This window comes from Chenopodium quinoa, unplaced genomic scaffold (genome assembly GCF_001683475.1).
Source record: "Chenopodium quinoa cultivar QQ74 unplaced genomic scaffold, ASM168347v1, whole genome shotgun sequence".
NCBI lineage: Eukaryota > Viridiplantae > Streptophyta > Magnoliopsida > Caryophyllales > Amaranthaceae > Chenopodium > Chenopodium quinoa.
Window position 1 is genome coordinate 1,111,624 of NW_018745311.1, and position 60,948 is coordinate 1,172,571.

The 60,948-nt window shown below is 37.5% G+C and overlaps 2 protein-coding genes across 2 annotated transcripts; both read left to right on the plus strand.

Annotated features, from left to right (window-relative positions):
- Positions 1 to 36,118: 36,118 nt before the first annotated feature.
- LOC110712332 lies at positions 36,119 to 36,601 on the plus strand. Its single transcript, XM_021890781.1, has one exon. The coding sequence runs from the start codon at positions 36,119 to 36,121 to the stop codon at positions 36,599 to 36,601; it is 483 nt and encodes a 160-aa protein (XP_021746473.1).
- A 57-nt stretch (positions 36,602 to 36,658) lies between these two features.
- On the plus strand, positions 36,659 to 37,704 carry LOC110712333 (GATA zinc finger domain-containing protein 4-like). Its single transcript, XM_021890782.1, has 2 exons — positions 36,659 to 37,315; positions 37,480 to 37,704. The coding sequence occupies exons 1-2, from the start codon at positions 36,659 to 36,661 to the stop codon at positions 37,702 to 37,704; spliced, it is 882 nt and encodes a 293-aa protein (XP_021746474.1).
- Positions 37,705 to 60,948: the final 23,244 nt, after the last annotated feature.

Sequence of the window (60,948 nt, forward strand, 5' to 3'; positions counted from 1 at the left end):
TGTAACCTTCACCCTGTTAACGGTTTACAAGTTCCTAAAACTTGTTGGCGACTCTTTTGCTCTATCTTTTTCCCTTTTGGACGCCACCGTACTTTAGTGTATGATCACAGTGGGGTTCGAGCTAGGGGTTAACGCTTGAAATTATTCCCTACAGGTAGTAAGTTGTTGATTGGCGGTATTGGAAAAGGAGTGTGATTGTGGCATCTTGAAGTGTTGGTTGGTTTATTTGTGGTGTTTGTGGTGTTGTGTGATCAGATTTTTGAGTTAATATCTTTAGAGGATCACCATGTCTAAACAAATAAAGAACCTTCTCAAGAAACGCAAGACCAACGTAACCATTGAAGAACCCACTCCTACTCTCTCTACCTCACAACCTCGCCAACCTACGCCTATTCCCAAAATACGAATCACTGACCCAATCCAAAAGGCAAGGTTCTCCAAACTAAGAGATACCCGTTCCCTAAAACCTTATCGACATTTTTTCCAACCGGATATGATTAAGTTGGGAATTGATGAAGATCTAAGGGAATTGCTTAACAACCTCCGCATGGGGACATTTGTGAGCCACAACTTCCATACTTATGTTCAACCTACTTTGGAGTTTTTGGCTACGATAGATCTTGTTGTCGTTCAGGGAGGAAAATATCGGGTTTAATTTCAACTCTTCAACAACCATTTTGATCACTCTCTTGAAGAGTTCAATGCGGCTCTTGACGTTTATCTGAATTAAGATTTTTTGGATCCTGAGTTCAACAATGAGTGATCAAAACTCATGGTGGGATGTCAATTCCGTGGGTGGTGACTTTGAGACCCAGTATGCTAAGATTAGTAAAGTGTTCCAACCATGTCTTCGAGTTCTCCATCGGCTTTTGGGGTACTCGGTATTTCCAAAGCAAGAGTTGGGCAAAATGAGTCAGTTAGAGCTTCAGATTCTTTGGTTGGCTACTCGTGAGGAATATCGAGGTAACTTAAATTTAGGGTACACCTTTGTTAAGCATTGCTAAGGTTTGCAAGATAGGGAATCCGGCGAGATTCCATATGGTAGCATAGTCACGAGGCTCGTGACCAACCTTGAGCTCGGTCACTGATAAGTGTCATTTATGTCGCTATTTTTAACAGTTTTATAGTTAGTTTTTCATAGTTTTTATATCTTTTTACTTGGTTTTAATAACGTTTTACATACAACATTTGTCATGATTGCGTGTGAAATGTCGTTATTGCTCAATTTTGGCTTTTCTGTCATATTTTGGTTGCTTATGGCATTAGATTAAACTTTAATGGTTTATTCTTATGTTTAGGAACACTTGGAAAGTTCATTGCTCAAGATTGAAGAAATATAAAACATAATAGAACAAGTAATGAAGAAATGTGCACTTGATTTGCAATGATCAAACTTCAAATGCCTATATATTTTTATCTACAAAACATTTTGGGGCGATTCTAATTGTATATGAAAGATTTTCTCGAGAGCTTTCTAACGACAGGTCGTATGCCCAATTCCGTTATAAAACGTGGGAGATATGCTCATTTTAAGCTGAGCGGTTTGCCTAGTCCGATAGGAGCGGGCGCGCACCCTATGAGGAGCGCTCGCTCCAAACTTTCTGGAACGATTTTGCCAGATGAAGCTAGGAGTGCCCGTGCACGAAATTGGAGCGCCCGATCCTCTGCGCGCTGCTCGACTTTTCGCGAAGCTTCGTAGGCAATTTAGTAAGGGGTATTAATAGATTTTTTGCTCATTTTAGAGGGAGGAATTCATTTCTTCAATAATTTTTTAATTAGTTATAGGTTTTTAGTAAGGGGTATTAATAGATTTTTTGCTCATTTTAGAGGGAGGAATTCATTTCTTCAATAGTTTTTAGATTAGTTATAGGTTTTTAGAGAGAGAAACTCTAAATTTAAGAGAGAGAAAGTGAGAAAAACAATGGTTTTCATGGATTTTGGATAATCAAAGGTGGAATTTGATGATTTGAAGATCTCCATCTTATATCAATAAGCATTCTTACTCTCTTTTCTCTTTATGCTTTCTTTAATTGCTTTGTTGATAATGTTTGAGTAGGTTTCCTTCTACTAGGTATTGAGTGAAGCTTTATAATGGTTAATTGAGTTATTTGAGATAAATTTGATGATAATTGTGTGATTAAATTGATTGAATTGATGATGGCATGTTGTTTGTTTTAGATTGGATTGATCTCCCATGATAGCAAACTTAATTGCATATTAGTTCTAGTTTAACAAGGGATTGTGAATTAGAATTGTTATATTTGATTACATATTGGGTAAATTTCTTCTATGCACCTAGTCAATGAGGGATCTAGGCTAGGAATTTGAGAGATTTCTCTTGAGTGTAATTAATTCCCATTTTAATTCTTTCTTTTGCATGATTGATTTTCAAATGGATTCTCATTAACTTGTTAATTGTTCAAAGTGTAGAATTTATAATATTTGTTCTTTATATGTGTGTTAGTGTAGTTGTAGTGTCCACTATCCATAAACTGACTTCGGTGTAGCTTAAGCATTAGATCGAGAACAATCTAACATTACTGTTCCTTGTGGTTCAACTCCGAACTTACTACTAGACTTGTTTAATGGTTAGTTTAGGATTGTAATAAATTTTTATGGCCGTGAGGAGGTTAGTCAACGACATAATTTTCCCGCGCTCAAAATGGCGCCGTTGCCGGGGAACGGTGTCAATGCTTGATTGTTTTTTATTGCTTGAGTCTATATCTTTGTGTATATTTTTGCTTGATTTGTTTTATTTTATTTTGTTTTGTTTTTGCTAGTTTTTGTAAAAATAAAAAAATGGTGTGTTTCTCATTTCCTCAATATAACAATGAGCCTTTTTGTGAATACTTTAATATACTTGAGGGATTTCTTGATCATAATTGTTCTAGTCTTTGGGAGGCTTGTGAGATTTGTTTTTTTGGTTTAAATGAGAAAACTAGGGATATTGTTCAATGCATGCATAATGGTGAATTTAGAGCATTATCAATTGATGATGCTTGGGATTTTTATATTTGGTTTGGTTGGGATGTCTATAATAAGTGTAATCATGATTCTATTACTGATATGCAATGTGTTGATACTTCTAATATTAGCATGAATTCCCATGATTTGTTACATGATCCCTTAAGTGAACCTAGAACACATGATTTCAACTCTATTTCCTCTTTTGTTTATGATGATGAGGTACATGCTCAAGTTGATGCTAATGGTGTGTTTCAATATTCTTCATTATTTACCATGCCTTTTTGTGATGTACCTTTTTCTCCTAATAACGAATCTTATATGCTTGATTATGCCCCCTTTCCCCATGGTGATGATTATACTTATCCTTCTAATAATGTTGACGCTTACAATTTCGGTTGTGATCCTTATCCCCTTGTTAACCCTCAATTTTCTTCATCTTGTGAGTCTCCTATTGATTATTTAGAATCCCTTATTAGGCGTGTTGAGCTTGATTCTAATTTTGGGCCAAGTAAGGAGTTGTTTTTAAAATCTATGAGAAGTCAATTGGAGATGATGAAAAGGAGTGAGGAGCGCATTGACGAGGTAATAAGGAGAAAGAAAGATCTAGAAAGTCAATGTCATCTTTTTTGAGTGATCTTGAATCTTTCAATTCCCATGTGTGTGTCGAGGATGATGATGATGATATTTTTGTGCAATCAAAAGAGTGTGAGGAAGACATTAGTGAGCTCTTGAGTGAAGGAAAGAGAGTTGAGAATGAATTGAATGATGATTTTTTTATTCATAACCCCCCTTCTTATTGTGCATGTTTTTTATTCTTCTATCCATGAGAATTTGGACTTATTTGAGGTTATGTCCCATATATTTTGTGAATTTCAAATGAAAAACCATAGTCTTTTGAGTGAGTTCATTGAGAATGCTTCATGGGAAAGAGATGAGTTTGAAATGAATTTGCATCCATTCATGCATGGTTTTGAGAGTTTGGGCTTTGGGATTTCTAAGGGGAATGTTATTCATTGTTGTGATGGGGAGGATGATATAGTTTCTCTTAGGGATTGGATTTTTGAGGGATATGAAGTTCATGAGTGTCTATATTTTGAAGATTCAGGGATTGATTTTCTTGCTCTTATTGGTGATGTCAGGAATGGTGGTGAAGAAGAGTTCATTTGTGAGAACGTTGCTCCTATCCCCTCTTCTCATGTCCCTTTTTCAAGGAAATTTAACCATATTCCCTACCATCCTATGTCTCTCCCTTCTTTTGTCAACAAGCCTATTAGGGATCCTCCTTCTATTTGTGATATTCAAGCTCCCCACTCATTGATTATTGAGGAAAAGGGTGATTTTACCACCCAAAAACATTTTGAGGAGAGTTTGATTTCTTTTTCTTTTTCTTCTTCTTTTTATTTTGTTAAATTTTCTTCTTTTTCTTGGCATCTCTCTCCTCATTTGCGTGCACTATCCTTGTTGCACGTCCTTTTCCACTCATTTGCTTACTTGTTATCTTACGAAATGTGTAGTAGTGCATTTGACAAGCTCTTGCGCTCGTTGCAATATTATTTATTAGAGCGGTCAAGCTTGGACCTTAAGCAAGCCTTTACCGGGAAGTAACCCGTGTTTTATAGCTTTCATTCTCTTTTCTTTTTAGAATAGTTTTTTTTTTTTACTCATGGAAATTGTTTGTGTGCTTTGTGCTAGGTACATAATTTGATATACTCATATGCATTGGTTTGGATCAATAATCAAGGAAGTTTGACTCCAGTTTTGCTAGCACATGGAAAACAAGATTCAATTTAGAGGTAGTCGACTTCAAGAAGGTTTAATTGGATTATTTGCGGGTATTTACACCTATCTAATATCCGATAATATCTTTCCTTTCTCTTCCTCTAATGATTTGTGGGTTGTTGGACATATGTTGGTTGGTTGGATAATTTTCTTTCTTTTTTCCTCCCATGGATTCTTTAGTTTTAAGTTTGAGCATGTTGTCTCATTCAAGCTTGGGGGAGGGTATTCTATCATATTTGGTAGAATTTTGATTCATATATCTTCCATGCACATTTGTATATGCTTTTCCATTTTCTATATTTTGAAAATCACAAAAAGATTTTTGTTTCTATCAAGGAAAATTTGCAATGTGTTTTCTTTTATTCTTGCTTTGGACATAATACTTTTGGACTTGTATTCTTGAATGTCTTTCTTCCTAAATTTTAGAGGTGTGCACGTTTTGAGAATGTGTTAGGTTGACTCTAGGATATGGTATGTTAAGGTAGTTGGTTAAGAACTTTGGGACCATGAAGCTCTAGTTCACTTACTTGTTGTAAGATGGAGTTGCTCTCTATAGTAGATATGAAATCAAGAGTTAGTTATTGCTATCCCTAGTGAGGTATAATTGTTCAAGCCTTCATCATATTTTGTTGAGCGGCATTTTTGGATCCTTGGCTATTGAATTCTCATATCTAGAACTTGACTTTTAGCTCCCAAGATCACGACCGAGCCACTTTAGGGGATGACAAAGGCATTCCTCTTTTTATAGGATAAATTTTCAATCTTTGAATTTGGTTTGCATTTGCCCCTCTTACTAGCCCCTTTGACCCATATACTTTATTTTCTCTAGCCACAATACAAGCCTTCAAGCCTTGGTTTCACTTTAATTTCTACCTTTAGTTTTGTGAAGCAATTTTGTTATGGAACTTGTTTTATTGTTTATGGTGCAAGTTTAGAATTATGAGTTCATTTGCAAAGCAAGTATGTGTTGTATATAATTTTGTGCATAAAACCAAATGCATTTTGAGAAAAAGTCGTCCAAAGTTAAAAGAGGCAAGGACATAAAAAATAAAAAAAAAAGAAAAAGCAAAAGCTTGGAAAAAGAAAATATCGAAAAAAAGGTAAAGAAGAATGTAAAGCACAAAATAGGTTTTGTTATTGTTGTTTCCTCTATTTTTGTTATTTTGTGTTAAATAAGCTTGGGGGAAGTTATTTAATAAGCATACTTGGTAATTTTGTTTTGGAATAGTTTGGATCTTGTGGAAGAAGTTCCACCCGGGCTTCACATAGGTTTACCACCAATTTCAAAAGTTCTCCACACCTTTACTCTCCTAGCCTATATGTTACAACCTTGAAAGTCCTTTTGATCCTAGAAGGTTAAGTCATTCAATGATGGCGGGAAATAGGAATCAAGCCTATAAAGAGAGTTTGCATAGCCAAGATGTCGGGTAACCTTCTCAATGTTTTTAACTTCTTATTTATTTTCCTGTTCCTTCGAGGAATCATGAGAAGCTGACTTGAAAATGGATTTGAAACTAGTACAGAGAACGTGGTTTGATTGGTCGGAACAAAAGGTGGAATGTGTTTTCTTTAGTTCTCTATGCTTAGCATATTTTATGTTTCAATCAACCTTGGACATCTTAGAACATGCATACCTTTATTATTTTAGAAAGATTGACATTCATTGGTGTTTGTTCCATCATACGCTTGTAACTTTTCTCTTACTTTGATTTATTTTATTTTATTATTTATTGCTTTGCATTGATTTTTCTCAAGAGTTATGGGTTAAAATCTTAGGACACCCTTACGAGAGCTTACTCGTCCTCTAGAGCAATCTAAGGGGTTTAAACTGCTTGATGCATACGCTAAATGTATTCGTGATTCCTACGAAAGTGAGTTAGTGTATATTCTTTCACTTCTACTTTTCTTTGTTTGTATAAAATGCATCACATTCCCTTGTGTTTCTTTTGTTTTGCTCGAGGGCGAGCAAAAGTTAAGCTTGGGGGAATTTGACAAGTGTCATTTATGTCGCTATTTTTAAGAGTTTTCTAGTTAGTTTTTCATAGTTTTTATATCTTTTTACTTGGTTTTAATAACGTTTTACTACATTTGTCATGATTGCGTGTGAAACGTCGTTATTGCTCAATTTTGGCTTTTCTTGCATATTTTGGTTGCTTATGGCATTAGATTAAACTTTATTGGTTTATTCTTATGTTTAGGAACACTTTGATCAGTTCATTGCTCAAGATTGAAGAAATATAAAACATAATAGAACAAGTAATGAAGAAAGTGCACTTGATTTGCAATGATTGAACTTCAAACGCCTATATCTTTTGATCTACAAAACATTTTGGGGCGATTCTAATTGGAGATGAAGGCTTATCTCGAGAGCTTTCCAATGACAGGTCATATGCCCAATTCCGTTGTAAAACGTGGGAGACATGCTCATTTGAAGCTGAGCAGTTTGCCCAGTCCGATAGAAGCGGGCGCGCACCCTATGAGGAGCGCCCGCTCCAAAATTTCTGGAACGATTCTGCCATATTTTGCTGAAGCTAGGAGCGCCCGTGCACGAAATTGGAGCGCCCGCTCCTCTGCGCGCTGCTCGACTTTTTGCGGAGCTTCCTAGGCAATTTAGTAAGGGGTATAAATAGATTTTTTGCTCATTTTAGAGGGAGGAATTCATTATTTCAGTAGTTTTTAGATCAGTTTTAGGTTTTTAGTGAGAGAAACTCTCAAATTTAAGAGAGAGAAAGTGAGAAACACAATGGTTTTCATGGATTTTGGATAATCAAAGGTGGAATTTGATGATTTGAAGATCTCCATCTTATATCAATGAGCATTCTTACTCTCTTTTCTCTTTATGCTTTCTTTAATTGCTTTGCTGATCATGTTTGAGTAGGTTTCCTTCTACTAGGTATTGAGTGAAGCTTTGTAATGGTTAATTGAGTTATTTGAGATAAATTTGATGATAATTGTGTGATTAAATTGATTGAATTGATGATGGTATGTTGTTCGTTTTAGAATGGATTGATCTCCCATGATAGCAAACTTAATTGCATATTAGTTCTAGTTTAACAAGGGATTGTGAATTAGAATTGTTATATTTGATTGCATATTGGGTAAATTTCTTCTATGCACCTAGTCAATGAGGGATCTAGGCTAGGAATTTGAGAGATTGCTCTTGAGTGTAATTCATTCCCATTTTAATTCTTTCTTTGCATGATTGATTTTCAAATGGATTCTCATTAACTTGTTAATTGTTCAAAGTGGATGTTTACACCTAGTAGACTTTATAATATTTGTTCTTTATATGTGTATTAGTGTAGTTGTAGTGTCCACTATCCATAAACCGACTTCGGTGTAGCTTAGGCATTAGATCGAGAACAATCTAACATTACTGTTCCTTGTGGTTCGACTCCGAACTTACCACTTGGCTTGTTTTGGGGTTAGTTTAGAATTATAAAAAATTTTGTTTGGCCGTGAGGAGGTTAGTCAACGAGCTAATTTTCCCGCGCTCAATCACTATTTGCCATCTTGTACTCCGGTGGGAGATGTTGATTCTCTCTACCTCAACATTAAGCAATTAAAGAAAATTAAGTTTTTGGCAAAGAACAATGATGAGAGGTGTTCGATTGGCTTATGCATTGGTGTTATCTCCCTAACCCCTCCTTGACTTCTCTCCACCGCGAGAATGTAGCGAATATTTGGCATGTCCCCTTGAGTCACCGCCCTCCCTATTATGATGATGATGAAGATTTGGGTGATGGTGATGATGAATAAGAAGAAGAAGAGCGACATCAACAACAACAACATCAAGAGCAACAACACCAATATGCGAGCTCCGACAAGCCACATCTTTAGAATTTTGAGCCTTTTGTTTCATTTTGTTCCCATTTTTTTGTTTTTGTGAAGTAAATGATCACTTTAATTGGAGATTGTGGTATATAAGTATGGATATTGGTTCCTTTTGTAAGAAATCTTGTCTTGTGTATATTTTGTGAATTATGGCAAATGAATGTTGGAAAAAGCCGTCCAAAGTTAAAAATAGACAAGGACATAATAAATGCAAAGTTGTAAGAGGCGTCCATAGTTAAAAGAGGCGAGGACTATTGCTTTCAGAAAATTGGATACAACAAAATAACGTAAAAAAACTGAAAATGAGAAAATTAAAACATGTTTTCATGTGATTCTTTTCCCCTTTTCAAGCATTGAGGACAATGCCTCCTTTAAGCTTGGGGGAGAAGCGTTTAAGGAAATTGTATATATGATTGTGGTTATAACTTTGAATAAGCTTGGGGATGTTAGTTTGTTTTTGTTTGGCGATTCCTTGGTTATGAGGAGAAGGTTTGATCACCCTTCGCTTCACCAATTATGAATACCGCCAGATTTTAAAATTTTAAGCCTACTGTAGACACCCATTTGTGTCTCCCCAAAACCAACCCGTTGATAAGTACCTTTCGCGTCGAATCATAATCTAATGAAGTGAAAGTGTAGAAAGTCTAGTGTTGCGGATAGTTTTAATTTCTTTTCTTTTCTCTCTGTTTTTGAAAATCTATTTTAAGAAAACAGCCAATCCTGTTTGGTTTGGTCCATAGCAAGGGCCCAATAACGGTATAGTTGGATGGGGCTTGAAAACAGCTTTCCAATGATATATTATAAGCCCAATTCCGATGAATAATGAGGAAGTTATGACCAAATTACTAAACTGGACCCGGTTTGATACTTATATTCGGCCCAATGATCTAGAGGAGGGCCTAATATGGATTTATCATTCCTAACGCAATTAGAATTGATTTTAGTCTTCTAGATTCTTCTAAAAGGTTCTTTTCATTCCTAATTCAATTAGCATTGATAAATTGACTTTGGTTGACTTTTTAGAGTTTTAATCAGAATAAAAGAGTGTTTTTAAGGAAAATACGATTTTTCCCTTCTGTACGGCTAAATTTTATCAGAATTAAGAAAACGCGTGAAAATAATAGTTAGCGCCTGACGACGGGGATTAGCGCCTGGTGCTAATGTCCAGCGTTTGGCGCTAACCTGTTTTATTCTCGTCGAAACTATTATTTGTTTTTCTATCCGTTAGGCTGATTTTCCTTATAAATAGCCTCCTAAAACCTCCGTTTTTCATAATTAACTATCATCAATTCTCATCTAATTCTCATATAGTTTCTAGTTTTCTTATTCTCTCTAGTTTTTTTTTAATTATCTCTCTCTAATTTTCTCCACAAAATTCCGCATTCACAAGATCTAGAAACACTTAGCCAAATTCGAAGTTGCATTTGCCCTAGACATGAAAGGTTTTAATTTCTGAGGGTTTGGTCTCAAATCTTTCTTTCAATTATTTAATTTAGTTGTTGTTTGATTTATTATTTTCCTTGAAGTTACTAACGCGTGTATTTTGTTATTAGAAAGAGATACGAGGCATCCAAGTATGTGCTATTTATAAGAGTCGAGGTAGCCACATCCCAATATTCTAAGGCGGTATGAATAAAGTCTACATCAAGATCTACCCCCTTGACACCATAAATACCTCCCATATGAAAAAAGTCTAACTCTTTTTTCTCCTTGGCAGTTAGTGACCGACACCATTCATGAGTGAAGTTGGTAAAACTCTTAGAGACTAAAGGCATGATTATTATTTTTTCAAAAGCTAAGGTTATATTTAATCTGCTGAAATTATAAAGAAAATCGGCTGAGCAGAGGGCTATTTATACACAATATCAGCACAGTTTCAATCCGAAAAGGATTCGGAGTCAGCGCTAGTCAGCGCCAGACACTAGACCTTGGCGCCGGATGCCAGAGCCTGGCGCCAACCGCTAAGAGTTAGCATCTGGAACTAACCCAAAACGCGTGGCGCCAGATGGTGCTAACGTGTCTTATCATACAAGCTTTTCAAAAACCGCGTTTTTTGCCTTATTCGAGTCTGAACAAGACTTTACGATCTTTTATTCTTTTTAAACCCTTTTTCTAATTATATTTTTCTTTTCTTTTGGATTAGACTTAATTTTTAAGATTTTGTAAATCCAATACTTTTTTTTTCTTTATTTCTTTTTGGGGGAGAAAGTCGGATACCCTCCATTAATAATAAAAATGACCAAATTTTTGCGCAAAATTATTAATTATCACAATTCTTTGCACACACAAACATACACATAAAAAAGAAAAATAAATAAATGTTCAATAAATAAACTTATTGTGGTATGTATATACAAATATGTCTAATACATGAGTCTAATAAAGGCAAAGTTCTATACAAAGTCAAAATAATAAAATAATAAAAAGCACAAGAATAAACTGCGGCGCCGGAGGACGTACGCCCATCATGTCATAAAACTGTGCAGTATGTGGAGTAATCTCTCCACCATCTCCAGCTTCAGCTCCAGTCTCCTTGGGAGGCGGAAAACTCAGCTCAGGACCCGTCCACCCAAGATCAAGCTGAGGCTGAGGCTGCAGAGGCTGCTGCGATGATGAGCCGACCTCGTACATCCCACCGCCTCTAAGAGCCGAGGTAGCCTCTCCCTGGCCTACCGGCGCAACATGTGCACCCTCAGATGAAGAGCCCGAGCCCTCCACTGCCTCGGTCCGGGCAGCATCAAAACGACCACTCCGGCCGCCAGAACCTGTACAGCGACGTCTCGAGCTAGACCTCGCAGAGTCTCTCCGCACCTCAGGTCTCATACGAGTACGAGAAGGAATGGGCTGGCCCTGCAAGAAGAAACTAAGTCAGATTCAATCAAAATAGAAGCAGTAATGCAAAAAAAAAGAAGCAAAACTACCTCCTGAAAGGCGTATTCACGACGACACGTAGCCACATTCCTCATTCGAACGAGTTAGCTCCGGAAGGCATCTATACACCGTGCCATCACCGTAACCACCTTGCACGAGAACAGTCAAGGAAAAAAAGTCAGTAATGATGCATAACATATATGGACAAAATTGCAAATAAATAAAGCTTACCCGAGTCTGGTGGCGAGGAATCAACTGCTCCACGAAGCGCTCATCCTCAGGAGCCGGAGGAATCATCTCCTCAATCGGCCCGTATGTCCCTTGATAATGGATGAACATACGAGGTGACACGAACTCAGTAGGTTTAGCCTGACAAAAGCAAATCAAAGTTAGTAAAACATTACTTGGGGGCTACTTAACAAAAGGTAAAAGATGAAAATCATACCGCCACCTCCTCATCTAGTAAAGGGACTAGAGCTAAATACGGCAGCAACTCCTTCTCATAGCACCGCCTAGGGATCGTATAAGATCGCCAAGGGGTACCAGCTTTCTTTGACATGCTAACCAACCTCGCGCCATTAAACATATGACACGCCGGAGGATCAGGAACGATGAAAGTGTCTGAGGAATGCTGAATAGCAACCCTCTCTCCAAGATATACAACTTCTCCATATGTCCGTAAGAAATAGCGACGCTCAGCGGTATACTACGCAGCTAACCCAGGGACAACCAAGCCGATCCACGACTAGTACTGCACGTCAGGCTCCTGCAAAGAACGCCTATCAGATAAGAATCTACCAAATTAAAGGTAATACGAAAGTGTTCAACTATGCAAAGAACCATACCGAGATAATCTGATCTCGGACATAAGCGGTAGACATCCCAGCGCGGCGGCCTCCCCAACAGGCACTCACAGAAAATCTGCGCGGCGACGGTCTCGCCGGCACAACTGAGGGAAAGTACTCATAGAACCAAATCTACAAAAGGAAAAAAGTATCAGCAAGTGCTAATCAAAGCTTAGAGCTAAACTATATGGGAAATAAATTATACCTCTACTACTCTCCAGAAGATGGACAGAGCGATGTTCCCCGTGAAGGACCGGTGTCGACACGAGTCTGGTAACGCTCGAACAAAGTCAGCGTAGGCCAAGCTGGCCCAGTCATAAGTCCCAATTAAGTGTAGATCACGGACCGCATGTAGGTAGTAAAGCAGCACTCTACTACCCTTATCAGGGGAAAACGTCCCTGATAGCAAGATAAGCACAAAGATGCGCACCCGCTGCTCTCAGGTGGTCGCATCATCCTCAAAAGCCGCTGCTAGAGTCGAACGGCGAATGCCCTTGGCGCTAAACTGAGTCGACTCTATCTCACCACGAGCTCGAACAGCAATCGGACCCAACAACTCCTCAACCTCAGGAAAAAAGACGCTGATCTCACTTTTGAACGGCAGCGCGGCAGAACTAAACTCTAGTCCCGTAATAAGACTGAATTCGGTCGGGGTGACCATCATCTCACCCCAGGGCAAGTAGAAAGTGTTGGTGGTGTCCCAAAAGAACTACACCAGGGCACGAACCATGTGCTGACCTCTGCTAGAGGCAATCATGGCCTTCGAGGTCTCAAAAAGTGCAATCAACCCGCAAGACTCCTAGAGAAGTCTCACCTCTCCATCGATGACGATGTAAATCTTGTACAGGTCACCCAAGGTATCGCAGCCTAAGCCGTGGTAGCGCGTCCTACCAACCGTGATCCCAAGTCGTACCTTCTCAGAAATATAGTGGATAGGGGAGAAGTACAGAGTCCGCTCATCCCACTTAGGGAGGGGACCAAGAGAAGTGGACGGGTCGGCGTCCTCCTCTACGGGCTCATGCTCCGGTCGTGCGTCTCGGGACCGTGAACCCAAACCTCGTTGTCTAGCCATGCTACATTGTGCAAAATCATCATAAATTAAGGTTCGCCTAGCCGCATGATACTATGTTTGCAAAAAAAAAAGAGTGCGTAGTACTAAAACAGAGCACAATTTCAAATTGAGCATACACGGTATTTTTCAAGCATCCAAACAATTTCTTGCAATACTATGATAATTATTGTGACAAATTGGACAAGAATTGTTAGCAAAAACATTAAGAACGAGCCACATTGTATTCCCGACCTTAAGAGGTCTAACAATGGTGGTTTGTTCGTTTCTTCACCAAATTGAGTCAAACAAGTCTCAAATTACACCCAAGGCAATATATAAACATAATCAAGCAATTTTATGGCATAAAATTTGACAAACAAAGTGAATAAAGCAAATCAAGTTTTGAATTTTTAAGAAATTCGTGAACAAACATGTGCAAAATTCATCAAAACCGGGGTGAGTTTGGAAAACATATATAGATCGGGAAAATGATGAAATAAGCTTTGATTTGGAATAAATTTAAGCGAAATCGGTTGAGAAACGAGCAAGAACGAGTGAATTGAAGTTCACTAGCGATTCTCGAGCAAAAATGAGTAGCAACAGCGAAAATGACGAAGAAAGGGGTATATATGGAAATCCCGACTCAAGCGCCAAGCGACAGGCCTTGGCGCCAAACAATAAGGGTTAACTCCTGGCGCTAGAGCCACATATGTGGCGCCAGCAACATTTCATCGGTGACAGAATGTTTAGTTACTCAGTGCGGTTATTTTGACCTTTTTCAGCAATTTTGGGTTCCTTGGTACACTAGTTAGCCCCTATAAGCAATTTGACATTATTTAGTAATCGGCTTGATTACAATTACATTAAGTGACCGACTTGATGAATGATTGTCTCACTTAGCTTAAAGCGCCTAAGCATTGGCTCATCGCAAAGCCCCGACATAATGGTTCGTACAGCAAAGGCACCGACATACTGGTTCATAATTCTGAAGGCACCGACATACAGGTTCAAAAGCAGCAAAACGCCGACGAACTGGCATAGCAGAAGCAAAGTTTAAGCGAGCTTTTAAAAGATCGACAAGCGTGGGTCTTCGGTAAATTTCCTCGGAATATTATCGCAACAAATGAGGATAGCTTCAGGCGAGGATATCTTCGGCAGCGTTCCCTAGCTTGCGGAGAGTTGTCACAAACAACTGGAGGTGATTTCAAGCGAAGTTGTCTTCGATTGTGTTCCCTGGCTTGCGGAAGATGGTCACAAAGTGCTAGAAGGTCATTTCAAGCAAAGCAATCTTCGATGGGGTTCTCTAAGTTGTAGAAGTCTATCATGGCAGAATTGGAGGCAGTTACAAGCGTAGTAGTCTTCAGGCGGCATTCTCTAGCTTGCAGGAGGTCGTCAAAAATACAACAATACAGCAGCAAATCGGTTACTTTCAGAGACGTGTGACCGACGGTGCAAGATACGCGTTTCTTAACTCTCTTATCTGTTTTAACTAACGCTATTTTGCAGGTATCAGCATTACAAGAGTGATTTAGGATCGCAGAATGTTCTGAATCATTCTACGTCACTATCGATACTTTGACTTTTGTTTTCGAAACTTGTGTTTCTCCAAACTAAGTCAAAGTGGGGGCTTCTGTAGACACCCATTTGTGTCTCCCCAAAACCAAACTCGGTGATGAGTAACTTTCTCGTCTTATCATAATCGAATGAAGTGAAAGTGTAGAAAGTCTAGTGTTGCGGATAGTTTTAATTTCTTTTCTTTTCTCTCTATTTTTGAAAACCTATTTAAAGAAAACAACCAATCCTGTTTGGTTTGGTCCATAGCAAGGGTACAATAATGGTGTAGTTGAATGGGGTTTGAAAAGAGTTTTCTAACGATATATTATTAGCCCAATTGCGATGAATGATGAGGAAGTTATGACCAAATTACTAAACTGGGCCCGGTTTGATACTTATATGCGGCCCAATGATCTAAAGGAGGGCCTAATATGGATTTATCATTCCCAATGCAATAAGAATTGATTTTAGTCTTCTAAATTCTTCTAGAAGGTTCTTTTCATTCCTAATTCAATTAGCATTGATAAATTGACTTTGGTTTACTTTTTAAAGTTTTAATCAGAATAAAAGAGTGTTTTTAAGGAAAATACGATTTTGCCCTTCTGTACGGCTAAATTTTATCAGAATTAAGAAAACGCGTGAAAATAATAGTTTGCGCCTGACGACAGGGATTAGCGCTTAGCGCTAGCCTTAGAGCCTGGCACTAATGTCCAGCGTCTGGCGCTAACCTGTTTTATTCTCGTCGAAACTTTGATTTGTTTTTCTATCTGTTTGGCTGATTTTCTCTTTCAATAGCCTCCTAAAACCTCCATTTTTCATCATCAACTATCATCAATTCACACCTAATTCTCATATACTTTCTAGTTTTCTTATTCTCTTTAGTTTTTTAAGAATTCTTCTCTCTTTAATTTTCTCCACAAAATTCCGCATTTACAAGACCTAGAAACGCCTAGCCAAATTCAAAGTTGCTTTCGCTCTATGCGTGAAAGGTTTTAATTTCCGAGGGTTTGGTCCCAAATCTTTGTTTCAATTATTTAATTTAATTTTTGTTTGATTTATTATTTTCCTTGAAGTTACTAACGTGTGTATTTTGTTATGAGAAAGAGATACGAGGCATCCAAGTATGTGCTTTAATTGTTTAATTGATACTTTGATATAGAAATCATGTTTAGGTTGTTATTATGATTCCTAGCGTCATTTTAGGGTGTTTTGATATTCCTACCGTCATGTTTAGGGTAACTTTAATAACAAATATGACAATTGCGATGCTTCCTATATTATTTCCTAATATTCATGTTAGTATCATGTTAGGGCTAAAGCTTTGACTTTTATTGCTTAGTGACATGCTAGGGTTTGTTAATAATCTTGTTAGTATCATGCCTAGGATCTTGCTATTATTATTCTTTAACATGAACATGTTTATTTCTATGATTATAATTATTATCATGATGATTATTATTATGATTTTGATTATTTTGATTATTATCATGTTCCTTGATTATATTTATTGTTATTGCTTGATCACTCCTTTTATGCATGTTTAAAGGGAATTGTACTTGTAATCACGCTTAATAAGATAATTAATAATCTTGTTTAGGGTTAATTTGATTATAATTCAAGTGATCGCCAGTAATAGATTTATTTGTGCATTAATTTTCAACCAACATAGATAAACAGGTTTAGGGTAATACTAATGATTGCATGTTAGTCAGAAAGCGCACTGAATACGATCAGAATAAAGTAGAGGCCTATTATTAGGGCAGGTTCAATCTCTTTTAGGTTGGATTTGTACCTTCATCCCCGAACTACCAGTCACAGTTCCAGACCTATTGGAGTTAACGATCTCCTGGATCGTTAAGGGGTGTAACCTTCAACCTGTGAACGGTTTACAAGTTCCTAAAACTTGTTGGCGACTCTTTTGCTCTATCTTCTTTCCCTTTGGACGCCACCATACTTTAGTGTATGATCACGGTGGGGTTCAAGCTAGTGGTAATGCTTGAAATATTCCATACACCTACCCTCACCCTTTTTTCCCTTACGTTACAACCACTAGGAAAGACCTTTCGACCTAGAGGTTGAGTCACATATCGAGGAAGGGCATTATGAGTTAAAGCCTAAAGAGAGGGGATGCAAAGTCAAGACGTTGAGTAGCCCAAAAATATGTTCTTTTCCGACTCCTTCGAGGAGCTATTAAGATGCTCATTAGAAGGAGATTTGAGACTATAGGGAGAACGCGGTAAGATCAAATGGGATAAAGGTGGATTGTGATAACTAGTTCTCTACGCTTAGCATATTCTATGTTTCAATCAACCTCAGATATCTTAGAACGTGCATACCCCTATTTGCTAAGAAAGTTGTTTATTCATTTGAAGTGTAGTCATTTTGTAAAGTCCAATTTGTAAAGGTTTCGATTTTGCTTTTCTTTCTTTTTCTTTTACTTTTTGTGGTTTACCTCATGTATGTTGGTGGAGAGTTAAAGGTTAAGCTCTTAGGAAACCTTTACGAGACCTCACTCGTCCTCATAGGCGACTTTGAGGTTTAAAGGGCTTGTTGTAGCTAAAAACAACCGTGATTCCTACGTTAGTGAGTCTTAGTGTATATTCCCATCTTATGTCTTTCTTTTTCTTTTTGAATAAATCTTTCATCCTTATTCTTTCTTGCTTTATTTTGCTCGAGGACCAGCAAAAGTTTAGCTTAGGGGAATTTGATGAGTTTTATTTATGGAACTCATTTGGTTCTCTTTAGGGTGGAATTCATGCTATTTTATAGCTCTTTTCTTTAGTTTTTCCTTAGTTTTACTCTTTATTTCCTCAGTTTCCATTTTATTAGTTGAAATTCTATTTTTATGCATTTCTTGGATTATATTATTATTTTCTCTTTTATTTTCTTGTTTTCATTCATTTTTCAGGTTATGATCGTAATCATAGGATTCCCGAGTCTCCTTCCCATGTTTTACATTGTTTGAGATGCCTCTTGCCACCATTTGAAGTTCAAGTTTGAAGGAGTGTATAGTCCAAGTTGTCTAGCTCGTGCATGCAAGCGGTGGGTACACCATTCTTGGTGTTGAACCCACTATGGAGGCTATTTAAAGACTGCCTCCTTCCATATTCATCATCAACATCATCAAGTGGAGCGCACGAGGAAGAGAAAAGTCAAAGGTGAAGGAGGCTGCCCTGCTCCCAGGTGCGGCCGCGCAGCCTGGTGGCGCGGTCGCGCCTCTCAGGGTCTCTATTCCGTACACAGTTTTGCGCGGCCGCGCTCCCCTTTGAAGATAACCGCACCTGTACGGGTCTATTTTGGACGATCTAACTAAATTCTTTTTGTTAGTTTTACTATACATAGACTTTCCTTCTATTTTTAGAGAGTTAGTTTAAAAAAGAATTAGAATAGAAATTTTAGATCATTTTGTAGAGAGAGAAACTCTAGGTTGTAAAGAGAGAAGTTCTTGATTGATGATTCTAAGCATTTTCTCCATTGATTTGAAGCAAGTTTGTAAGGATTTCTTTTACTTTAATGCAATCTTTAGCTTTTGATTTCAATTGTTTTGTTGATTGTTCAAGTGTGATTGAATTTGTGATTAAATTAATTTGATTAATATGATTATGATGAATTTGTTGTTTAGCTTAGTTTTGATCTTGATTTCCATGGATTGTGAGTAGTTTTCTTTCTAGAGGAATGGTGAAGCATATATGAGTAATAGATTGATGCTAATTGGGGGAAATTGATGGAATTGATGTAAAGATTAAATTGGTTGATTGATTATGTGCATGTGTGTGATTGATTGAAGTGTGGCTAACTTTGATCGTTGCACTAGATTGCATTATATTTTCACATTGATACGAACAATTGATTTGTGGCTTGCATCCGTCGATTGAGTTGGTTTGTGAAGTTCCTAGCTAAAGTCTCTCGTAGTTGGCACTAGTTTGACCTCTAGGAGATTAGCCTACCATACTCTCTTGATTTCTTAATTGATTTTTCCTCGTAACACTTGACTTAGTCAATTCCAATCCCGATTAGTTATATCCATTGCATGTATATGTGGATCCTAAACCCTAGTGTTTGATATATTTGGTTTTAATCTCGTTTTCTTAGTTGTTTTAGAATACACACACCTTACTTCAGTTCTTTGAAATAGCTTAGCTCTGGCATTAGCATTCACCTCCCATTCCTAGTGGTTCGACCCTCGACTTACTCCTATGCTAGTTATAAGGGTGTGTTTAGTGATTACAAATTTTTTTTGACCTAGGGAAGATTAGTCCAACGACCTAGTCTCCACCCCTTAGTCATAACATAAACTAGAAAAATAAATCATTAAAAACACCTTGAAAATTATTTGTTATAAAAATAAATGAGCAAGGCTCTGATACCGCTGTTAGGTTTCGATGAATTGGAATCACCGCAATAATAAAACCCGAGCCCAAGAACAAACTCATAATTAATATACCACAATGCATAAATAACAAGAATAAAGAAAAGACTAAATTACCCTTGTAGCGTGCTTTGCTAACCCGGATGGGGCTCTTACTTGAGAAAAGTCGAGCCTCACAAATGGCAAGGACCTCCAACGAAGTCCACCCACAACTCGACCTGACTGGTCTACTACTTGGAGGTTAGCCAAGTCCGACCAAAAAGACTACCCGATTAATTAACAAACTTATAGGTTTTCTCTCCAGTGGAGATACCTAATTGAGCTCTTACTCAAGTGAGTTTTCCCATATCCCAAGTTGGGTATTTATAGAGAAACTCAAGTACGAAATTCACTCTCTCATCAATGTGGGAGAGTTGGTAAAATCAATTTTCTCCTTTTATTTTTAAATCAAAAACAAAATAAAATAGCCAACAACTAATTAAGAAACAAGTGGTACACTAAGAGGAGGGGTAAGGTAAGGACCACAAGGGAAATGGTGGACCAAACTTGATCCACAAGGCTTTCAAGAAAACCGGCCACAAGCTCTGATCGCAAGTTAGATAGGTCGTTAAGCTACTACCCAAACCAAATTAATCATTTATAATACCTAAACTTACACTAAACTAGTTAGTGCCAAGTAAAGGGTCGAACCACTAGGGAAGCACGCTAATTAAACATCAAATATCACTAATGCAAGAGTGAAAAGGGGATTGTTTTTGTTGGTTTTGTTGAGTAGAACACTAAAACTACAAGTAAGTAAGAAAATGATGATTAAAATCAATATAAAATGACACTAGGGATACGCGGGTGTCCAATATGATTAGAAAGAGGAGAATAATGGTGATTATCACGAAACATATGCCAAAGAACACAAGATTCTACCTAAACAATTCATTCTCATGCAATAGTCTAGGCAAATCAATGAAAGAGGTCTACACTAATAAGGATCATTCTCATGCATCCTATTAGTTACAATCAAATCAAGAGAATAAAGAAGCACAATCCATAAAAACTCCACTTTAATAACTCATTCTCATGCAATCATTAAAATAGAGGTGATCCTAATCTAGATCAAATCACTTTCATGCATTTAAACTAGAAAACATCAAATAGAGTGCAACAATAATCCCAAGCTAATAAAAATCATGTCTTTTATCAATATATCGCATAAGTTCAATCAAACCATCATCATTCATCCAATATCAAATCATATCTTCCACCCCCTTCCCATAGCTAAAAGTTTAGCCTAGAGAAGGGAGATTAAACATAATATTAAAACTAGAAATAAACTCAAGAAACTCAAAACAAAACATGATTGAAATCAATGAAATCAATAATAACTAGATAACATAATAAGATTGACAAGAATAAGTAACAATAAAACAAATAAATAATACTAAAGGAAAGGAGAAGAGATTACTAAATAAGGGATTAATGAAAGATGAAAACTTGGATTCTTGCTTGATTGAAAGAAGATTAAAACTTGAGCAAAGTTGAATACAATAAAGGATGTTTGAATAACAATCTATTCTCTCCCTAGATTAGGCTAATGTTCTCCAAATTAAAACTAAGTTAATCCAAAAATTACATCAAAACGTTCTAAGATGGGACTTATATAGTCCGTACAGAGCCAGCTAAAAAAAGGGGTGGTCCGACCGAACACTAGGTAGATTCGGCCAGACTACAGGGTAGGTTCCGCCGAACCATGGGTAGGTTTGGTCGAAACTCCCTGATAATGGTCTGATCGAACTTCTGTGGTTTGACCACTCCTGCAAAATTGCCAAATTGCTTCTTGACCCTGCCTCGACGTTTGGCTGAACCACTGAGCAGGTTCAGCCACACCCTGGTTCGGCCACACCTTCAGGAGGTTCGGCCGAACCTCTTCTGAATCTTGCTTCCTTCAGCTTCCTTTGAGCTTAGCTTCCTCCTCTTGAAAACTCCGATGGTTCCTACAAAGCATAAGCATGGAAATCAAAATAAAAACAAAGCAAGAAGACTAAGAAAATGGAAGTTAAAGGAGAAAAGAAAAGAGGAAGCAAAACTAAGTACAAATGGTTAAAAAAAGGGCCAAACAAGTGCAAATGAGGGGAGAATCCTTAGAGAAAAAGGATAAAAGAGTGGCATAAATGCCACTCATCAAGCTCCCACTTGCCCCAATCAGAAACTGCTACGTGGCAGGCCAAGCTAAGGCACCCAAGTAGCCCAGTTGGCGCTTGGTGTGCGGCTGGTCTGTAGCTAGTGTGGCTGGGCGCAAGCCCGTGCGTGCTTGCCTGCTGCGAGCATGTTGCGGCATGGCTGCGGGCTATGGCACCATGCGAACATTTATGCTAGCTGGCTGCGGTTGCCACGCACATGCTAGCATAGCTTGCTAGCCATGTGGTGGTAGCCTTGTTAGCCATGGTGCGCTAGCACGCACCAGCCAGCCTTGGCTCAGCTTGGTGCGCATGCTACCCCCCTTGGCTATATCAAATGCCCCTATCACTCGGTTTTCTTGGGGCATTTCGATGCTAGGGGTATTTCGGTAAATTGTTGGTTAATTAGTGATTTTACCGTCTTGTCTTTAATTAATTTGACTCGACTTGTGACGCTTGGTTTCGACGCTCCTAGCTCAATTTCCAACGTCTAAATATTAATTACTCAAGAGTCGAGAGACTCATTAATTCCTTTCGAATTAATTCGTCGTGTCGGATCCTTAGTTGCTTGAGTGTGACCTAAAGGGTTCAATCAAGATTAAGCTGTAATATTAATTATGCATTAATATTACTGGTCGAAAGCAGCCTCCACCTAGGCATTCCAATTACTTGAACTTATTGAACAAATAGCTTTTCCATAGCTCCGAACCCTCTATCGAAATAATACACTTCTTCGAAGGACACCATTCCTATCATTAAGGTCTCTCTTGAGCTTTGAACTCGACTGTTGCATCAACCATACTATAAAGCACAAGCTTGGCAACATTACAACTGCTAAGACCATCATCCCAAACAATAAGATTCAATCTTTCACCTTCTCATCGAATCTCAGGCAGCAGAAGACTGTCAACATATAAATACCCGTAACTAACTACATAGCCATGAAATACCAATTTATCATCTAATAGAGTAATACTACCTCAGTTTTTTTAAAAATAAAAAAACTTGCAACACTTCCCAATAATGAAAATGTCACAATACTACAATTTCTCTTATTTTAAGCACATGACCCACAACATTATACTCCAAAAACCTATCACCCCATATTAAAAGTATCTTACATCATGTAAACACCACTTTTCTTAAATAGAGTCAAAAAGTGTGTGTTGCAACTATTAAAAACAGAGTAAGTAGCTAATAGAGTGAAAGTCCTCAATAATGTTGGCTAATGTAGCCGACCCCACTAATGGGACTAAGGCATACAAGCAGGAGAAGATTAACAATGAAGGATACTTTTAACAGCCAGAGAATATATGCTAGATTTTAGATCCCCACTTCAGGCTTGGTTGTTCATGTATTACTACTTTACCACCGTTTACTACGTAAATAGAAAAGGGGCAAACATTTAACATATGGTCTAAAGGATGTAACAATGTAAGGAGCGAGTGAGTAGCATGTCCATATTTATGTAGCGAGCACAGCTGTAACACCCTAGAAATTCCTTTCTTTTAAAATACCTGTTTTGCCCTGTTTAAAAACTTTAAATAGGAATACCTAAGACATTACCGCCACCGTGAAAACGGCTAAGGCACTATCAAAGACACACAGCGGAAGACTAATTTCAAAATCATTTAAAACAAGTCAACTTGAAAAGTCAATCAACGAAAGTAATGTCAAACCAAAGTCAAACGAAGTAAAATATAATCAACCTACAACTTGGAACTATTGTAGGCCCTTATTAAAACCAACCGAACTCAAAACCTTTTCGTTAGTCACAAATAATAATAATGTCATAAATAAATAAAGCAATAAACACATCATATACTTATAGAAACTAGCATGATTCGCTCTTCACTCATGCCCATTCATGAATATGCTCCAACACCTGAAAAGCTTCTCTCTACTTGTTTCCACTAATCTCCATTAAAAATGGGTCATCATAGGGTCAAGATAAAGACAAGGCCAACAAACACACAAAACACACAATCAGCAAAGCTGAGTTCATATGCGTAATTAACACACTAACATCATATAATTCCCTATCAACACACAACTTACCTCATTGCACCTTTTTTTCAAGCATACAACAACCAATAAAATTTCTCACTAGACACTACATTATTTATTTAATGTTGGCTACGCATCGAACGGGTTTCCCTGTAACATCCCCTTAATAAATTGAGGTTACTAACACGGGAGCTAACCGTGCCAACATCATTAACCACTCATAGGTGGCGGATTTCCTGCGCAATATAGTAATAAAAGGAATGTACAACGTGTTGTACTCCAGTAGAAGTTATGGTTAAATATAAAACCCCATAACTCTCCCCATATGTTCATACTCAAGATATATACGTTTACAGAGTTTTGGTGCGTAATTTCTTTCACTTTACGTTATTTACATATTATTAAACTTAGTGATGACTCTCAAACCATAATCATCCAATCAGCAATAATTATTCAATCAATCAAATATACCTAATTCTTGAATAATTAGTGACCACATAATATTTAATGTTGAATCCTTTTTAATTCTAACTCGGTGTCAATAACACCTTAAACTCATAAAGCGCCACAAATCCTATCCTTCGATGTTAAAAACACCTTAATTGCACTAAGGCACCAACATACAATTTATTACTCATGTACATACACTTATATAGCTTTTTCCTCATGCTTATAGCATTAATAAAAATTACATGAACCACTATAAAATTCTTTTCAATATTCTAAACCAAATTAAACATTTAGTTTAATTAAATATGCTCTCTAACATGCCAAAAATAAATATGTGTTTCATAAATAATAATCCAAACTATTATTTTCCATTCAATAATCAATCACAAATAAATCATGCTTCATAATCCAATCACCAATAACATCCAAATCATAATTTCCCTTCCAAATCTAGCATGATACTACTTGTAATTAATTAAACACATTTAGCATGCTACTACATTAATATAATTATGCTAAGTACACGAACGTACCTTGTATACGATCTTAAAATCGCCACGAATAATAGAAATCACTCACTTCAAAGTCTCCTACAATTTAATATCATAGAAGAGTATTAAATTCCCCTCTACACAAATTTCCAGCAATATATACTATTATAAAACCCCTCATAATTTAATTAAAATAAGCTGAAATTATATTTAAAACATCATACTTTAATCCCAATTAATGGGTAATTAAATATCCTTAAAAAACTTGATTTTTAATGCTCTACCAAAAATTCTACCACTATATTTTAATTAAAACTTGCTGTAATTAAGCTTTAAAACACTTTAATCAAAGGTTTAAACTATTATACATCATAACCCTTCAATAATTTATAAATCAAGAACCTAGGGTTTTAAAAATTGGGGATTTTCAATTAAAAACATAATCTGAAAATTAATTAGCATAATACTCATAATAAAACATCAAAATCAAATATCAAAACTCATAATTAACAATTAGATCTAGGAATAAATTATTTTTTTTAAATAAATTTTCAATTTTTTTTCGAATGTATGGGCAGCCGACAGCCACCAGGCTACTGCCGGCGGCAGGCTCTGTCGGCTGTTGGCAGCTGGCGACCATCGCTGCTGGTGGTGGCTGGCTGGCGGTGAAGAAGGAGCCGAAAAAGAGGAAGGGGAAAAAGAGAAAGAAAAATAAAGAAAAAGGGGAGAGAAGTTTACCTTGAGTTTTCTCCACTCTGAGTTTGATTTGTCTCATGTGTTCAATATTTATACCTCTTATCTAGAAACCCTTCTCCCTAACTTTCCTCTTTTAATTTTCCTAATCCGTTGCCTAATAAAACTTTACTAAAATAAACTCTCCTTAAATTAAACCCCAACTTAATTAAAATAATTAATTAAACAAACTTTTATTTTATAAATATTTCCAAACTTATTTAAAATATATAATTAAAATACTTTAAATAAAATTATTCAATTTAATTAAATACTTCTGAAAATACTTATTTTAATTAAAATGCATATAAAAATACGAGGTATTACAACAAATGACAAGTTTAGCACATGGTGAGTCAAATATGTACCCTATTTTTCAAGAAAAGAAACTACATGGACACATACAGGACTTGAAACATGGAACCATTTACTCTATGAACACTGAAGAGGGGTGTGACTATTAGACTTTACATAGGAAAAGAATACCTACATATACTAGTTATGGTCACTCATCATTCCAAGAAAACAAAGGAGCAACTTCGATGACTTTAAGGGTTTCATAGTAAGTACGAGAATTTATTTTATACATACACCAAAATCACTTAAGACCTCGGAAAAATAGTCATGTTTGATCACTCAAAAAAATCCCCAACGAATAATCCACCGTCTACAACTATGTAAACAAAATTTCAATACATTGTAATTAGACTATATGAAGAATTCATTTTAAGACCTCGGATTACACAAAATAATACAGTTTAATCACTCAAAAATCCCCACAAAATCCACCGTCTACAACTATGAAAACAAAATTTCAATACTCTATAACAAACTAAACCCTAATTATTATAACCAGATTTCACATTGACAACAAAATCGGTTACATCTTACCAACCAGTCTACAATTTAAGTAGCTCATAAAGAAAACTACGTTGTAACAATTTATAAATTACCTTGCACTAGGAGGGGAAAGGTCAGAGGATGAACGGTCTGGTAGAACAAAGAGAGAGAATTGAACGAATAATTTAGAGAAAAAACTAAAAGGGATTTTTGAGGAGAGAGAAAATTTAGGGGTTTTTATACATAAACGTTGGGGAACACCTACAAGGAACCGCCAACCCCAAAATAAGTTCAAGTTTTGAATTTTGGGAAATCACTCACCGTTGGCTTCAAATCTTTTTTAAAAAATTGGATTTCGAATCCCATGGATATTACAGGGAACACCTATGGACGGTTCCAAAAACAATTGCTAGCCAAAGTTTTGGGGATAGACAACTAACTAGATTTACACAAAATTCAAAAGTTTTGTTCTTGTATCACATTTAAAGGTTATAGGGTAACACATTGTAGGTTATTGTGTACTCCGTCACTTTTGTCGAGGTTGTGTGTTGCCACTGGATGTTATTCGCGTGCAGATAGCGTTGTTATATGTTAGTGGAAAGGGCATGTTAATGGTATAGCAACATGGTAGCTGTTTTTACGTTATTGACATTGATAATCTTATGAGCCATGAATTACGTATAGTACACGTACATGTTCGCAATTATTACGTATCACAAGCCCCTATTACATAAGTATACATGTTGCATCGTCGCAGTTATAGTATATAATGTAGTGAATTCACCTATACACATATGTGTATATGTTCTATACGTTAATAACAATACGTAATATAAAGTTCAAGTTTATCTGAAACATGTGTGTTATTTTTAGGAAACTTTGTCAACTACTATCAATTAAAGCACGTGTTTTGAAAACAACTACCTTTTATTTTTTTTTAAAAAAAGAACTACCATAATGTTGTAAAAAGTTTAAGTAACACTACCACTCTAACAATTTTGGCTAGATCCTTTTGGCATTTGGGTCTCATTTTTTACCTTTATGAAGGGTAATTTAGTCAATTTAGATGATGATTTTATAAGATAAAGGTAAAAAGTGGAACCTACTAATGACTGTCATTTATGGCACTCATAGGGTAGTCTTTTAAGATGATTTCATCCCTTTTTCATGCTTTCTTATCTTATTTTTGGTCCTTTTTCCTGTAGTTCCTCTCTTTCCTTCTTTAATTGTGTTTTTCATGTTTTCGTGTTTTCCTTTTATTTGGCCTTTTTTCCCTTTTACTCCTTTCCTTTGTTTGCTCTAGTAGGTACCTAGGAGTTGTCTTTAAAAAGGGATCAAGATGAACTATTTTGACTAAGCAAGGAGGAAGCAATCTGCTCAGAGAGGGCTTGAAGAGGGCTTGGAGAGGCCTCGGAGAGGGCATTAGCTTTTACAAGGTTGCTGCGGGCGCGGGTCCTGAAGGCCGCGAGTGTGGGCTCGATTGCTCCAAATGAGCCAAAATCGACCAGGAACCCTCCGCAGTCTAGGCGCGGGCTCCCCGCGGGCGCGAGTAGATTGGAGAGAGCACTCCAAATTAGAGAGACCGCGGACCTCTGATCACCCTTTGGGAACAGGGGATTCGCCGCGCCCTTGCCGCGGGCGCGGGTAGAAGACCCACGGACGCGGGTGTTTCCTAGATAGCCTGCGGAGTTTGTTATGGGTTCCGCACCCATTTCCCCGAGGGCGCGAGATTTCATAGTGAGGGCGCGGGGATCCTATTTTCCTTCTTTGTCTATAAATACACTTGTAATCCTTTTTGAAAACTAACTTTTAGATACTTTTCATTAGCTTAGTTTTAGAGAGAGAAGTTAGACAGAAGTTCTTAGTTTTGGATTTGTATTTGTATTTCAACATTGGATCAATTGTGCTTGGATTTCTTCATCTTCAATCTCTTTACTTGTTTGTTTTAGATTTATGTTTGATTGTTTGATTTTCTTGGATTTGAATTTAATATTGTAAGTTGATATTGTTTTCTCTTGATTTTGATTTAGAATGATGATCAATGCAATTTCTAGTGATTTGTTCTTGAATTACACCATCATTAGTGAGTAGATTAGTTGCTAGGGAGAAGGGGAAGCATGCTTGATTGATAATTTGTGCTAGTTGATGATCATTGATTGATTGAATTGTTGCAATTAAATTGGTTGACATAGTTTTGCATGTGATTAATTAGATTATGAGTGATCAACCTATAAGATTAATCTAGATTTCATTGCAATTCTTAATGACATGAACCATCAATTTGAGAATTGTTTTAATTGATTGAGTTTGATAGTGAATTTCCTTGATTAGCCATTCATAGTGACCACTAGCTTGGGCTCTAGGAAATAGCTCTTGAATTCTCTTGATTGCTAATATTGTTTGTCCTTTGCGATGCTTGAATCAATTAAATGAACTATCAATTATCATGTTTATTGAACTTGCATGTGGAACCTATATCCCTAGTGTTTAGTTTCTTGAATTACTTGATCAATCTAGTTTGGCTACCATAGTCCCAAACATTTTCTCACTACAACTTTGGAAGTAGCTTGACTTAGGCTATAGTTAATACCGACTCACTCATTTGGGTTCGACCCTATACTTACCTATACTTGTATTAGGTTGGTTTAGGATTTTATAAATTGTGTTTGATTTTGGGATAGGCAATTAACGACTCGTTTATTCCGCTATCAAAATGGAGCCGTTGTCGGGGAGTGATATTGGTGCTTAGCTTTAGTTGTTGAGTCTATTTCACTTTAATTGAAAAAATACAAAAAGAGTTTGTTTCTTAAGGCTACATTTGTAGCCGTGTTACTAATATTTTCATTGTGTTTTGCATGCATAGAGCTCGTGATCGATCAATTGTGCCTTTTAACCCGGAAATCGAAAGAAATCTCTCAAGGAGAAGAATTGCTAGTCGATCCTTGGAGTTTAGATCCTCAAGCGAAGAAGGATTTGAAGAAGAACTAAGCATGGGAGAACAAACAAGAATTGATTTGAAAGAATTGGGAATTCTTGGTGCGTACAAGTTTAAGAGTGGAATTGCTCCACCTACAACACCGACGAATGATTTTGAAATTAGGCTAGCTATGATCGCTTTGATCGAGAGGAGACAATATAGCAAAGCTAAGAGTGAGAGTCTGTTGAACCATCTCAAGGAGTTCGAAAAATATTGCAACACTATCAAAATAAACCGAGTTTCTCAAGAGTTCATCCGGCTAAAGTTGTTTCGCTTTTCTCTCATAGGCCGAGCCTTGGAGTGGTTGGATAAGGAGGTAAAGCAAAACTCCCTAAGAACATGGGATGAAGTCACCAAGGAATTCTTGTCCCGATTCTACCCACAAAAGAAAACAGCGGAGGCTAGAGCTTTGATTCAGGGTTCAAGCAAAGACCTAATGAAAGCCTTTACGAAGCATAGGAGAGGTATAAATAGAACCAAAGGGATTGTCCCCGCCACGGAATTCCAACCTATCAAGTAATTAAAATTTTCTATGGTGGCCTAAGTCCTCAAGGCAAATCATGCCTTGATGGGGGAGCCGGAGGTCCCATAATGAATAGGACGGAAGAAGAAGTGGTGGACATTATTGAGGATGTGGTAAAGTACTATGGAGATTGGCAAGATGGTGAGAGGGATTCAACTAGCAAGAGTGGCTCTTCGATGTACTCTATAGACCATCTAAATGCGATCAACAACCTATCCACACAAATGACAAACTTGGGGAAAGAAATGACCGCAGTCAAGGCCAAGTTAGAAAGCTCCTCTTCTTTTCAAGCTTCGAATATTCCCTCCCAATTTAAGGGGAGAGGTACTCTTTCTAACTCTCAACCCCCTCCCTCCTCAAATAATATGCCTAGTGGTTGCTTGTTTTGTGATGCATGTGGATCTTATGATCATGACTCTTGTAATTGCCCTCATGCTTCTACGGATTGTGGTGATGATTTTGATAATAATGACAGTGAGCATGTGAATTATGTGTCAAATAATAATGTGCAAAGGTTTGATAATCAAAGAGGTCAATGGAATAGGAATTACCAAAACCAAGGTAATTTTGACAATTATAACCAAGGTGGTGGTTATAAGAACCAAGGGAACCAAGGTTCTCGTGGTAACTATAACAATCGAGGTTATAGTAGTCAAAATCAAAACCAAAATTATGGTAATCAAAACCAAAGTTATGGAAATCATAACCAAGGTAGTGGAAACCATAATCAAGGTTATGGTCAAAATCAAAATAGGGGTAACTGGGACAATCAAGGTAGGGGAAACTTTCAAAATAATTCTCAAAGGGGTCCCCCACCCGAATTTGTTCCAAAGACTCAAGGTGAAAATTCATACTCACAACCTTCTTCTTCTAGGATCAATTTGGAGGAAACAATTGAAAATCAAACCAAGTTGTTGAACACATACATGGCTGTTAGTGACTAGAAATTCAATGAGATGATGACCCATAACAAAATGCTCGAAAACCAAATTTCTCAACTTGCTAATGCTTTTAAAGACCAAGCAAGCCCTTCCTCTTTACCTTCCCAAGGCCTAGATCCTAAGAAACCCGTGAATGCTATTGTTATAAGGAGTGGTAAGGTTCTTGAGGAGAGATTGCCTAGGAGAAGTGAAGACAAGGAGGTCCCCAAGGAAGCTTTGGTTGAGAATGAGGGAGATAGAGCATCTTTAGATGAGGTTGTGGTTGAGACACCTAGAGAGGTGAGAGTAGAGAAAGATATTGTGAAACCCAAGCTCCCTTACCCCAAAAAATTCATGAGACACAAATTGGATGAGAAATTTGGGAAATTTATTGATATGCTCAAACAACTTCACCTTTCTCTACCTTTCACCGATGTGATCAACCAAATGCCTAACTATGCCAAATTCCTCAAAGACATTTTGAGTGGGAAAAGGACTTGTGATGTTGTGGAGACTATCAACTTGACAGAGAATTGTAGTGCTATCATCATGAAAAAAATGCCACCCAAGTTTAAAGACCCCGGAAACTTCTCCATCCCTTGTGCTATTAACAAGATGCAAATTGATAATGCCCTATGTGACTTAGGAGCTAGCGTAAGCCTAATGTCATATTAGGTTCATCAAAGACTTGATCTAGGGGAACTCTTACCTTCTAACATTACCTTGCAATTAGCCGATAGGTCAATAAAGTTTCCAAAGGGTAAAGTGGAAGATGTTCCATTGAGGGTTGGGAAGTTTATGTTCCCGTTGGATTTTGTTGTACTAGAAATGGATGAAGATGCTAACATTCCTATCATTCTAGGTAGACCCTTTCTCGCTACCTCGGGTGCTATGATAGATGTCAAGAGTGCAAAGATTTCGCTTAAGGTAGGAGATGAGGTCATAGAATTTGATTTGAATGAAAGCATGAAATATCCAAGTTCTTCTCTAGAAAATTGCTTGATGATTGACTCTCTTGATCATGTTGTGTCTTCCATGCATGAGCAGTTGCTCACCTCTAACGATGCTCTTGAGAATGTTTTGTTGAACAAAGATAAGCTAGTTGCACCATGCAAGGAGATGGCATTGTATGAGGAATTGCTTAATAGAAGCATGAAGGATGTGGATGAACAAATGTGCTTGAATATTTGAAGCCATGAAGCTTTGCAAGTGGCCGCAACAAAAGAAGGTAAAGGTGTGCCTTTGGTAGAGCTCAAACCTCTACCATCACACCTTAGGTATGAATTCTTAGGCCCAAATTCCAATTACCCCGTAAATGTTAGTGCATCCTTGAGTGAAAGCCAAGCTCAAGCGTTATGTTGTGTCTTGAGAAAGCACCAAGGTGCTTTGGGCTATACTATTAATGATCTTAAGGGTATAAGCCCCGCTTTGTGTACACACCACATAACGCTTGAGGAAGGCACCCTTCCTTCTATTGAACGACAAAGAAAGCTACACCCTCAAATGGGAGAGGTGGTGAGAAAAGAGATCACCAAGCTTTTGGATGCAGGAATCATATTCCCTATCTCAAGCTCTAGGTGTGTCTCTCCCATTCATGTCATTCCTAAGATGGGGGGTATGACCGTAGTCAAGAATGTAATCCCCCATATTTTCAACTTAATTATAATTTATTTATATATTATTCTTACAAATATTTTTATGTCAATTTCATTGAATAAATTATTTTTATGAAAAGATTTAAGTAAACTAATATGTTTTTGACTAATTTACAAACAATTTTAACTTTATAGCCCAAAACCTCAAATTTTACTCCTAATCTAATTAGGAAACCCAAGGCCCAAATAAAACCCTCAAAAACCCTCACACTTCTCCTCTCTCTCACATAAAAAAAAAGGAAAAAGCTTTCACTCTCCTTCTCCTTCTCCCTGAATTCACGAACAGCAACAACAAAGAAATAAAACTCGCTGCCGCACAGCCACCGCCGCCAGCCACACCTCCGGCCACCACCGCCTGCACAGCCGCGCCTCCCCTGCAGTTCGCCCCTTCTTCTTCCCTTTTCTTTACTTTTTTTTTATTTTATTAAATTGATTTAAAGTTGTAATCTTTGTTTAATTTTTATTCTAAATGATTGTTATTATGGTTTGATATTATACTTGGGTAGCAAAAGATTATGAATTTATGAGTTTTGACATGTTTAATTTATTATAGAAAATTTCAGATTTTGTATATGTATGAATTTAGGGTTTAAATCATTGATTTTTCATGTTTTAGGGCTTGATAACGTGTTAATCAAGTTATCCCATCATGCTATGTTTAAATTACGTTAAAGTATAATTATTTTAATCATATATAAATTTTCAGATTTATTAAAGTTTCAATTTTAATGAACAAGTTGTTTTAATTTCATGTTTTTATGTTTCTAAACCTATAAAATAATTATTGTGAGTATTTTGTGATTGAAAAAGCTTTGAACGTTAAATTCTAATTTTAAAAATAATTTTCAGATTTCATACTTTTTATTTTGAAGCCTCTAATTGCATTGAATTGGTATATTCTTGGGTTTTTAACACACTGACTTGCTATATAATGATTATTTCAAGTAATTATGCTTATTGGGTTATTTTATATACTTCAAAATAACTTTCCAGATTTATTTACTTACTTTAAAGTTGCTGTAATTTGATATAAAACACTATATTTTCATAATTATAACATATAAACTTAAAGTTGGGATGTTATATTATTAACTTTGATTATTGGGGACAATTTAAAAGCTTTATTTTGATGATTTAAGAGGTTTTAAAGTAGTTTAGTATTGCTGTAAATTTATTTTCTTTGGTATTGATTTATTTCTAATTGTTTTGTTTAGGAGAGGACTTTGTAGAAGGCGACTTCTAGTTTTAAAGTGGCCAACCGGATTGTTTACACAGGGTACGTACAAGTTACGAAACCTTGCTTATAGGTGCATGTTTAAGGACGGATCGAGAACTTAGTATCATGTATAGGATTGACTGGGTTAAATTGTCTGGTTATACATTGTGAATTTCAAATGATGTGCACTAGTTTATAATGCAAGTATTATTTGTGCTTTAATTATGCAAGGTGCGCTTAAAGGTAAAGGTATGTGATTGGTGTAAAGATCACATTATTACTCATTCATGATTATGAAAACAGGATGAGTAAAGGAGAAATTCAAGTCTTGTAAGACGAGGTTAAGGTTTTTGGGTGCCTTATGCACTCAAGGTGTTTATACACCGAGGTAGTAAAGGAATAATTAATAAATGTTTTTTGTCAGTAATAAATCAAGAATTTAAATTGAGAATTTGCCATGTTTGAATGAATTGTGTTTGGAATGATTGTATTGTAATGTATATGAGTCGTCACCAAGTCTAAACCTGTAAATCACGTAAAGCGCAAGATAGATGAGCAATAAAACTCTATAATGGTGCACATCTGGAGTAATGACAACCAGGGGTTGGGCTACATGGGGTATTAGCCGTGTACTTTTATCGAGGTCGTCTGATCTACGAGTCTCCTATTTCAAATATTATTTTTCTAAAACTAGGAGTTAGGTGAGATCTCATACTAACTACGGTCACAGAGTCGCGCCCGTGGTCGTTGGATGTTTATTGATGTTTCCGAAAGGAGGCATGGGGTTTTTCTTTTATTGATGTTCCAAATGGGATATGGGTTGGACAACCTTGTGTATTGCTAAATCCGATGAAATAAATAAATGAGTCAGTCAATATCAATTAGTGAGGTCTTAATAAATTTGATAATCGAGTCATGAATTGAGTCTGTATTTAATGATGCTTATGCTTGATTATTAGTAGCATGTTAGGTATTTTCTTAATTTATTTCGCAACTTGTATGTACTCAGCTTTGCTGACTGCGTGCTTTTGTGTGTGTCTTTTTTTGGTCATGTCCTTCGCCTTTCAATGACCCTGTGACGATCCATTTTTTACACTTGTAATATTGGGGAGCAGAATAACCACAGGTTCTTACACATGCAGCATTCATCAGGGTTGTGGGATCTTGAGTAGAGAGTTGGTTGTTTGCATTTTATTTCTTTTGCAAGTTTGAATTTATTTTAATTCGATTTTTTTTTGGCACTAATTCCTTTGGGTTTGAAATTATTCGAACACTGGATTTAATCACTTACTACTTTTATTGGGTTTTGATTAAGGGCCTTAATGGTTCTAACTTGTAACACTTATTTTGATTTAATTCTTTTGTTTTGAATTTTATTCACCACTGTTTTAGTTTTTCGCTGCTAATTTCTGAGATAGCCTTAACGTTTGAACACGTGGCGGTAGCACGCTAGTAATTCTCTTGAATTTGTTCAGGTTATATACAGGTTTCTCACAGGTTTTTAAGAGAGAATTATTGGGGTGTTACAAAGTGGTATCTAGGAGCTTAGGTTAGATTTAATTACCACTAAAGCCAATTAGCTTAGTATGACTTAGGCGCCTATTCAATGATTTAATTTTGAATTTTAATGAAAAAAAAATTATTCATTTGAAACTAAGTATGTTTTAAACCATTTTATTTAAAACAATTATGAAGTTTATTTTGTCTACTTGGTGAGCTTAGGGTAGACTTAAGAAGGGAATGCATGCATATTTCATATATATATATTTTTTTTGCATTTAATTATCACATGAAGTGTTATTTTCTTATTTATTTAACATGTTATAATTATGTTCTAATTGATTTATTTTTATGATGTGCTTGTGTTATGCTTTTTGAATGTTCGTTGCGCTGGGTTAACGTAGAAAAGAGATGAGCGACTCAGTAATCACGTCGGAAAGCGTGAGTAATGATATTAGGAACAACCCCATTGTTGTGTCTGAGGATGAGAATGATACTCGAAGTGACGATACTCTGGAAAGGTTTGAAATGATTATGACGCCAACTAATCCAGATGAGGAAGACTACCAGTACTTACATGAGTTTAAAACAACAAAGAATAAGAAGCATAAGATTAAAACCTACCAAAGAATGTTCCATGATTATACTCTTATTGAATTTCTAGATGAGGATGAGCTTGAATGGTTACAACCACCACCTGAAGATCCAAATGCTGTGAAGAGAGCTACTAGAAATCCAAATCCACTCTACAAGGCAATAATTATTGAAGATTCAGATGACGAAAATGACCTTGATTTTTATGTTAATAATTATAATGAGAAGAAAGATAAGAACAGCAATGTGATACCTTGAGGATTATTTTTGTTAGGGTGGAGTTAGCATGAATAAGGAATTTGCCATTGATAATGTTATTAGAACCTCATTATAGTCTAATTTGGATGATTAATTTTAATAAGTAGCTAGTGCTACAGAGTCTTTATTTGGGATTGATACCTTTATATAAGTTATAATAAGAAGTTGATATTTTATTTTTAAGAGCTTCATTTTACTTTTATTTGTGAGCAAGAGCAATTTTAATTTTTGTATTCATATACTTTTTTGGGAAAATCTCTTTGTCTATGATCAAACTTAATAAGAGTGTCACGGGATGGGGAAATTATTTTCTTAACTTCATTTAATCCTGCATATGAATCGTGCTTTTATTGTGTGGTTTTGCTTGGGACAAGGGGGTGCAATCTCAAGGTACCCATTTGAACCAATTTATGTGACAAATGTAATATTGTGATTCAATGAATATGTGTGAATAGTATTTGGGTTTAGTTTAAAATGGAGTGCATATTTATTTTATTTCAGGCGTAGAGCTAGAATGGCTGAGAACGTTGCCTTAGCTCATGTTATTCGTTTGTTGGCTGAAAATGTGATCCAAAATCGGGGAGACCAAGCTCAAATGTTTAAGAAGCTGGCCCAGGTTAGGCCTCCAGTTTTTAGGGGAGGTGCTGACCCTACTTTCCTAGAAAACTGGATTCGAGAGTTTGACAAGCTGTTTGTGGCACTCAACTGTCCTGAGGGTATGAAAGTGGACCAGGCCGCTATGTACCTTAAGGACAAAGCTGATATCTGGTGGAGAGACAATGTTGTGATCCTTAGGGCTAAACCTAACTTTGGGTGGGAAGTGTTTAAGACCTCCTTGAGGGACAATTTTTACCCCCCGTTCCTGAAGAAACAGAAGGCTCAGGAGTTTATAAGCCTGGAAATGGGAGACATGTCAATCTCTGAGTACTATGATAAGTTTATAACCCTTTCTAGGTTTGCTCCTGAGGTAGTACCAACTGAAAAACTGAAGGCTTAGAGGTTTGAGCATGGATTCCTGAAGAAACAAAAGGCTCGGGAGTTTATAAGCCTTGCAATGGGAGACATGTCAATCTCTAAGTACTATAATAAGTTTATGACCCTTTCTAGGTTTTCTCCTGAGGTAGTACCAACTGAAGAACTGAAGGCTCATAGGTTTGAGCATGGATTGACTGACGAGTTACAACAAGGCCTAGCCGGAAAAGTTTTTAAAAGCCTTGACGAGGTCTATGAGAGAGTTGCCCATCTGTACCATCTGAATACTAGGACTGCTAGTGCGAGTGCTAAGGCTGGGGAGAAAAGGAAGGACTTTGGGAAATCTGAGAACCAGAGTAACTCTAAGAGGCCTAGGAATTGGAACTCATTTGATAGGGGTAACCAGAATGTTAGTAGTTCTTCTAATGCTAACAATGGAGAGAGAACCTACCTTTGTAAGAGGTGTAGAAGGAACCACCCTGAGAGAGACTGTGATGGGAATTTGGTGACTTGCCGGTTCTACAACAAAAGAGGACACAAGGAGTATGAGTGTTACACCAAGCGGAAACAACAGGGAAATGGTGGGAACGGTGGGAACACCCAGCAGAGGCCTAACAATTTTAACAACCAGGGGAATAGGGGAAATGGTTATAATGGGAAGTTTGGGAATGGTAGCAACAATAACAACAAGTTTGGCAATGGCAACAACAACAATTCAGGCAACAACAATGGTTATCAGGTAAGAAACAACACTCCCGGCCGCTTGTCTGTAATGAGAAAGGGAGAAGCTAAGAGGTCCTCGGATGTAGTTATGGTACTTTTTCTATCCAATCTGTCTCTGTCAACACTCTATTTGACTCTGGAGCAGCTTATTCTTTCATTTCTACTTCTGTTTTGCGCAAGTTAAACTTAACTGAATCGAGTCATGTTGATGTGTCAGTCAGTCTGCCTACGGGCAAACTTGTTCATTGTAATAAAATATTCAAAGGATTACCGTTGAAAATAGGAGAAGCTATCTATCCATCAAACCTTATTGAGTTTAACCTAGGGGACTTAGATGTAATTCTGGGGATGGATTGGCTGAGTTTATACAAGGCTAAGATAGACTGTGAGATGCAGAGGGTGTAGCTGAGTGATCCTATGGGTAAGAAAGTGTCCTATAGACGGTTAGGGAAGCCTAAGGGTTTTGGGATCATTTTTGCTATGAAGGTGAAGAAGCTAGTGAATAAGGGATGTCCATTGTACTTTTGCTGTGTTCAAGATTTGAGTATGAGTGAGAGTAAGCAGATGGAGGATGTGCCCATTGTGAATGAGTTTTCCAAAAGAGATTTCGGGAATGCCACCTAAGAGGGAAGTTGAGTTTACCATTGATTTAGTTCCAGGAGCTGCACCTATCTCAAAAGCACCGTATAGAATGCACCAGCTGAGATGAGTGAACTAAAGGCTCAATTGCAGGAGTTGTTAGACAAGGGGTTCATTAGGACCAGTGCATCACCTTGGGGAGCACCTGTGCTATTTGTGAAAAAGAAGGATGGAAGTTTGAGGCTATGTATTGATTATAGAGAGTTGAATAATGTGACTGTGAAGAATAAGTACCCTCTACCTAGGATAGATGACTTGTTTGACCAACTGAAGGGGGAAAGCGTGTTTTTGAAGATTGACTTGAGGTCGGGGTACCATTAGTTGAAGGTTGCAGATAAAGATATTCCAAAAATAACCTTTAGAACTCGGTATGGACATTATGAGTTTACGGTCATGCCTTTTGGGTTAACCAATGCACCAGCCATATTCATGGACTTGATGAACCGAGTGTTTCATGAGTACTTGGATAAGTTTGTAATTGTGTTCATTGATGACATTTTGGTGTATTCGAGGAATGAGGAAGAACATGCTGAGCACCTGAGAACTACCCTTGAAACCCTTAGGAAGAATAAGTTGTATGCTAAGTTTTCCAAGTGTGAGTTCTGGTTGGAAAAAGTTGCATTTTAGGGGCATTACATTTTGAAGGAGGGTGTATTCGTGGATCCTGCGAAGATCAAGGCGGTGAGTGAGTGGCCTACACCTAAGAATTTGACTGATGTTCGTAGTTTCTTGGGATTAGCTGGATATTATAGAAGGTTTGTTAAGGATTTTTCGAGGATAGCCAGACCCATGACTACTCTTATGAAGAAGCAGACCAAGTTTGAGTGGAACGAGAGTTGTGAATCAGCTTTTCAAACCCTTAAAGAGCAATTGACCACTGCACCAGTACTAGTATCACCTGATAGATAGAAGGATTCAAAGTGTATAGTGATGCCTCGAAGCATGGTCTGGGATGTGCCCTATAGAAGAATGGAAGGGTGATCGCATATGCATCGAGACAACTGAAGAAACATGAAGTTAACTGCCCTACCCATGACTTGAAGCTTGAAGCTGTTGTATTCGCTTTGAAGATTTTGAGGCACTACCTTTACGGTGTTTCTTATAAGATATTCACGGACCATAAAAGTCTAAAGTACATCTTCACCCAAGATCACTTGAACATGCAGCAACGTAGATGGTTGGAGTATCTTACAGACTTCCATGTCCACATCCAGTATCACGAGGGAAAGGCGAATTTAGTTGTGGATGCCCTTAGCAGGAAGTCGAGTCATAATGTCAATGCTTTGATTGTGGCCAATGAGTTGTGTGAAGATATGAGGAGATTGAACCTTGAGGTTATCAACCAAGGAGAGTTAGAGGGAATACTAAGTGCTTTAACCATCCAGCCTTCCATATTTTAGGAGATTAAAGAAAAGAAACAGGAGGATGAGTCGTTTCAGAAGATTAAGGATCGTGTGACAAGTGGTGCGGAGACTGAATTCAAGATTTATGAGGATGGGAGCTTGAGATACAAGGAGAGATGGTGTATACCACAGAAGTGTGAGGATATTAAAAGGAAAATCATGGAGGAGTGCCATAATACACCATATTAAGTTCACCCTGGGGGTGATAAGTTGTATAAGGACTTGAAAGAGTTCTATTGGTGGCCGAATATGAAGAGAGAAGTGGCTGAGTTTGTATCCAAGTGTCTGACGTGCCAGAAGGTGAAGATAGACCACAAAAGACCCATGGGAAAGGTACAACCATTAGAAATACCAGGTTAGAAGTGGGATTCCATATCCATGGACTTTGTGACAAGCTTACCAAAGACTCGTACTGGGAATGACACGATTTGGGTGATTGTAGACAGACTTACTAAGTCAGCGATGTTCATTCCTATCAAAGAGACCTGGAAAAAGAAGCAGCTAGCAAGTGTCTATGTGAAGAATGTAGTTCGGTTGCACGGAGTTCCCAAGGACATAGTGTCAGATAGAGACTCTAGGTTTCTATCAAAGTTTTGGCAAAAAGTGCAAGAGAACCTTGGAACAGCATTGAAGATGAGTACTGCCTTTCACCCTGCAACTGATGGTCAGACTGAGAGAACAAACCAAACCATGGAGGATATGTTACGAGCTTGTGCTTTAGATTTCCAAGGAAATTGGGAGGATCACCTACCTTTGATCGAATTTTCCTACAATAACAGTTACCATGCAAGCATCAAGATGGCACCATTTGAATCATTGTATGGAAGGAAGTGCAGAAGCCTAGTTTGCTAGAATGATTACAGTGAACGGGTTACTTTGGGTACAGATTTCGTTGAGGATATGGTGACCAAGGTGAAACTAATCCAGTCGCGTATCAAGGAAGCACAAGATAGACAGAAGAGTTATGCCGACTTGAACAGTAGAGATGATGAGTTTAGTGTTGGAGACAAAGTCTTTCTAAAGGTTTCTCCAACAAAAGGTGTGATGCGATTCGGCAAGAAAGGGAAGCTTAGTGCAAAATATGTGGGTCCGTATGAAATTCTCCAACGTGTGGGGAAAGTGTCTTACAAATTGGCTTTGCCAATGGAGTTCGAGAAAATGCATGATGTGTTCCACATTTCCCAATTGAAAAAGTATGTGCCTAGTGAAACCCATGTTTTGCAGCCGGAGACTATTCAACTAGTTGAGTCTCTAACTTATGAAGAAAGACCATTCAAGATACTAGATCACAAGGTGCGTAGTACTAGAACCAAAGATGTGAAGATAGTGAAAGTCCTTTGGTCAAACCAGGAGTACGAAGAGGCAACTTGGGAGGCCGATGAAGAGATGAAAAACAAATATCCCGAGTTTTTTGACGAGGTGAGTTACAAGGGCGTAACTCTTTTCTTTTGAGGGTGGAAGAATGTGATGTAATTTCGCGCTTTTACCTCAATTATACCATTTATTGCTTGATTTTGCATGTTTTGTTTATCATTATGCATTATTATTGCGTTTACATACTATAAAAAGTATGTAAACTTTGGCCAACTATTAGTTCATTGAGTACAAAGTTCTGTTTGTTGAGTACACTTGTTGAGAAGCAAGCAATTTACTACAATACAAAACGCATAAGTTTGAATACTTTTGAGGAACTATGGATTTTGGGTAAAGTTTCAAGGGCGAAACTTCTTTTAAGAGGGTTAGATTGTAATCCCCCATATTTTCAACTTAATTATAATTTATTTATATATTATTCTTACAAATATTTTTATGTCAATTTCATTGAATAAATTATTTTTATGTAAAGATTTAAGTAAACTAATATGTTTTTGACTAATTTACAAACAATTTTAATTTAATAGCCCAAAACCTCAAATTTTACTCCTAATCTAATTAGGAAACCCAAGACCCAAATAAAACCCTCAAAAACCCTCACACTTCTCCTCTCTCTCACGTAAAAAAAAAAAGGAAAAAGCTTTCACTCTCCTTCTCCTTCTCCTTTCCCTACATTCACGAACAGAAACAACAAAAACAACAAAAAAAATCGCTGCCGCTCAGCCACCGCCGCCAGCCACACCTCCGGCCACCACCGCCTGCACAGTCGCGCCTCTCCTGCAGTTCACCCCTTCTTCTTCCCTTTTCTTTACTTTTTTTTATTTTATTAAATTGATTTAAAGTTGTAATCTTTGTTTAATTTTTATTCTAAATGATTTTTATTATGGTTTGATATTATACTTGGGTTGCAAAAGATTATGAATTTATGAGTTTTGACATGTTTAATTTTTTATAGAAAATTTCAGATTTTGTATACGTATGAGTTTAGGGTTTAAAGCATTGCTTTTTCATGTTTTAGGGCTTGATAACGTTTTAATCAAGTTATCTAATCATACTATGTTTAAATTACGTTAAAGTATAAGTATTTTAATCATATATAAATTTTCAGATTTATTAAAGTTACAATTTTTATGAACAAGTTGTGTTAATTTCATGTTTTTATGCTTCTAAACCTATAAATAATTATTGTGAGTATTTTGTGATTGAAAAAGCTTTGAACTTTAAATTCTAATTTTAAAAATAATTTTCAGATTTCAAAATTTTTATTTTGAAGCCTCTAATTGCATTGAATTGGTATATTCTTGGGTTTTTAACACACTAACTTGCTATATAATGATTATTTCAAGTAATTATGCTTATGGGGTTATTTTATATACTTAAAACAAATTTCTAGATTTATTTACTTACTTTAAAGTTGTTGTAATTTGATATAAAACACTATATTTTCATAATTCTAACATATAAACTTAAAGTTGGGATGTTATATTATAAACTTTGATTATTAGGGACAATTTAAAGGCTTTATTTTGATGATTTAAGAGGTTTTAAAGTAGTTTAGTGTTGCTGTAAATTTATTTGCTTTAGTATTGATTTATTTCTTATTGTTTGGTTTAGGAGAGGACTTTGTAGAAGGCGATTTCTAGTTTTAAAGTGGCCAACCGGATTGTTTACACAAGGTACGTACAAGTTACGAAACCTTGCTTGTAGGTGCATGTTTAAGTATGGATCGAGAACTTAGTATCATGTATAGGATTGCCTGGGTTAAATTGTCTGGTTATACATTGTGAATTTCAAATGATGTGCACTAGTTTATACTGCAAGTATTATTTGTGCTTTAATTATGCAAGGTGCGCTTAAAGGCAAAGGTATTTGATTGGTGTAAAGATCAAATTATTACTCATTCATGATTATGCAAACAGGATGAGTAAAGGAGAAATTCAAGTCTTATAAGACGAGGTTAGGGTTTTGGGGTGCCTTATGCACTCAAGGTGTTTATACACCGAGGTGGTAAAGGAATAATTAATAAATGTTGTTTGTCACTAATAAATCAAGAATTTAATTTGAGAATTTTCCATGTTTGATTGAATTGTGTTTGGAATGTTTGTATTGTAATGTATATGAGTCGTCACCAAGTCTAAACCTGTAAATCACGTAAAGCGCAAGATGGATGAGCAATAAAACTCTATAATGGTGCACATCTGGAGTAATGACAACTAGGAGTTGGGCTACATGGGGTATTAGCCGTGTACTTTTATCGTGTCCGTCTGATCTACGAGTCTCCTATTTTAAATATTATTTTTTCTAAAACTAGGAGTTAGGTGAGATCTCATACTAACTACGGTCACGGAGTCGCGCCCGTGGTCATTGGATGTTTATTGATGTTTCCGAAAGGAGGCATGGGGTTTTTCTTTTATTGATGTTCCAAATGGGACATGGGTTGGACAACCTTGTCTATTGCTATATTCGATGAAAAAAATAAATGAGTCAGACAATAACAATTAGTGATGTCTTAATAAATTTGATAATAGAGTCATGAATTAAGTCTGTATATAATGATGCTTGTGCTTGATTATTAGTAGCATGATAGGTATTTTCTTAATTTATTTCGCAGCTTGTATGCACTCAGCTTTGCTGACTACGTACTTTTGTGTGTGTCTTTCTTTTGTCATGGCCTTCGCCTTTCAATGACCCTGTGACGATCCAATTTTTACACTTGTAATATTGGGGAGCAAAATAACCACAGGTTCTTACACATGCAGCATTCATCAGGGTTGTGGGATCTTGAGTAGAGAGTTGATTGTTTGCATTTTATTTCTTTTGCAAGTTTGAATTTATTTTAATTCGATTTTTTTTTTCACTAATTTCTTTGGGTTTGAAATTATTCGAACAATGGATTTAATCACTTACTACTTTTATTGGGTTTTGAATAAGGGCCTTAATGGTTCCAACTTGTAACACTTATTTTGATTTAATCCTTTTGTTTTGAAGTTTATTCACAACTGTTTTATTTTTCCGCTACTAATTTCTGAGATAGCTTTAACGTTTGAACATGTGGCGGTAGCACGCCAGTAATTCTCTTGAAATTGTTCAGGTTATATACAGGTTTCTCACAAGTTTTTAAGAGAGAATTATTGGGGTGTTGCAAAGAATGAGAGAAATGAGCTCATTCCAACTAGGACAGTCACCGGTTGGAGGATGTGTATAGAATATAGACGTCTAAATAAATTCACCAAGAAAGATCACTTTCCCCTTCCATTCATTGATCAAATGTTAGAGAGACTAACAAGGCACAAGTTCTATTGCTTCCTTAATGGCTATTCGGGATTTTTCCGAATCCCAATCCACCCCGAAGATCAAGAGAAGACAACATTTACATGCCCCTATGGGACCTTTGCTTATAGGAGAATTCCCTTTGGCCTTTGTAATGCCCTCGCAACTTTCCAAAGGTGCATGATGAGCATTTTTGGAGACATGTTAGAGGAAGAAATAGAGGTATTTATGGATGACTTCTCCGTAGGTGGGGTTTCATTTGAAGAGTGCCTTGTGAATCTTGAGAAATGTTTGGCGCGGTGTGTGAAAGTTAATCTTGTCTTGAATTGGGAGAAGTGTCACTTCATAGTGGAGGAAGGAATAGTTCTTGGACACAAGATCTCTCATAAAGGAATAGAGGTGGATAAGGTTCCAAAACCGCTACTAAGGTTCTTCAATGTGGTTTGTGGTGGCCATATCTCTTTTAGGATTCATGGGGCTTTGTAAAGTCATGTGACCGATGTCAAAGTGTTGGGAATATCTCCAAGAGGAATGAGATGCCTCAACAACCTATTCTTGAATTGGAGGTGTTTGATGTATGTGGGATTGACTTCATGGGACCATTCCCATCTTCATATGGGAATCAATTCATACTTGTGGCTTTGGACTATATTTCTAAGTGGGTTGAGGCCATTTCTTCCCCAACAAATGACCACAAAGTAGTGTTGAAGTTGTTCAAAAAAATCATCTTCCTTAGGTTTGGTGTGCCTAAGGCTGTGATAAGCGATAACGTTCTCATTTTGTTCACAATGCCTTCCAAAAGTTGTTGAGGAAACATGGAGTTCATCAACTCTTCGGCCTTCCATATCATCCTCAAACGAGTAGCCAAGTCGAGGTCTCCAATCGTCAAATAAAGCTTATTCTTGAGAAGACGGTTGCAAGGAATAGAAAGGATTGGTCGGATAAGTTAGATGATGCTCTTTGGGCCTATAGAACTGCTTTCAAGACACCTATTGGCACCACTCCATATCGCCTTGTCTATGGAAAATCATGCCATCTCCCGGTGGAGCTTGAACACCGTGCTTTGTGGGCAATCAAGAAGATAAACTTTGATTTAGAGAGTGCGGGGGAGAAAAGGTGGTTGGATCTTCATGAGCTAGAGAAGCTTATACTTGATGCTTATGATTGTGCTAGCACCTACAAAGCTCGTTCCAAGGAAGCTCATGATAAGCGTATTGAGAAAAAAGAGTTTTGTGTTGGTGATAAAGTCCTCCTCTACAATTCAAGAATGAAGATGTTTCCCAGAAAGCTCATGTCAAGATGGAGTGGCCCTTTATTGGTGAAAGATGTTTTTGCTAATGGTGCCGTGGAGATTTCTTCTTTGGATTCCTCATTTTCTTTCAAGGTTAATCATCATCGGCTCAAGAGATATTTTGATGGAGTGTTTGTTGGTCTTATTCATAAAATGATTCTTTTCAAGCCACCTTGAGTGGGGTGGTAAACGTCGAGCTAACGACGTTAAACAAAAGCGCTTACGGGAAGCAACCCGAATTCTCACCTCTACTCTCTATTCTTTCCTTTCTTTTTATTTTTGTTTGTTGATTTTTGCTCTTACCTTTCCTTTTGTTTTTGGTTTGTTTTGTAGGTTTCCTTCATTCATCATCTATGGGCTTAATGTGTTTGATGAGGATGGCAAAAGGAGAATTTGGAGTGCAGGGGAGAGGGCACCCTGCGGGCTTAGAGAGGCCTCGGGTGCCCTTGCTTTAAAAAGAGAAAAATCGGATCAGGAACTCTCCGCGGTTGCCCCTCAGGCTCCCCGAGGGCGCGGCAATCCTAGAGAGGGCGCGACAAAGTCGGGAGAGGGCGCGGCCCCATTAAAGGTAAAAAATCAATTTTTTTCCAGAACAGACCCGCAGTTGCCCCGCGGTCTCTCCGCGGGCGCGAGCTAATCACCGCGGGCGCGACAATGTCAGGAGAGGGCGTGGGCACCTTGGTTAAATAGTAACCTGGATTCCCCCCTCTCTCTCTCTCCTCTCTTATTTTTCAATTCACCCTTATTTTTGCCCTTTCTCTCTCTTCCTCCTCTCAAAGCCTAACCCCCAAATCATCTTTCTCACACAAATTCACTGAAATTCATCCTTATTTTCACTCAATTTTCCATCAAAATTTCCTTCACACTCCATTTTCATCAAGCATAGTCTCTTTTCTCGTGGTTTTTCGGGAAATTCGAGTTCTAGACGGGTTTTTGAGCTTACTTTGAGTCTTCAATCTTGGTATACTTCTAACCTTTGTTTTATTTTTTTCAATTTCAATTGATTATTATACATTGGTTTTGGTTTGCCTTGATTAAGCATGACTATGATGTTTTTGGTAGTTTGTATGGTGATTTTGGAATTATTTTGAGTGATTTGTGCCTATTTTTGTGATGGATTGTTAATGTTGTTGGTTGTTGTTGGATTTTTGGTTTTTTTGTTGCTTGTAGCAGTTACTTTGTAGTTTGTGGTGGTTTTGGGTGGTATTGTGAAGGTGGTTTGAAAAATTGGTGGTAGTATTGGTGCTGATTTTGGGTGATTGTGTGATTTCTTGTGTTGGTTGAGCTTGAGACTATGGATTTGTTAAGGAAAGTTAAGAGTAGCAAGAAAATTTCAAACCAATCCCCCGGCCAATCCTCCCAAGGCCAATCCTCTCGTAGCCAACCTTCAAACACCGAACCTCCTCAAAACCAAACCGCTCAAGATGATACCCCACCTCCTCCTTTACCTCCTCTCAAATTTCACAATCGGTCTAAACATGTCCCTATCTATAACAAAATGAAATCCTGGAAATTTAGACCTACCCGCAACTATCTTCCCGATGATATGGTCAAATTAGGAGTTAATGCCGATCTTGAAATCTTACTCCGTAACCTTGGTTTGGATGAGTTTGTAAATTCATCTCCGCAAACCTATTTGGAAATGTGCATTGAGTTTTTCTCCACCTTTGAGTATAATAGGTCCGGGGATACCGACTATATCATCTCTTTCCAACTATTCAATTCCAAGCATACCATGAACCTTGTCGAATTCAAAAAAGCCCTTGGCTTCAACCCCAATACCGACATCTATGAGCCCTTGGTTGCCCTTCTCAAGTCCGATTACAATGAGGTTGCATGGTGGAGAGCCATTGCTAAAAAGAAGGTGTTTAACTCTAAGGAATCGCTTACTAGCGAGATCATTCACCCAGCTCTTAGAATTCTTTATCGGGTTCTTGGTGTAGACACTCATTTGTGTCTCCCCAAAACCAAAACCAGTGATGATTACCTTTCACAACGAATCATAATCGAATGAAACGAAAGTGTGGAAAGGTCTAGTGCTGCGGAAAGTTTTGATTTCTTTTCTTTTCTCTTCTCTCTGTTTTTGAAAACTTTATTTTAAGAAAAAAGTCGATCCAGTTTGGTTAGTCCATGATATTGGTCCAATAATGGTGTAGTTGGATGGGGCTTGCAAAGACCTTTCCAACGATATATTATAAGCCCAATTCCGATAAATATTGAGGAATTTATGACCAATTTACTAAACTGGGCCCGGTTTGAGTTTTAAGTACGGCCCAATGATCTAGGGGAGGGCCTAATATGATTTATCATTCCTAATGTAATTAGGAATGGTTTTGGTTTTCTAGAACATTCTAGAAGGTCTTATCATTCCTAATTCAATAAGGATTCTTCAGAGTTTTAATTAGATCAAATAGCATTTTCGACTGAAATTATATTATTTTATCTTCCAGTACGGGAAATTTATCAGATTTTCGAAAACGCGTTGAAATCCTATTTGGCGTCCAACCCCAGGCCTTGGCGCCTGGAACCAGGATTGGTGCCAGACGCCAGCCATTGGCGCCTGGCGCTAGCCACTGGTCCTGGCGCCAATGAGCCAGGGCTGGCGCCAAAGTGGTTTTGCGATCTTCAGACTCTATTTTGATAAATTATCTTTTTTTGGATGATTTTCTCTATAAATATCGTATCAAAACTCCGTTTTCAGGCACGAATTCACCATCTATCTTCACCATCTACAATCATCATTCATCAACAATCTCTTTACAAAATTATTCATCAATTCTCTTAATCTTCATCATTCATTCATCAATTTTCAATAACATTAATCTTTTAGAATTCTTTTCTAAACTTTGTTTTTTCATACAAAATTCCGCATTCACAAGATCTTGATACACCTAGCCATATTCGAAGTTGCCTTCGCCCTAGACGTGAAAGGTTTTAATTTCTGAGGGTTTGGTCCCAAATCTCTATTTCAATTATTTAATTTAATTTTTTTGTTTATTATTTTCCTTGAAGTTACTAACGTTTGTATTTTGTAATTAGAAAGAGGTACGAGGCATCCAAGTAAGTATTTTAATTGATATTATGATGTAGACATCATGTTTAGATTGTTATTTTTATTCCTAGTATCTTGTCTAGGGTATTTTTAATATTAAGCATGATTAAGAATATGATGCTTCCTATGTTCTTTCTAACATTTAGGATTATGATTGATGATGATTATTCATTATGTTGCTTGATATGCATATTATTGTATATTGTTATTGCTTAATCACCTTTTATTGCAGGTTAAAGGGAATTGGTATTTGCAACCACGCTTAATAAGATAATTAATAATCTTGTTAGGTTAATTGTGATTATAAATTCAAGTGATCGCCAATAATAGTTTATTTGTGCATTAAATTCAACAAACATAGATTAAACAGGTTTAGGGTTAATCCTATTGATTGCATGTTAGTCAAAAAGCGCACATGAATACGATCAGAACAAAGTAGAGGCCTATTATTAGGACAGGTTCAATCTCTTTTAGGTTGGATTTGTACCATCATCCCCGAACCCTTATTTGGTTCATGACCTTATGGAGTTGACGATCTCTTGGATCGTTAAGGGGTGTAACCTTCACCTCGTGAACGGTTTACAAGTTCCTTAAAAACTTGTTGGTGACTCTTTTGCTCTATCTTCTTCCCTTTTGGACGCCACCGTACTTTAGTGTATGATCACAGTGGGGTTCAAGCTAGTGGGATTTTAAAGGCATGAAACTATTCCCTACAGTTTTTGGCGACTCCGCTGGGGAGGATTTCTATTTTGATTCCTGAATTTGTTTCGGCAATGGTTTAGAATGAGTGGATGAGACTCGAAAAGTTCTAAGTATTTCATGTGCGTATTTTTTATTAACATTATTGTCATATGCATGAAAAGGTTCTCATTGGAAAGACCATCCGTAATGAGTCAAAAACATAGGATTTTACACGTAGGAAATTTGAGAAATGTCTTTCACAACTAGGACTGAAATAACACCGCGCGAAACTGGATGATTTTATTGAGCACAGAAAGCTGCTGAGGCATGTGGGAAGTAGCGTCAGGGGCCAGAGCTTGGCGCCAAACTTTTAGCCGTAGTGCCAGACGCCAGTATTGGCGCTAGACGCTACAGTTAAAAGTTGGCGCCAGTCTCTGTTTGCTGGCGCCAATTTCCCCCAATACCGAGCCAGAAATATGCGTTCTAATTTCGACCGGTTTTTCGTATTGTTTGCTCGATCCTACTTCCTGATTGAATTTTTTCTCATTTTTCTGAAACCCATATGTGTTCTACATATGGACATAACCCTCTAGGAATTCATGCTCTATCTACCCGAATGAACGCTCCTTGCAACAAAGGGTACATCTGAGAGGTTGAATTCACCAAACCATGGAAGCGAGTTTTTTCTAAAAAAAAAAACTCGCGGTGTTCTATCCACACGCGTTAACCTTTCACGGTTAGGCTTCTACGCGGTGCATCTGGACAATTAACCATGGACCCTATTTGACTAAACCATATCCCGAACTTTAGAGAACTAGAGCCATGGTTAGGTTGCGAACTCATTGCATCATATTGTGCCTACTTGACTAATTGTGCATTATTTGTTGTGCATATATAATCTATGCTTAACCGTTTGTTGATTTGTGTTGAGATTATAATTAATGACTTAAAGAACTTTGCCTAATTAATTAATTAATTAATCTGAGTCAATAAAGTTTTTTCTTCTTTTAATCGGAATCGACCTAGTACGACTTTAGGCATACCCCAGTTGACTAATAATATCGAAAATAGTCCCAGACCGAGGCTCCAATGTTGGTGCCAAAATCTGGGCTGTAGCGCCACTGTATGGTGTGTAGCGCCAGACATTTGCTAAAAAGTCTGGCGCCAATCACCATATTGTGACGCCAGTTCTGTCGCTTGGCGGACAATTCGGATTATTTGTCGAGTCATCACCTAGGGTCTAATTAACCAGTTTGCTAATCAATTCGGTTAATTTTCACTATCAATAACACCTTGTCGAGTCATTAATCGAGTCTTGGTCACATAGTCTAGCCACATGGTCATGACACGAGTCTTAACATGTCACCTACACTCACTAGTCTTAGCACACACTTTGAGTACACATCACCATGGCCATGTCTTAGGTTCATGCATGAGTCGGTCTTTTCCGTCATTTGAGTTGGGGTACATTCTACTCCTAATCCTTCATATCCCTCCATCTAAATCCTCTTCACCTTCTATTCCAATTTTTCTTCACTTCCTCCATCCATTGCATGTTGAATAAAGTTCGAGTCAAATAATTAACAATAAGTATCCCCAAATTCCTTTCCCACAGTACTTGGTCGAGGAGAGAAGGGCGATTAATCAAGGACAACCTCTTTATTCAAGTCTCGCTTTTTGATAAACCGATTCGTTAAAAGAGGAAGGCTAAGAAGATAATGGCAACTCAAGAAGAAGTCAATGATCTTAGGAACCAATTGGTTACCATGACTGAAACACTGAAGCTACTCACCCTCAAGGTTGATGATCCCGTGAAGCTACAACAGATGGACCTCATGCAAGAGAGCCTAAGCAAGTTGTCTAGCGATTACAAGTTTCAAGAGCTTATATCGCAAGGGGTCTCGCTGGACAAGGAACTTCTTCTGCATAAGTTCAACGCCACTGACATCCCTAAATTCAAGGCAACAAATAACCCTTACTTCCATCTAAGAGCTTTTGAAACTATAATGACCATTAAGGGTATCAATAAGAAGGTTTTTTCCTCTTTGTTCCCACTATCTCTTGAAACCGTTTGCCAACAATGGTTTTTCTCCCTTGACAAGGAAAAAACCTCTACCTGGGAATCAATAGGAAACACTTTCGTTGATAGGTACAAGTGCAATATCCAAGTTGAAACCGATCATAGACAACTTGAGATGCTAAGACAAAAAGAGAATGAAGGCTTTACTTCTTTCTTTAATAAATGGAGAGAAACTTCCGCCAAGATGATTGAGGTCCCCACCGAAAAAGAATCCGTGAGGATGTTTATCAAGAATCTCCAAGAAAAGTATTCAAAGCACTTAAAATATCAACACAACTTGAATACCTTCAAGGTCAGTCAAAGTGGGGGCTTCTGTAGACACTCATTTATGTCTCCCCAAAACCAAACCCAGTGATGAGCACCTTTCACGTCGAATCATAATCGAATGAAACGAAAGTGTTGAAAGGTCTAGTGTTGCGGAAAGTTTTATTTCTTTTCTTTTCTCTTCTCTCTGTTTTTGAAAACTTTATTTTAAGAAAACAGTCGATCCAGTTTGGTTGGTCCATGATATTGGTCCAATAATGGTGTAGTTGGATAGGGCTTGCAAAGACCTTTCCAACGATATATTATAAGCCCAATTCCGATGAATATTGAGGAATTTATGACCAATTTACTAAACTGGGCCCGGTTTGAGTTTTAAGTACGGCCCAATGATCTAGGGGAGGGCCTAATATGATTTATCATTCCTAATGTAATTAGGAATGGTTTTGGTCTTCTAAAACATTCTAGAAGGTCTTATCATTCCTAATTCAATTGGGATTCTTCAGAGTTTTAATTAGATCAAATAGCATTTTCGACTGAAATTATATTATTTTATCTTCCAGTACGGGAAATTTATCAGATTTTCGAAAACGCGTTGAAATCCTATTTGGCGTCCAACCCTAGGCCTTGGCGCCTGGAACCAGGATTGGTGCTAGACGCCAGCCATTGGCGCCTGGTGCTAGCCACTGGTCCTGGCGCCAATGAGCCAGGGCTGGCGCCAAAGTGGTTTTGCGATCTTCAGACTCTATTTTGATAAATTATCTTTTTTTGGATGATTTTCTCTATAAATATCGTATCAAAACTCCGTTTTCAGGCACGAATTCACCATCTATCTTCACCATCTACAATCATCATTCATCAACAATCTCTTTACAAAATTATTCATCAATTCTCTTCATCTTCATCATTCATTCATCAATTTTCAATAACAATAATCTTTTAGCATTCTTTTCTAAACCTTGTTTTTTCATACAAAATTCCGCATTCACAAGATCTTGATACACCTAGCCATATTCGAAGTTGCCTTCGCCCTAGACGTGAAAGGTTTTAATTTCTGAGGGTTCGGTCCCAAATCTCTATTTCAATTATTTAATTTAATTGTTTTGTTTATTATTTTCCTTGAAGTTACTAACGTGTGTATTTTGTAATTAGAAAGTGGTACGAGGCATCCAAGTAAGTATTTTAATTGATATTATGATGTAGACATCATGTTTAGATTGTTATTTTTATTCCTAGTATCATATCTAGGGTATTTTTAATATTAAGCATGATTAAGAATATGATGCTTCATATGTTCTTTCTAACATTTATGATTGTGATTGATGATGATTATTCATTATGTTGCTTGATATGCATATTATTGTATATTGTTATTGCTTGATCACCTTTTATTGCAGGTTAAAGGGAATTGGTATTTGCAACCACGCTTAATAAGATAATTAATAATCTTGTTAGGTTAATTGTGATTATAAATTCAAGTGATCGCCAATAATAGTTTATTTGTGCATTAAATTCAACCAACATAGATTAAACAGGTTTAGGGTTAATCCTATTGATTGCATGTTAGTCAAAAAGCGCACATGAATACGATCAGAACAAAGTAGAGGCCTATTATTAGGGCAGGTTCAATCTCTTTTAGGTTGGATTTGTACCATCATCCCCGAACCCTTATTTGGTTCATGACCTTATGGAGTTGATGATCTCTTGGATCGTTAAGGGGTGTAACCTTCACCTCGTGAACGGTTTACAAGTTCCTTAAAAACTTGTTGGCGACTCTTTTGCTCTATCTTCTTCCCTTTTGGACGCCACCGTACTTTAGTGTATGATCACAGTCGGGTTCAAGCTAGTGGGATTTTAAAGGCTTGAAACTATTCCCTACACTTGTCTATGCTGTGTTTAATAAGAAAGATCTTGGGAAGCTTTCGAGGGAGGAGATCTTAGTTCTTTGGATAGATACAAGGCCGGATTTGGGGCCAAGGTTGAATTTTGGGTATATTTTCATGAATTGCTATGAAGTAATCATTAATGGGAAGAAGACGGGTGAGATACATTGTGGTGGTATGGTTACTAGATTGATGCATTATTTCAAGCAAGAACGTTTCTTGGGGTCTTGCACTACGATTGGAGGGAGTGAAGACATGTATTGAGATTTAAAGCAACCTAACACTTTGCGCTTCATTACTAAAACTAAGAGAGACGGTGTTTATTCTTGGCTAGTGCGTAATGTGCACCATTGTTTACTCCCAAACCCGGCTGCCACCTCAATTACTCGAGAGGATAGGATTGTTTGGAGGATTCCTAGGGATAATGGGAGAGTTGAGGATGATATGGAGGAGGATGATGATGATGAGGACGATGATGATGATGATGGAGATGATGGGGAAGGTGGAGAAGGAGAAGGTGGAGAAGAAGAAGAACAAGAACAATAAGAACAACAACAACAATTTCAGCATGAACAACAACAACAACAACCGCCACAAAGAAGAAGAAGAAGACAACATCAACAACAAGACTACCAAGGAGATGCCTATCTCCGTGAGATGGAGGCTATGTGTGAGCATATGGAGCGCATGCAATTGAGCATGCAAGGTATGTATTCCAACCATCAAACTTTGTCTTTTCAAACTAGCGCCCTATATGACGCTAGTGTGCGTAGGGGGGAGGTCACTCCTCCGGTAAACTACCCATATGTGTCGCCCCTACAAGGGTTGGTGCCATCTTGGAGTTGTGACAACCTCCCCACGTACCCCTATTAGCCTGGGGTTACACACCCCGATGAGCCAAGGCGTGACTTCCTTGATGAGTTCGGTCATTATGACTACCGGGTTTCGGGGGGGAGTGATTATCGGGGTGACCTCGACTACTACTATGTTCACCCCACTCACCCCGAGCTCTGTATGCAGCCCGAGTCATTTGATCAATTGTCCACATCCCATCTTGACCTTTTTAAGGGTCGTTATGGTTCCCTCCCGGTTTTACCGGAGGTTGGGATGTGGGTGATGGTGGTGCCGGCCCTAGTGGCCAATAGTTTCCCCCTTGGTTGTTTGATTCCCTTTTTGTTTCCTCCCTTTTAGCTTTGCATGTTTTTTAGCATCGCGGTCGATGCCCTTATTTTGTTAGGGGGGAATCAAAAAAGATGTTTTAGGGTAGGTTTTGGGGGAGGCACCTTGGACTCATGGGGATGTGTTTGAAAAGGCTTTGATGGATTTTTCTTGCTTCGCTCTTGGTAGTCCCGTTGGTATGATGTTTGTCTTGTTGTCTTGGTATTGATGATGATGTTTTGTGGTTTCTTTTGATGATGATGGTTTCTCTAGGTCTTTGTACATAGTATTCAAGTAAGCTTTCTTTTGTTTGCTTATGTTTGGAAGTTACTAACAACTTCATTTTGTATATAGTCCATTTCTTTTTCTCGCCTTGCTCGTAGCTTTTTCCTTTGGTCTTCGAAGCTTCTTAAAGGAGGTCGTTCTTGCTCCTTGGTTATTGTAGCATAGCTTGGACGCTTGGTGAGACCTTTCTTGTTTTATCCCTTTAATTTTATTCCTTTACTTTTCTTGGTTGCTTAGATTAGTATTAGTTTTAGGGGAGTTGAACGGTTCAAGGATGTATGATTATAACACCTAGTGTGTTTGAGATCTTTGGCGATGTGGCCATTTGACCGCTTGTATGTCGATTGGGAAATATGTGTTATGATTGCATCTTTTTCCTTTTCTTTGTTCTCCTACTTTTCCTTTATCTTTGCTTTCCATCTTTTATTCTCTTTTCTTTTCTTTTCTTTTTGTTCTTGGTTTTGTACATAGATTTTTGAGGCTTTATTTTTCACTCTTTCTATTTTGACTTGGACTTGTAAACAATAGACTCTTGATTTTGAATAATAATCTTACTAATTGGTCATGGTATGCACGTTTTGAGAATATGTTTGGTTGATTCTAGGATAAAGCATGCCAAGGTAGTTGTCTAGAACTAGGGGGATCATGAAACCGGATTCTACTTGTTTGTGGCATGTTGGTAGTTTCTCCCTATCTTCGATTTGACAACCTTAGTGAGTTTTTTATACAACCATGTGAGATTCATAATTTTTCAAGCTTTCAACATATTCTTGCATGAGCGGCGTGGATCCTTGACTTCGCAAAGCTAATCTTGAATCTTAACGTATGATTCCTAAGACCGCGACCGTACCACCTAGGGAGGACAAAGGCATCTTTTCGGGGAGGTATTTTTCCTTTTTCTAGGATAGTGTACTTATTTTTACTTTTGGGTTTAGGAATACATTTTCCTACTTGCTAGCCCTTTGAGCCTTTTTACCTTATTTTCAAGCCACATCTTTAGATCTTGAGCCTTTTGTTTCGTTTTCGTTTTCATCTTTGGTTTTTGAATCAAATGGTCATATTTTGGAGATTGTGATATATAAGTTTGGTTATTGGTTCAAAATGAAAGCAAGATCGTGTTTTGTGTATATTTTGTGAATAATGGCACGCGAATAAATGAAAAAGTCGTCCAAAGTAAAAAAGGCAAGGACATAGCAAGTGCTAAGTTGAAAAACCGTCCAAAGTTAAAAGAGGCGAGGACCAAGCACTATTAAACAAGAAAAAAAAAAGTGAAAAATGAAAAAAATCAAAATATTTTGATGTGAGTATTCTCCCTTTTTTAGCATTGAGGACAATGCTCCATTTAAGCTTGGGGGGATGCGCTCTCACGCTTTTTGTGTATATGTTTGTGATCTTAGCTTTGAATAAGCTTGGGGGTGTTGGTATTTTTGTTTAGTGATTACTTAGTTATGGTGTAAAGAAATGCGCAATCTTTACTTCACAATTTAGGTTAACCAAAAAATTTTAAATTTAGCCTACCTTAACCCTTTTTGCCTTACGTTACAACCTTTGGGAAGACCTTTTGACCTAGGGGTTGAGTCATTCATCGGTGGAGGGAATCATGGGTTATAGCCTAAGGAAAGGGGATGCAAAGTCAAGATGTCGAGTAGCCAAAAATTTGATCTTTTTCCGGTTCCTTCGCGGAATCTATGAGACGCTTGCTAAGGGGAGATATGAGATTAGTAGGGGAACGCGGTAAGATCGTTTGGGATGAAAGTGGAGTGTGACAACTAGTTCCTATGCTTAGCATATTTATGTTTCAATCAACCTTAGGTATCTTATAACGTGCATACCATGATTAACTTTAGAAAGGTTGTTATTCATTTGAATTATAGTCACTTTGTAAAGTCCATTTCACAAAGATTTTTGATTAATTGTTTTTCAAACTTTGCTCTTTATTCTTGTATTTTGCCTCATTTTTGCTTCTTTTGTTTAGCTTAATAAGAGTTATAAGTTATCTCTAGGAAACCTTTACGAGAGCATCATTCGTCCTCTAGGGCAATCTAGGGGTTTAAATGGCTTGTCTTTTGTTGCTAAAATTGATCATGATTCCTACGATAGTGAGTTAGTGTATATTCTCACCTCCTTTTTCTTTTTATTTTGAATAAACCCTTCTTTTTCCTTTTTAGCCTTTGTTTTGCTCGGGACGAGAAAAAGTCTAGCTTGGGAAAATTTGATGAGTGTCATTTATGGCACTCATAGGGTAGTCTTTTAGGATGATTTCATCCCTTTTTCATGCTTTCTTATCTTATTTTTGGTCCTTTTTCCTTTAGTTCCTCTCTTTCCTTCTTTAATTGTGTTTTTCGTGTTTTCTTTGTGTTTTCCTTTTACTTGGCCCTTTTTCCCTTTTACTCCTTTTCTTTGTTTGCTCTTGTAGGTACCTAGGAGTTGTCTTTGCAAAGGGATCAAGATGAGTTATTTTGACTAAGCAAGGAGCAAGCAATCTGCTCAAAGAGGGCTTGGAGAGGGCTTGGAGAGGCCTCGGAGAGGGCATTAGCTCTTACCAGGTTGCCGCGGGCGGGGGTCCTGAAGGCCGCGGGCGCGGGCTCGATTGCTCCAAATTAGCCAAAATCGACCAGGAACCCTCCGCGGTCTGGCCCCGGGCTCCCCGCGGGCGCGGGTAGATTGGAGAGAGCGCTCCAAATTAGAGAGACCGCGGCCCTCTGATCACCCTTTGGGAGCAGGGGTTGCCGCAGGCGCGGGTGTTGCCCAGATAGCCCGCGGAGTTTGTTATGGGTTCCGTACCCATTTCCCCGAGGGCGTGGGATTTCTTAGAGAGAGCGCGGGGATCCTATTTTCCTTCTTTGCCTATAACTGCACTTGTAATTCCTTTTTGAAAACTAACTTTTAGATAATTTTCATTAGCTTAGTTTTAGAGAGAGAAGTTAGAGAGAAGTTCTTGGTTTTGGATTTGTATTTCAACATTGGATCAATTGTGCTTGGATTTCTTCATCTTCAATCATTAATATTAGTGAGAATCTCTTCTTTTAGTTCATCTATTTACTTGTTTGTTTTAGATTCATGTTTGATTGTTTGAATTGCTTGGATTTGAATTGGATATTGTAGTTGATATTGTTTTCTCTTGATTTTAATTTAGAATGATGATCAATGCAATTTCTATTGATTTGTTCTTGAATTACACCATGATTAGTGAGTAGGTTAGTTGCTAGGGAGAAGGGGAAGCATGCTTGATTGATAATTTGTGCTAGTTGATGATCATTGATTGATTGAATTGTTGCAATTAAATTGGTTGACATAGTTTTGCATGTGATTAATTAGATTATGAGTGATCTACCTATAAGATTAATCTAGATTGCATTGCAATTATTAATGACATGAACCATCAATTTGAGAATTGTTTTAATTGATTAAGTTTGATTGTGAATTTCCTTGATTAGCCATTCATAGTGCCACTAGCTTGGGCTCTAGAAAATAGCTCTTGAATTCTCTTGATTGCTACTATTGTTTGTCCTTTGCAATGCTTGAATTAATAGAATGAACTATCAATTAGCATGTTTATTGAACTTGCATGTGGAACCTATATCCCTAGTGTTTAGTTTCTTGAATTACTTGATTAATCTAGTTTGGCTACCATAGTCCCAACCATTTTCTCACTACAACCTTTGAAGTAGTTTGACTTAGGCTATAGTTAATACCGACTCACTCCTTTGGGTTCGACCCTATACTTGTCTTATACTTGTATTAGGTTTGTTTAGGATTTTATAAATTGTGTTTGATTTTGGGATAGACAATTGACGACTCGTTTATTCCTCTATCACCTACATGCTGAATATTCTATATGGAATTTTTAGAGTGGTAGTGCTACTTAAACTTTTTACAGTTTTGTGGTAGTTCTTTTAAATTAATTTTTAATAGGTACTCTCTCTGTCCCAAATTAGTCGCAATGTTTTGACTTTTTGCACTATTCACACATCTCATTTTGACCATCTTTTTTAGCTAATATTTGAAAGCCAATGTAATCATGTAATATGTTGTTGGGTCTATTTTAATGTATAGTTTCTTAATATAAATTTTTAATAACTTATATAAGTATATAATAAAAGATATTAATGATCAAACATATGCATCGGCAAGTGTGTCCACTCAAAATGTTGCAATTAAATTGGGACAGAGGGAGTAGTTGTTTTCAAAACACGCGCTTTAATTGGTATTTCTTGACAAAATGTCCTTATTTTTATTGATCTTATTACCTTGATTTTGTTATGGTGATAAAATATAAGATACTGATGTCATTCTCATTTGAATGACCACCACCACTAATTAGAGTTGTCAAAAGCTGACCCGACCCGAAATACCGACCCTAACCTGACCTATTAACCGACCCGTCTGAACCCGAAAAAAATGGTGACCCAAACCCGACCTAACCCGACCTGAAATCAACCCTAGACCCGAGTAGACCCGAGTATTTGAGACCCAAACCCGAACATTAACCGACAGAGAGACGACCCGACCCGAATGTGACCCGTAAATTATTGATCTGAACTGAACCCGACCTCAACTGAAATTAACCTAAACCCGTTTTAACCCGTCAAAACCCGAATTCAACCCGACTTGTTCCTAACCCGACCTGTTCCTGAACCGACCCAAATTTAACCCAACCTGCTACAAACCCGACTCGAATTTCAACCCGACCTGTTACAAACCCGACCCGAATCAACCCGACTTGTTATTGACCCGACCCAAATTCAACCTGATTTGTTATTGAATCAATATGTATGGGTCGTTATCTCATGTTGGTATTGGAATGGAAATTTAATCCTAACTCTATTCCTTCAATATTTCACTTTGAATTAAGAGGTTAGTTTCACAACATGTGTTTTAGGTATGAATTTCAAGGACGAAACATGTTTTCCGCAAATTATTGACTTGAACCGAACCCAACTCGAACCCGAGAATGACCCGACTTGGAAATGACCCGACTTGATTATAACCCGTAAATTATTAACTTGAACCGAACTCGACTTGAACCCGATAATGACCCGACCTGATTATAACCCATAAATAATTGACTTGAACCGAACCCGACTCGAACCCGAGAACGACCCTAACTCGTTGAAACCCGTAAAGACCCGAATTTAACCCGACTTATTTTTCACCCGACCCGAATGTAACCCGACCCTTTACTAACCCGACCCAAACCCGATAAGATGTATGACCCGACGTGACCCGACTCAAGCATCACCTTACCCGAACCCGACCCGCATATGTTATGACATTAACCCATATTGACCCGACCCGAGATGACCCGACTCACACTAACCCGACTCAAACCTGATCCGTTTACCAGAATTGACAGCTCTACCACTAATATATGCTGGTAACTACCACTTGTATTTGTAGATAATACCTGCATATTGTGTATTGGCAAAAGCCCTATACGCTATTTAATATATCCACGTAGTTTATATATTTTCCCCGCCCACCTAAACCATCACATAGACCAATTTTTCGTTGGTGATGTACAAGTGTTTATGTGGCAATCACCAATAACAACATTTACTATTCATCATCTTCTTCAACTTATTCGACCATCCTCACGGCAATCTCTGAAGTCTGAACTTGCTAGAAGTTTAATAAATACAAATAAAGTGACTCCATCATCATGACAATCTCCGTGGATGACTCCATGAAAAGGGATTTTTAAAAGAGAGAGAATCCCCATGGGTGATAGAAGATTTTGGAAGGCCGTCGGTGACTCTATTAATACGAACTCCAATTATTTTGGGTGTTTTTGTCCCTCGGGAGAGTTACGTCATAAAGTTTGATCCGGCTGAGTTGTACCTGTAAAACAACGGAGACTCCGGGTAGTTGGAGCTCCGCCTCCAACGATCAAGTTAGTAACTTGAAAGAGAGTAAAGAATGCGGAAATTTAGGTGGGGATCTGCTTGGATTCCAAGCTCAGGTCTTTCTCTGATGTGAGAGAATGTAGGTGTAATAAATGATTGAATGTGTCCCCAAAATGGGGAAATATCTCCCTATTTATAGGGTCATTGGAGAATGTGCCCCCATCTAGGTCACTTGACCTAGATTTTAGTGGGTTGCGCTGTTTTACGGCGCATCTTGGGATTTGGGCCCTTGAAGGCCGACATTTCAGAGATGTATCCAAGGGGGCCATGTGTCAAGAGGATATTAAGCCACGTGGGCCATCCTGAACTCGACACGTGGCCTCCTCTCATTGGTCCATGTGTCTAGGGTATTTTTACCCTAAACAT

Bases quoted from the DNA above. Each gene is read 5' to 3' on its own strand.
- LOC110712332 (XM_021890781.1), top strand. From the start codon at position 36,119: ATGGCTGAGAACGTTGCCTTAGCTCATGTTATTCGTTTGTTGGCTGAA.
- LOC110712333 (XM_021890782.1), top strand. From the start codon at position 36,659: ATGGGAGACATGTCAATCTCTAAGTACTATAATAAGTTTATGACCCTT. The intron at 37,316-37,479 runs GTAAGAAACAAC...GTTTTGCGCAAG, and splicing joins GCAACAACAATGGTTATCAG to TTAAACTTAACTGAATCGAG.